At 47.2% G+C, this 72,089-nt stretch overlaps 1 protein-coding gene across 1 annotated transcript; it reads right to left on the bottom strand.

Annotated features, from left to right (window-relative positions):
- Window positions 1-34,952: 34,952 nt before the first annotated feature.
- On the bottom strand, window positions 34,953-66,270 carry ZBTB22 (zinc finger and BTB domain containing 22). Its single transcript, XM_069635219.1, has 2 exons — window positions 66,042-66,270; window positions 34,953-36,647 (listed from the first exon to the last, which is right to left on the bottom strand). The coding sequence occupies exons 1-2, from the start codon at window positions 66,053-66,055 to the stop codon at window positions 35,096-35,098; spliced, it is 1,566 nt and encodes a 521-aa protein (XP_069491320.1). The 5' UTR covers window positions 66,056-66,270; the 3' UTR covers window positions 34,953-35,095.
- Between the last annotated feature and the right edge of the window lie 5,819 nt (window positions 66,271-72,089).

Here is a 72,089-nt window from a genome sequence, read left to right as displayed (position 1 = left end):
TATCTGTATACAACAAACTGAGAACTTGCTTGTTATAAATAATCATACATGAGAAAGAAGCAGCTTTTTGTTTCCTTACATTGACAAGTTCTGTTTGAATGTCATCAAATTGCTATATCGGTCAAAGTCAAAATACCTTAACAGACAGCTTCCATTTAGAGGTTGAAGATGAGCAGCGACAGGATGGAGGCTTTTCGAATGTTGCATGTGATGAGGTGCACGTGGGACCTGTTGCAACCTCCCTGGACTAGCTCATGACCGCTGGTGATCTCAACCACCACAAGACCAAATCACAGAAACCCAAGTGTTTGGCTATGATTTTGAAAAAGGCTTTGTGGCTGACTATCAAAGGCAGCGGAGCGGTCAAGCAAGACCAAAAGAATACTGTCAAAGAGAAGGATCGCCATTGCGTGGAAGTCACCTGATGGTCCAAGTACAGATAGATGTTGGGAGGATCTAAAACGCGTGTCTATGGCTGAGGCTGCAGAGTGGTTCACCGGATGACAGACCTCCCCAAATTCCTAAAGAGGCTCAATAAGATGGGAGACTGGATGGATTTAGGAGATGCGAACAGTAGAAAGAAGTTCAGCAGAGTAAATTAATTATAAGGGAGGGAAAGCCTGTAAACTTTCTGCAGATCTTAAGCCGTGGTTATTGTTATTGTTTAAATTGGGTTGGGGTTAGATGGAAAGTTGGGAAAAGGGTGGGAAGGGAGGATGAGACTGTTGTATATAAAATGTGATATATTGAACAAAATACTGCACAGAGATATGTCGATCAAAATACCAAATAAACATATATTTTTTTAAAAAGACCAAAAGAAAAGAGGTTTCAAGTGGAGCTTAGCATTAATTGCCTGGGTGGGGACAGTCTGGTAACCCAGACCAATAGCACTTTAGGGGACTATTATTGGAGATCTTCTCGTGGAGTTGGTGGTTGATGGTTTTCTCAATGGTTTTATCAACAGAGGGATTGAGGCGATGGGAATTCAATAGTCAACAGAACGTAATACCGGCTGTTTTTTGCCGGTAGGGGCCTCATTTGCCCACAGCTCTTGACTGGAGGTAGAGCAGGTAACCGCCACCGGCAACATTGTAGTTTGCCAGTCTGGAAAAGTGCTGGTAAATGTTATTACCAGCACTTTTTTCCAGACCTGCCAACTTATAATGACCCCCTAAGGCTTCCGCTGAAATACAAGGAGATCGTTTTCATTAAAGAAGGATTCAAGCTAGTGGCTAGGTTGCCCTGAGTTAAGGTTTTAAATGTGGTCCTCATGTTAAATTTCCTCATGCTGTTGCATTTTATTGTAGACTCTTGAATGGCTGGCTCTGGTACTGCAGGAATGCCATGCTCCCGATTTGTGAAGATGCTTTCAGAATCATGTGTGTAGGTTCTGTGGCAAGTTTTTTGAGGGTTAGTGAATCAAGGAATTCAAAGAGAGTTGTTCTAGTTTGCTTGGCTGCTTGTGTGTGCAGTAGGATGAAGTCTCCTAAAGAAATGGTGAATCTTTGGTGGATGCCTGAAACAGAATGCCATGAGGTGAGTGTGTAGCCTGAACCTTAAGCAATACAATGATGCTGGTAATTTTGTTTCTGAAAGGGAGGCCTGCTAATCAGAGCCCCCCCCTCCATAATGCCCCATCAAAAACGTAGTGCAGCCATCTACCTTTGCTCGGATCGTATCCTGATATCCCCTATTGATGATCCCGCAGCAACAGCAGGGCAGGCTCAATAAAAAGTTGCAACATCCAGAGGTGGATTTTTTACTTTCTGCACCTCAGGGTCAAATTCTTATAATTGTACCCTGGTGGCATGTTAATACTGAAATATAAGCCATTTTTGTTTATGACATGGTGGCTACTGAGATGAAACAAATATAAAGCCACAAGCATTTGGATGCCACATTATTGACAGCTTGGAGAAGTTAGTCATTCTTGACAGGGCTTGGTGTGTATAAGCGGTATGGCCTGGGCGTACTCACAACAACCATGTCAGTCCCTTCCCAGGAAGCTTTTCTTTGATTCTCCTCAGGAGATAGGAACTTTCCTGAGACAGTCCCCTGGATCCGGTACTTCAAAGACAGTTCTGACATGAGAATGGCCCTCCCATACCAGGGTGCTGATTACTGGGGTCCATTTGAAATAGACAGACAGGGGAAGAGGTTGTGATGAATCCTGTGGAGTCATCACCGATTCCCTGACAAGAATATCCTCCCATGTCTCCAAGGGACGGCAGTCGCTACCTGATCCTGACCCTGAGGTGGAAATAAGAGGGAGGGTCACATGGGAGGAGATGGCTGTTGGGGGAAAGTGGTGACCCCATCAGGAGGGATGCAGTATTCTTCACTTTCTAAAGAAGACCACATTATTACTATGTCCTTGATGATCTGTTGTCACCGTATTAATCCCTCACTTTAAAACCCATAAACCCCTTTCTGTAAATCATTCTAGTCGAGATACCATTCATACCTCACAGACATATAACACAAATCTAACATATCTTGTTTGTAATTTTTTCCTAAGTAAAAGTTCTAAACATTATCACTGTAGAAATCTGACATTCTGTGAACTCCAACTCCCATAAAGCCTCAAGTACTGAGACGAGGAAGAGGAGTAAGGAGTTGATACAGATTGAAGAAAACTCAAATCTGAATGTGCAGACTAGTTGCTTTGAAGGATCACGAGTGCGCAGGACATTTAAAAATGGAATCCCCACTCGAACTGCAGATAGAGCCAGAGAAGGAATCAGTATGGGAAAGAACAGTCCTGGAGGAGATTGAGAAAGCAGGCAATTCCAGACGGCAGCTCGCAATTGCAAGAGCTACATACCGGCGTGGCACAAGACCAGCAGAGATGCTGCATGCCCTGCTGGAGGACCGTCAGAACACTGGCAGCAGCAGCAGAGCTACCGGAGACGCATTCGTGCTGAGAGGCAGCAGTCTTTGGTCCTGGTCGCAGAGAGAAGCCGGCGGGCAAGTGTGAAGCTGCGGGGAGAGCTGGAACAAGGTCTGCGGAGGAAAGGAGACAGTCCGAGAAAGGAAGCTTCATCCCAATGGCATACCATGGGTTGGGAACACTACGAAACACCAGCGAGTCTGCCTAAAGCCACAGGGGACCCTGCGGCGTACCGACAGGTGTCAACAAAACAAATACAAATATTTGAATACTGAACAAATAAACCACAAAAGCAGAACTTGAACAATCCCCAGATATGAGATGTCAATGTGGGGAAAGTTGGAACAAGGAATACCTCAAGCAAGTAGAAACCCAGAGAAGTAAGACAACTGTGTTATACTAAAGGACTTTGGAACTGACAAGAAGTCCTTGTGAAACGAACACACCAGGCAGTGAACATTTTGGAGAGGGGGGGGGGATATCTGGCAGAGAAGTATACCAGGGGATCTGCATGACCCAGAAAGGGATTCCTGCAGGAGAGTATACTAGGTAATCCATAGCTCAGGGGCAATGTGCTCACCTTGGAAGCAAGGTGACATGGAGCAACACAGGTTTGATCCCTGGGTCCGCGCTTAGAAACCTTTGGGTATTAAGCACATTATAAATAACCTATAAAAATAACCTATCATATAATTCAAAGTATATGAGGACATTGAAACTGAGAAGAGGTCCTGGAGAAAGGAATATACCAGGCAGTGAATATTTGGGTGGGAGGATACCTGGCAGAGAAGTATACCAGGTAATCCACACAAAGTATCTGAAATTATGAGACATTGTAGCAAGATAACTTGGAGAGTATACAAGTAGATCTGAAGAATCTACTAAAGGATTTGTTTGTAGTGTGGTGTGGAGGCATGCTACTGTTATTGTGGCCATAGCCATCAAGAGAAAGTTAAAAAGAGCTTGCGCTGCGGTACTTTAGGGCCCTGGACTACATTACCCGGCATTGCTAGGAGCATACAGCACGCAGGTCTGGCTTGATATGGCACGCCTCAGCCCGGGCCTGGTGATTGACGGTTGGAGGCATAGGCAGAGGGCACTGCTGAAGCTCCTGGAGAAGCTTGGAGCGTTCGTTTTCTTTCGGCCACAGAGAACGGGGCAAGCCTTCTGAACAAGGTTTCCCTGAGCTGCGGCAGTGATGCTTCCCGGACTGTAGCGGTGAGACAGGAGAGTTGCTGTGAACTTGTGCGTTGCCGTCAGAGTTGGATACGGATGGTTAATGTTTGCTCGGATGTCCTCACGAGGCTTCTGAGCCTTAGATAAGTGGCCTTGTTGAATGCTAATCATATTCTCAGAATACACGGGGCATTCACTCAGGGCAATGTTAAAAAATAAGTGACTGTGTTACGGATACCAAGTTGATGTGGAGCGCACAAGTGTGGGACATGTTTGTTAACACATTTGCAGAGCGAGGTAACTTACGCAGGGTCCAGTGCATGGAAGTCATGGTTGCCTAATATCTTACTTGTGTGAAGAGAAAACATGGGAGGGGAAGTAAACAAGGTGTACTGAGCGATGTGCTAAATGCTGACCAAGACATTCATTGTATGCTGTACATTACCATTTCACCAATTCATCATGTCATTCCATTGTTTATGCTACTTTTAGGTTTCATGTTGTTTGAGTGAGGTATGAGGTCAAATACAGCCAGGATGGGACAGTAGAGGTCATAATTGAAGTCAAGTCTGTGAAGAGATGCCAGGTGGTCAAGGTACATGAGATAAGGGCGTGTGCAGGGTGTTCAGTCACAAACAAGAGTGACTGTGTGTCTAAGATATTCTTTCCCTAATTCCCTCGTCCTATCCAACTGGTTACCCTAACCCTCTTTCTGGTTTCCCTACAATCTCCTTACCCATCGACAACCTCTCCCTAATCCCTCTCCCCCCCCACTGGCTGCCTCGTGGTTACCCGTTACCTGTGCCAACCATGGCGGGAGAGGTTGTGTACATTTAGAATTCTGTGGTTCGGGTGAGGGTGTTGATACCCTTCTCTTTTACAGGTTGTGACATAATCACCACCTCCATTTGGGGATATTCACACCACCCAAGCCAAACTGGATGCAGCATCTTCACCTTTAGCTGATGTGCTAAAGGCACTGCAGCATATTCAGTTAGAATTGGCTCATTCTAGGCAGGAGACTACTGCTTTCAAGGCTCAAGTAAATTAGGGTTGGTGGCTCAGGGAATGGCATTGCCTAGTCCTGGGCCCTTTACTTTGCAAGCTACTCTGGTAGGGCATCCACTGTATTGGCTACTCCAGAACGTTTTGCAGGAGACCCAAAGAAATATATGACATTCTTAACTCAGCGCAAGTTACATTTTTTATGCAAGCCCGCAGCATTTGAGAGTACACAAGCTAGAACGGCATTTGTTATTTCTTACTTGACATGGAATGCAGCGGCTTGGGCAATGCCTTTGGTACAGAAGGATGATCCCACGTTATACAATTGGGATTTGTTTAGGTCAGAGTTGGGAAGGTTATTCGACAGGTGGCATGTGTCATTAGCACAGGACAAGCAATTGTTAGCATTACGTCAAGGCTCGAGGGACGGATGTGCCAGAACAGAAGCAGACTGTGGTATTCTATCAGGGGCTTAGGGATGAGCTCAAGGACGCTACAGCACAGGTAGATCCACAGCCAACGTCTTGCTCCACACTCATTGATTTGGCACTCAGGTTAGATCATCGGATTGCTGAAAGAAAGGGAGATAGAAGAAAGCCCGACACATTTATTTATTTTTAGATTTCTAAAGTGCGCTAAGCCAGGAGGCATTGAGACACAGTTACAGTCAGCTAGAACAGAGTATAAGGTTGTTGTACAGTCCAGATAGACTGAGGTCTATGATGTTAGGCTGGCCCGATGATAGGGTGCACCTGTGGCCAAGTGTTGTGAATTGAATAGAAGAGTTTTCAGCGATTTCCGAAAGGTCCAGAAGGATTGTTCAGCTCTCATGGCAGGAGGGAGAAGGTTCCAGTGTTGGGGCAGTCATGAAGGAGAAGCTGGACCTCCCTCTTTTGCTCGTTTGAATTTGGGATGGGCAAAGCAGTGTGTGTAGGCCATTCTCATAGGTCTAGGGGAGGCCACCTTGGCAAATATTTGGGATAGGTCGTGGTCATCGTTGGAAAAGCATCTGTGCGTGATGGACAGGGTTTTGAAGAGAATCTGCTCACACATTTTCTTTCAACTGAAATACGTTCCAGTTTAGGGCTGTTTAGTGCAGCTCTTAGTGCGTTATTTTGTATAAACTGCATTGTTTGATGTTGTTGATCAAGGTGTACCTTTAGACCGAAGCCAGAATGAAGGGGCACGACAGGCAGGGAGGGGGGGGGCATTGCAAATTGGGAGAGTTGAAGGGCCATTATCTCATGAAGAGAAGGAGAAGTGGAGGCAAAATAAAGTATGCTTATATTGTGGCAACCCTGGACATTATATGAGGAATTGTCCTAACACCCCAAATCGAGGGATGGGAGGAGACAAATGCAAGACGGAATCAGGAAAAGCTCTGGCTCTGCCCTAGCGAGGATAAGGGACTCGAGCCCAATCGAGAAAAAAATCCCCAGTATGATAGCAAACACTGTGCATAACAAGGCCCTGCATGTATACATTCTGGTGACCCTATTTTTGCCACAACTAAACAAACTGGGTACGCCATGGTGGATTCAGGAGCCACTCGTAATTTTATTGACATCAGGTTGGCCGACAAGTTGGGAATAGCGATGCTAGCAAGGTAAATCCAGAGGTAGCACAAACAGTTGATGGGTCACTATTGACATCAGGTCCAGTCACAGTATTAACACAACCAGTGCGCATTTGATGTTTACCAGGGCATGAGGCGATAGAGTTTGATTTAATTGCAGCACCCCAATTTGGGTTAATCTTGGGCATGCCATGGCTGGTAGAGCACAACTCCACAGTTGATTGGGTAGAGCAGACACTCGTTTTCCAATCCGAATGTTGTCACAAGATGGGCCCGCCGCATTTTTGGTGGAAGGGGCCAGTTCAATAAACATGGTTTTGACAGTGCTTAAAAGATTGCATGAATATCAACTCAGATGTGAGAAATGTGTGTTCCATACTGACAAAGAGGAATTCTTGGGTTTCATACTGACTCCAGGAGGGGTAGTTTTGGACAAGAAGAAGGTACAGGCAGTAACTGATTGGCCATCACCACAGTGTGTGAAGGATTTGAAAGCTTTCCTGGGGTTGGCCAATTTTTAAAGAGTTTATTAGTAACTTTTTGCAGATCGTGACACCCATTACACAGTTGCTCAGGAAAAACACGCAGTTTGCATGGGAGAAGGAGGCTAGTCAGCGTTTCAGGAACTGAAAGAAGCTTTTAAAGCACCTGTATTAAGACACCCTGGGCCTCATTACGAGTTTGGAGGTAGCCATGGAGCTATTAGCTATTAATGCCTCCAACTCGGTACCAGCTGACATCAAAGTAACGTGGATAACCCCTCTTATGAAAAAAAGACCACCCTAGACCCACCATCCTTACTAACTACAGACCCATCACCACAGTCCCCTTTCTCCTTAAAATAAATCGACAAAGTTGCATATACTCAAGTACAAGCCTATCTAGAGAACCACCACCTATTAGGCGATAGACAATCAGGCTTTCAGGCCAAACATAGCACTGAGACAGCATTACTCGATCTACAAAAATCAGATGGATGCCATCAGATATTCAGGTAAATTGTGTATCCTACTTTTACTCAATCTGTCCGCTGCATTTGATTTAGCGCACCATGATAAACTATGCCTAGCTCTCTCCAATAACTTCCAATTCCCTCAAAATGCAACCGCCTAGATCAAATCATTCCTCTCAGAACGCACGTCTAGAGTAACCATAGGCGAGGAAGCAGCTGATCATATACCAGAACCCTTTAGGCGTACCGCAAGATTCTTGCCTCTCTCCCACATTATATAATGCCTATACCAAACTACTATTCGCAGCTCTGGATGCCATGGGAGTCAAGTATACCAACTTTGCGGATGGAACACAGATACTCCTCCCAATCACGGGCCACAAAGACCTTAGGGGCTCATTACGAGTTTGGAGGCAGCCATGGAGCTATTAGCTCCATGGCTGCCTCCAAACCGGGCTCCATTACCGGGTTCCTGCAATGAGGACTTACCGGGTCATTCCGACATAGGAGGACCCGGTAAATCCTCCTTGCAGGAACCATTCCCCATTCCCATTTGAGCCCCCATAGGGCTCAATAGGGAATGGGGAGGGAGGTAACAACGGGCACATTACAAGTGTCCCACCGTTACCTTCTTCTTCCCCTCACGGGACCTGGAAAAGACGTCTGGTTTTACCAGACGTCTGATCCGGGTCCCGCAAAGGGAACCTCATAATCAGCCCTGACAGAATGAAGGGGGACGGTCCCGTACCGCCCCCCTTCATTCCGTCAGCGCAAGCCTCGTAATGAGGCCCCTTGACTCTATTACCATAAACAATATCTATTCCCTTATCCAGAACTGGGTGGCTACCAATAGTCTCTGCCTTAATGGCGAAAAGACTGAGATTCTTACTGTTGGATCACCAACCCAATGAAAAAATTACCTCAAGACTATACCTCTATTATCTAAGAGGACACCACTATTCCCATTTCCAACCACGTAAAAACCTTTAGGGGTCTACTTAGACTCCAATCCCACCCTGAGTACATACATTAACTCCCTAGCCGCTTCCACAGCATACAAAGCTAAACGTATTGCCCTTAGCTGGCAATTCCTCTCCACTCAGAAATGCATCACACTCGCTAGAGCTCTCATCATGTCGAAACTTGTTTATTGTAATATTCTTCTGCTAGGCACAAACAAGAAAAACCTGACCAACAACTACAACTACTACAAAATAAACCCCTTAGAGCAGCCCTAGGAATAAAAAAAGTGATCACATTTCACAAACTAGGAGAGAGGTTCACTGGCTCCCCATCTAAGCCAGGATCCTACATAAAACACTCACTACCACACACAAATGCATCACCCAAAATGCCCCAACCTATCTGAATGATTGCCTTATGCGTAAAACACCCACTAGGCTCCTCAGGTCCAATACCAGTACCCTTCTATGTGTCCCCCTGCTTCAAGAACTCAAGAACAGGAGAATCTTGTTTCACTGTCGCAGCCCCCAGACTTTGGAACACTCTCCCAACCAATATCAGTAACGAGACCTCCCACACCCAATTTAGGAAACTCATAAAAACGTGGCTGTTTAACAGATTCTAACCTTCCCTATTCGCTTGGCACACAACCCTAGACTTGTGTAACTTTGATCCTGCTGTATATATACGTAACCCTACCATCTGTGTCTGGACTACTACAGTAACTTTTTCTATGAAGTATATATATATGTATCTGCATAATTGCAACTGTATTTAATACGAATCTTTCATCTTATAATGTTTTGGACTATGTATTAAGTTTAACCTCCTTGTAACCGGCATGTTTTTGTATTTTTCTGTAACCTACGCCGTGATACCTCTGGGTTTGGGCGTGCCAACAAATACAATAAATTAAATAAATTAAATAAAGTATGAAACAGTCTGGGGAGAACGATCTACAGGATTGGAAGGCAGGTCATCCCTCAAGAACTGTGCACAACGGATTGGCATACCATTTGCAGCGTTCATACTTGCCTACGCCAGAGTTGCAAGAAAGGGCATTACATTGGTGTCATAACACAGCGTTGGCGGGTCATTCTTGAGAGCGAAAGACCCCAGGTATGCTAAACAAATATTTCTGGTGACCAGGCATGAAAGAATCAGTACATACTTACAGCAGTGTGAGGAGTGCATGCAAAGTAAGGCCGATCATTCCATGAAGATGGGGTTGTTGCAGCCTTTACCAACTCCTGAGAGTCCTTGGACACGTTTCCATTTATGTTGTGACTGATTTACTGAAAGATCAACAGTATGACACAATCATGGTTGTTGTAGATTATTTCTCCAAGCAAGCACATTTTGTCCCATGTTGGGGAGTGCCTACTGCTGGGCGGCTGGCAGAACTATTCTTGCAACACATTGTTCGATTGCATGGTTTGCCTAGGACAATTGTTTCAAACTGGGGTCCACAGTTTACCTCACGGTTTTGGCGTGCCTTTAGTAGGATGTTGAAAATCAACTGCACTCTCTCAACAAGCTATCACTCCCAGATGGAGAGACAAACAGAAAGAGTCAATCAGACTATGGAGCAGTATACATACGTTGCCTGTTGGGTGATGGTATGACCTCCTGGGTGCAGGCATTGTGGTTAGCAGAATTTACCTACAAAAGCACGGAGCATGTTTCTTTAGGAATGTCACCTAATGAGTGCCTTTACGGAATGATCCAAAACAGGCTTCCGGAAACATTACCAGAGATGGAAACGGTGATGGCAGTAAGAGAGCACAAACAGTTACTTCTCGATATCAGGCAAAAGGCACAGCAAAATCTGGAGAGAGCAAAGGAGGTATATAAAATGCAAGCAGATAAGAAATTAAGAGAGGCTCCTAATTATGAGTAGGAGACAAGGTGTGGTTGTCAACTCAACATTTACAATTAGTGGGACCACGAAAATGTATGCCTAGATTTATTGGTCCATATGTAATTGACAAATGTGTGTCTCAAACAGCCATAAAACATAAATTGCCTAGACATTTGAAGATCCATCCAGTGTTCCACGTATCTTTGCTTAAACCCACAGGTTCGGGCATTCAGATGCAGCAGCCACCGGTCATGATGAAGGAAGGACAGGAGGAATTTGAAGTGCGGCGCATACTGGATGCAAGAAGATGACAAAATCGTCTATGCTATTTGGTGGAATGGGTGGGGTGGAGCCGGCAGACTCAGGGCATGCTCCATAATTGGTAAGACAATTGCACGCACAATTTCCTAGGAAGCCAGGGCCGGGATGGCCCTCTGAGAGAGGGGGCAATGTTGGGAGCATGGGGGCATGCTACTGTTATTGTGGCCATAGCACCAATAGAAAGCGAATAAGCCCTGGCTCTGCCGTATTTTAGGGCCCCAACTACATTACCCAGAAGCCTGGGTGGCATTGCTAGGGGCGTACGGCATGAAGGTCTGGCTTGATAAGACGTGCCTCCGTCCGGCCCAGATGCTAATGATTGGTGATTGACGAATTTTATATCCTCCCAAAGATCCACAAATCCTTGACTAGACCACCAGGGAGACCAGGGAGACTTATTGTCTCGGGATGTGACGGAGTCCTAGAGCCATTATCAAAATTTGCAGATTTTTCATGCAACCTATGGTGAAAATCATGTCCTCATTCGTTCAAAATATAAAAGAGAGACAGAGCTATATGTACAGGTGCTGATCACAAGGGGAGTTGACCTACAGAAGGGACCTGACACATATAAAAAATTATCGCACAATTTTTAATAATAAATCAGCAGGTTTTAAAAAAATCCGACAGAGGGCTGTCTGGATTGAAATTAGAGATGTTATAAAATGGCATACTAATCCAAATGGATTCTGATACACAATAGGTTGCCCGAAGTGTATATTGTTTTTCCTGAATTTGTTTTAGTTAGCAATTGATTGCCTACTACGTATTCCTGTTTTTTCTTGTAATGATTTGTTATCTGTGTATTGTGGACCGCTGAATTTAATAATTTCTTTAAAACCTGCTGATTTATTATTAAAAATTATGTGATAATTTTTTATGTGTGTCAGGTCCCTTCTGTAGGTCAACTCTCCTTGTGATCAGCACCTGTACATATAGCTCTGTCTCTCTTTTATATTTTGATACTGATCCACCCGGATCTAGACAGAGTAGACACTGCCAACCTGTAGTTGGACAGCAGTCTACCGGGTTTCCTCCCTTATACCAAGGCTCATTCGTTCAAAGACACCACATAAATAATAAAAGAGGTTGAGGGTAGGATGTTCAATCCAACTGAAGAGATTTTCATATGTCTCAATGTGGTAGCATTATATACAAATATACCACTAACAGCATCATTGAATGTTTTAGTGGAACACCTACTTACAGATACCAGAGATATTAACACCACAACTTCATTTATTTTGTGGCATGCAGGCGTGGCGCTTACAGAAAATTACTTCCACTTCAACTGACGTTATTACAAGCAGACACAGGGCACAGCCATGGGGGCTACTCTAGCCCCCAGTATTGCCAACCTTTACACAGAGGCATTTGAAAAGGGCACCTTCTATATGGAAACCAACCCATTTAAAAAGAACATCCAGATGTGGAGAAGGTATAGATGATGTTTTTCTGGTTTGGAAGGGGGAAGAGAAGTAAGCCCTCTTGTTTTTCACATGGATTAATCAACAAGATCAGCATCTCAAATGTACACATAATTATAGTAGGGAAGAAGTAAACTACCTTGACATCACTATCAAAGTAGATACAGAGAAAGGAGAACTCTATGTGAAACCATATAAAAAGCCAACAAACTGGAATGCATTACTCCATTATACAAGTTTCCATTCGATAAATATACGTGACAACTTGCCCTTCGGACAATTTTACAGTTAAAAAGAAACAGTACAAAGAGAATGAATAACAAGGAGCCAAGACATTAAGAGATAACCTACATAAGAGAGGATTTCCACCAAATCTAACCAAAAAAACAATGAAAAGAGCTGACAATAATCATTGTGAAGCCCTACTTGATCATCAACCAAGAACCCTTGATAAACAGAAAGACAATTTGGTCTTTGTAAATACTTACATCAACTTACCAAACCGCATTAGAAAAATTGTACATCGCAACTGAACAATTTTGGACAAAGGGAAAAGCCCTATAGAGAGAACGTTAATAGCCTTCCGTAGGAGTAGGACAGTTAAAGACCAGCTAATGCGGAATGATATCACCAGGCAAGTGAAAAACCAGCCCACTTTGACAGAATCGTGGGCAATGCAGGCACCGAAGGGACATTACCCATGCCATGTTGCTAACAAACTAAGAAAACCACAGAGCTAGATTTAGGACTGACCAACAAATGGAAACAGGAAATGCCAACTAACTGCAACTCTATATTAGTTGTATACATGATCTGTTGTCCCTGTAAAATGATCTATATAGGAAAGACAGAGAATCTGCATCAGGGAACACAAAAGTTGTATTAAAAATAGAGTTCACACTGCACCATTGGTAGGTAATTTTATTGAAAAAATTCATAAAGCAGAAAAACTGATTTGGTCTGTGGTATATCAGGTGAAACCCAGTAATTATATCAATATGGATAAAAAGAAACTCCTGAAAAAAGAGAAGGGGTTAATATTCCTAACGAGCGGCATGGAGTTGGGGTTGAACGAAAGACCAGAGCAATATTAAATTGTTGGCAGCCATGCATAGTACCAATGGGTCAGGTTGGTTATGTGTGTTGTACTGAGATAACAGCACAGACATAGATATTGTTGGCTATCATGATTGCAGAAATAGATGACCATAGAAAAGTGATGTTCAAATAGACGAGAATAGGTACAGTGTCAAAGGAAGAGCTAAACCCTGTACCAGGGAACAATATACTTAATCTTGAGGTGAAACAATGAAGATAATTACAACTGCAGATGAGTATGTAGATTAGTTAGACACCCGGGATACTCGCATTTGATCCAACAACATGATTTGGTAGTATAAGGCTTGGGCAATTGGAATACATTAACTAAATGGTAAAACTAGAGATTGAACGGTAAACTAGGCTGAGTTACCTTGACGATTAGAGTCAGTTTACATCGTACTAAAGAAAAGGACCCTAGATGGACGTCTTGTAACGAGGTGACGTCATAATAGCGACGAACGAAACAGAGCAACATAAAATCAGAGACTTGACTCAGAGGCATAGCTTGCAGGAGGAGTCAGAAAAGACACGTCCGGAGGAGGACCGCCTAGAGATGGAGTAAAACCGACCACGAACTGGAGTGGAAATTAATACCGGCAAAGGTGTGAAACCGCACACAATCTTTCAGGTAAAGAAAGAGAGACTATAGCCAAGACACCCAGAATACGATATAAATTGAGTAATAGAAGGAGGAGGGCAATGAGTTTTTATAAGATCCCTAGAGATATGTGTATCTATAATTTTACAGATCGGGATACACTGATGAATAAGCGGGGAAAGTTGTAGGAATCCAACCGTGTTACAATATGAGCTCCGATTAGGATGAAACTTTAAATTGTCTGAGCCTAACGATGCAAAAGAAGGCGAGTTATCAATAACCATGGCACAGCGGTAATGAGGCTCACGATGAACAACTATGATTCTGTGAGATCAATTGATGTAAAATACAGGATCCAATTCCTAATGTATGATACTACATGTGATTTATCTGCGTAGGTCCGTGATATATAAGAAGACATGGAAGTGAATCCTAGAGACCCGTAGTACTACGCCAAGCCATAGATGAAAGTGTGTAGTAGCATGAGTGATGTAGAAGACACATACGAATAATCTTTGTGGATTAGGTAAAGATTAAGAATTTTGACATACTAACATAAAACCCGTAAACATGAAATTGGGATGACGGGTGGAGAGAAATAATGAGAATAAGTAAATTGTTTGATGATCAACTAAACGAGTGTTAATGCGAAACCTGTTTGTTACAAAGAGAGGGAGAAGCAAGATAAGAATGGAGAAGGAGGATGGAAGTCATTGTCCCCTTCCACTGTAATTAGAATACAGTGTGTTGTAGTAATGTAACTACAAAAAAGACTGGTTATTAATGAAACTGTCTTTGTTTTTAGTTGCTTTTTACAGACCAAGATCCGTTGTTGGGCGCAGATGTAAGATAGAAGGGAGCGAGACAGAAGATCACTCGCCGACTACGAATGGAAGACAAGCACTTTAGTTACATAACAAACTGTTTGTGTACATGCCCATGAAGAATTTCCTGGTCAACTGTATGAGATAATTTGTGAGGAATGAAACATGTTGGGTCTTTTATGAGTGTTGAGTGTATAGATGATTGACTGATTGTCACAAGTAAGATTAGAAGGTGTGAGGACTACTTTGAGTCCTGTCAATTTAGGCAGGATCATTGAATAGATCCCAGACAAATGTTCGTTTTACAGATTAAATAATGTTAAATGAATTGATGTACCAGAAAACAGAGTGTCTATGTGATTAGCTTGTCGGTGAATAACGCTTTTAACAAAATTGTTGTGTTAAAAATATGAAATTTAATGAATTATTCTTGGTGATGTGATTTTACAAATGAAAATAAAAATGGTCCATCTTTTGATAAAAAAAGAAGTCAGAGGTGGTATGTTATAATACAAAAGTAAATAACATAAAAGGACTGGCCTAGTACAGATGGGGATGAAAAAGCAAGGGACCCTATAATGTATTTTTTGCTTTGTTTAAAGAGGGCTGTTTAAAGTGGTCCAATTAAATATTCCCTCAGGTCTCCATAAGGTTTGTGAGATTGACGGTTGGAGGCATGGGTGGAGGGCGGTGCTGAAGCTCCCGGAGAAGCGTGGATCGTTTGTTTTCTTTCGGCCGTGGAGAATGTGGCATGCCTTCTGAAAAAGTTTTCCTCGGGCCGTGGCGGTGATGCTTCCCCGGTCTGCAGCAGTGAGACGGGAGAGTTTCTGTGAACTGATGCGGTTCCAGCAAAGTCAGAGTTGGATACGGCTGGTCAACTTTTACTCAGGACTCCTCATGAGGCTGCCGACTCTCAGATAAGTGGCCTTGTTGAATGCTATGCTAAGCATATTCTAAGAATACACAGTGCATTCACTCAGGGCAATGTTTGAAAATAAGTGACTGTGTTACAGACAACAAATTGATGTGGAGCGCACAAGTGTGGGACATGTTTGTTAATGCATTTGCAGAGTGGGGTAACTTACGGCAGGCTGCAGTGCACGGAAGTCATGGTTGCCTAATATCTTACGTGTGTGAAGAGAACAAATGGAGGGGAAGGAAACAAGGTGTACTGAGCGATGTACTAAATGCTGATCAAGACATTCATTATATGTTGTACATGTTATCGCGTTTCACCAATTTATCATGTCATTCCATTGTCCATGTAACTGTTATGTTTCATGTTGTTTGAGTGCGGTATGAGGTCAAATACCGCCAGGATTAGACAGGGCATAATTGAAGTCAAGTCTGTGAAGAGATGTCAGGTGGTCAAAGTACATGAGATAAGGGTGTGTGCAGGTTTTTACAGAGTCACAAACAAGAGTGACTGTGTGTCTAAGATATTCGTTCCCCCAATTCCCTCATCCTATCCACCTGATTACCCTAACTCTCTTTCCGGATTCCCTACAATCCCCTTACCCATCCACAAATTCTCCCTAATCCCTCTTCCCCCCCCCCCCCAATGGCTGCATCGTGGTTACCTGGAACCATGGAACCAGGAACTTGTGCCAACCATTGTAGGAGGGGTTGTATACATTTCGGCTTCTGTGGTTCAGGAAGGAGTTTTGATACCCTTCCCTTTTATGGGTTGTGACAGGATTCCTGGCAGGGGAGTATACCAGGAGGTCCGTTAACGTTGTATAAAGAAACGTACCTATTTTGCAAAGGACATGGTAAAGAAGTATACCAGAGACACTTTTGTTATCCTCAAGGAACTGTTGTTTGAAAGAGACACTTTCGCCATTCTTCCTAAATATCCAGGGGATGGGAAGCACCCTCTGGATTGAAGGATTTCTCCTTGGAGAAAACAGATTCTGTTAGATTTATCTATTTTGATTATGAACACTTTTTGCCGAGCATAAGTCAAAGCCATTTCCTCACACAACTAGTTGATCATTTCTAGTGTGCGGGTCAGATTAGTATGTTTTGCACACAAGGACAGTTTATACGTTTGACAACTTGACACACACTGATCTTTAGTTTTAGTTTCCTAGGTAGGGAATCTCTTAGGATAGGGATAGGGAGACCTTCATCCAACGGTTCTGTTTTAATAAAGATGTCCGATGTTGAGAATATTACAACTTTCTGTCTGCCTCTCATTTCTGACCCCTCACAGGGTGCAGTTAGACTAGCCCAGATAAAAGGTTTAGTGCAGACAGGTGTTCCGCTGTCTTGAGTTTTTCTGGGGCTCCTCAATCTTCCTGTCCCCTCCTCATTTCCTGCAAACAAAGCTCTCTGGGTAAACATCAGGAGGCAGGGGACACTTGTTACAGCAGCCTGGATTGAACCCTTTCTGACAGGCTTGCTTGGGACAAATGTACTGTAGCGCTGTGCCTTTATAAAGGGAGGGAAAGCCTCCCCTTAGTGGACTCATCTTTGGGCTTCATGAAGGATTCACCTGGAACTCTGTTAGGGATACAGTCTATACCAAAGTCCTTGGCCACATAGGTGAAGACATAACACATATTTATTATTTGTGTAGTAGGTGATTTTAATGCCCGGATCCCGCCCAATCATTTTACTCCAATGAATGTTTAGAGGCTGAACATTTACAGTCTAGGACGAACCAGAAAGGCATTACATGGGCAAGAACGTTGGGCGGATTAGACCCTTGCATGCTCAATAGTAGATGCCCCAATGATTTGCCAGGAAATTATACCAGACTGTCTGATAAATCGGCCTCAACTATTGATTTTGTATTTTGTGCTCTGTTCTTGTTGGACAGGGATTTAGATCTTATCGTAATTCCTAGGGAGGAAAGTGATCATTTCCCCCTCCTGGTTCAGATGGTGCGTGACTATAGCAAAGCAAATGAGGTGATGGCTGGAAGGTTTAGAATTAATCTTAACCTCTGGCGTTGCTTTGGGCAACGCTCCAGACAATCACTCTTCACCTGCCAAGCCATTACAAAAGAGGAAAGACCATATGCAAATCAGCCTGGGTCCCGCTCCAAAAAGGGAAGTCCAGCCCACACTGCTTGGTCACATCCCTTTTGCACAAGACCACAAGCTGGTGTGAGCCACTTGCAGAAGCACACAAGAATGTTACAAATTAAATAGAAATGTGTGGAATCCTAATAACTTGAGTAAGGCGAATAATTTCCTTTGCGATTTAGATCCCAAATCTGAATGACCCCTTAAGTTTCCCTCAATTTGGGGGTGGTAGTGAGCTCATCCGAGCACAGAGTCTCCTTTTGTGTAAAAGCTGGGAATTTCTTTTTAGAACATCTTCCTGATCCTGCGCTTGATCAGAGATGTGTTGTTACTCAGTGTCTCCCTCATAAGTATGACAAAATGATACGTGAGGCGAAAATGTCCCTACATAGAGACATGTGCTCCATTAGTACTCCCACCAGACAGAGATGTGATGGTAAACTTATAGAGTGCAGGAAACAATCTACCACTCGTGGTAAAAATCCCATCGGTATAAGCTACAAACTGAGAAATGGAAGCACCTGACATGTGCAGTGTTAAACAGTAATCATGGACTGTTTTGGCAGCTGGTGCGACCTCCGATTAAGCACTCCCTCATGTTATCCAACATTATACAGAATGTCTCACCCAACAGACGCAGGGCAACTAGATCGAATAACACCAATCACCTTGTTTGCCCAAGGATTAAGAGAAGCTGGGGTAAAGCCTGCTCCTTTCTAGTCATAGCTACTCTGGCTTGGAATCATCTCCCAGTCGAGTAGCAGACAGAGAGCCTGCAAAATGATTACCTCCTGTAAAGAACCCTTATTTTTTAGCCCACCGGGCACTGTTTTTCTTCTCTGCGTTGCTGGTCTTTGTTCTGTGTTATTTGTGCACCCTGATGCCTGCGGGCTGCATCGTGTTATAAGCAAAAAACATAACATGTTTAAGGGGATTGGGAGGAATTCATTAGAGGTAGCATTGGTAGGCCATCCAATTAGAAGTTTGATGTCGATCTTTCTAGAGCATGTTGGACTCTCAGGCTAACCCCGGAGGAATTAAGCAGTTTGATTAAAAACTGTGCAGGCCCCAGGACCTGATAGGTGTGTAACTCTGTTAAAAATGAATTCCACATGGTGGGGGAATTTTTTGCACATATTATTAATGGTTGTTAGTTATACTGATGTAATGCCCTCTTCATGGAGTGGGGGCATTATGGTGTCTGTACATAAAAGGGGCCCCTGATGAGGCAAAGCATTTCAGAATATTGGCCATGCTAAATGCTCCGGCAAAATGATTGTCGAGGGTGTTGCTTTAGGAGCTGTCCTTGTGGGCTTACCCTGACCGATCTTTTGACCATGGCTGATCCGATCAAATACTCCTGGGTCATCAAGAAACAGTGCACACATGCGATTTTCATTGATTTTAGTGCAGCATATGACACTGTCCCAAGGGAACGTCTGTGAGTGAAACCTACTGAAATGGGGATGCCTTTAGGATTGCTTCGGATAATTGCTCTGCACTAGTCAGGCACTCCAACTCTGGTATATACACTGACTATATTGACACCAACATCTGGTTCTGAAAAGGATGCATCCTTGCTCCTCTATTATTCAACTTTTTCCCTGCTGATTTATCAGAGTCCATCTGAACTGTAAAGTGATGTCCTCCTCGTTTAGGTCATAACCGGATCGTGTACCTCGATTGCGCGCACGGCCTGGTCATTTTTGACTGTACACCTTCTGGCCTTCAGCACTCTTTAGATAAACTTCAGCAGTTTGCAGATAGAAACAGCTTAGTTATCAATGTTAGTAAAACCAAGTCCATGATCTTTACGAAAGACAGAGGGAAGGTGAAGAAAAGGGTTTCCCTGAAGTTGGAGAATTGTATTGTGGAGCAGATTACATCCTACAAATACCTTGGTATCACCCTTGATCGTCGGTTATCTTGGAATATCAATGTTAGCAATTTGGAGGTAAAGGTGCAGCAACTGACCGAAGGGTTAATGGCTTTTGCCGAGGAACATGCTGGGTATTCTGTGGGCACTCGCATTAATCTGTATAAGATGGAAATTAGATCAGTTATGCAGTATGCAGCAGATATTGGCCAGGATACAGGTAGATAAGTGGTGTGCAATTGAGAGGTAACGCCTGAACATTTTATTAAAATTACCTCCTAGCAGTCCTATTAAATATGTATTAGTAGAGGAACGACTCAATTCTGTATGTTGTGCCTTGACAACTAATACATTGAACTTGTTTAAAAGTTGTACATGCAGAAGAAAGCACCTATTATCCTATAATAAGCAGCTGGTTGAGTTCTGTTTTCTCGGCTGTGGGCAGGTTACCTTTAACCAGATACATAAAGAATAAGTTAAATGGTTTGCTAGATTTGGTATTTCCCCTGCTGTGTACTGTGACGTTCCTTCGGATGGCGTCACTTCTCCCCAGAAGGGTGCCTCTTTCCATGAGGCTTGGGAGGTGCAGCTGCTAATCAATAGTCCCCCTAGGGGTGGTAATATGTGGGCAGAACTCATGGAGAGGACTTCCCCTCCTGGAGATAAGGACGCAATTCCAGGACGCAGATCCCTTAACCCCCGACCCCATAGGGTAACACCAACACCCAACACCACAGTCTTCTCTATCTATGAAACAGTCTGAAACCATGTGGTATTGTAAACAGTCAGACAATCCCACTATGATAAAGACAGGGACAAGGGAGATAGCAAGCAAGCTGCCATCGAACAGAAAGAGTTCTCGACCAGCTGTTGTCAATCGAACTGACAGTAAAGAAGGACTTAGTTCTGAAGCCGGAAGGAGAGGCAGTTCTGAATCCAGAGGGATGGAAAGAGATCAGAGGAGGTCTCGAAGGAGAAACTGAAGAAGGGGACGAGAGAGTCCCAAGAAGGAGAATGGATAGCAGGGTGTGGTTCAGCGGAACACAAACGCATGTTGGGAAAGTCGACAGGGTGTCCGCGGTAGCAGTAGTAATTGATTATTTATAACGTGCTTAATATCTAAGCGTGGGCCCAGGGATCAAACCTGTGTTGCACTGCGTCATCTTGCTTCCAAGGAGAGCACATTGCCCCTGAGCTATCCTCCAAGTAGTAGCAGCAGAAAGTGGAGAGGGCATCTTGCAAGTCGGAAGGAATTCTGCAGTAGTAGTAGACAAAGAAAAGGGAAACCGAGCGAGAGTGAGAGACCAAGGAGAGGTGAAAGGTGAAAGAGGTGAAACTGGTCCAACACCCTACCAGCTCAAGAGAGAGGAACACCGGCTAGACGAAGGAGAATCTATTGAGAAGAGGTCAAAAGAAGTGGAAAAGACTGAGTGTGGGACGCCCAGAGAGTACCTTGATAATCGACCAAGAGCCGACATCAGTAGAGCGAAGCAAAGGTGTGGTGGTGGCACAACCTGTGGTGAGTGGACCATGCGGTCCGAGTACAGCACCGAAACCTCCAGCACTGGCCTACCGCAGAGCTGCGTAGGTGACTACACGAGCAACATTCAGGAGGGCAAGCCATACGCTAAGGAAAGGGAGTGTGGTCAGTTCAGCACCGAACTCCCCAACTGCCAGTAGCCAAGTACTGCAAAACCAAACGGACCCCAAAGAAAGAAGAAGTAAAGAACTTAAAACATACAGAACAGCCCCACGTGGTATGTAAGTGAAAATACCAAGAAGACTTACTTTGAACCCTGGGCTGGTCCTTCAGTATTTGACTCCTAATATCGAAGACGCAGATCTGTTGGAAATTATCTTCGGGAAGTGCAACTCCCGGACCCAGGGGTCATCCAGAACATCATTGACAAGAACAGTATCCTCCTGTGGGACTGCCTGGAAACTGACAGTCTCCTGTGTACGTGCCAATGAGACAGAGGAAACCTTTTTTGACACACAACTGTTTGCAAGAGATTGTCTGCATTTTTGCTTTCGTCAACACCAGATTCCGCCAAGAGTCAGAACCCTATGAAACTAAAAGAAGATATGTCTTTGGATGTCTTCTTTCTGTTTTCATTAACACTGAAGCCCACCAAGAATCAGTCCCATTTGAAACTAACAGGACACACGGAAGAAGCAAATTCTTTGTTTCAACCCTATGCTAAGGAACCTCGGCTTCAAAAGACCCAAGAGCAATTGTTAAGTCTCTTCCTCGTCCCATTTGGACAAGGTAAGGAAAACGGCAAAGTAAAGCAACTAAAGAGCTAAAGAAGCCCTTGAAAGGAACTACAAGAACTGTTGAAGTTAGAATTAAGCTAACCTGGAGAAGGCTTAAAAAGAATGAGGAACAAGCTAAGAGAAAGGTGTCCTTCTCCTAGCCCCACTGGAGTGTTGTGGAACCTTCTCCTCTTGGATTGTGAACCTTGGAACATTTCCAGAAGTGGAGAAACGCTACACCTTAAGAGACTCATACCCAGGAGAAGGAAGTCATTCTCCTGGGCTGTAGAAAGAACTTTCTTTAGATTCGAATTTGAGTTTCAGTGGCAGGAATAGAATAGGAGTTTGGACTAGGATGGTAAAATTTATGATTTGGATAGTTACTTTTTTTGGTTGTTAATGAAAGTTTATAGCAATTGCTATACTCTGTTTGGTCAGACTCCTCATTCCATACCACCACAGTACTGATTGCTTAAGGTGACCACAATGCACAAAAGACTGATTGGGGAACTAGATGCTGAGCAACCTTTGACCAACTTGGCCACCAAATCTCACACTGCTGAATATAAATATAAATTGAATGCAATGGCGGGTGAGTAGTTCACGGCTTATCCCAGCAACTGGGTGATACATAAATATTTCAAGATGAAATTCAACTTAATTCCTTCATTGGAAGTGGTTGGGGCGGGGGCGACTAGGGACCCAATTCACAGAAATGTTTTATAATTGCTAAGTCCCATTGGAAAATGTTCTGTGAATTAGGTCCTAGGTCCGACTAGGGAAATGCGAGGATGCAAGCTGTGTGGAGATTATATTTTGGAATCGTTACTGGAGGTGGGTTATGAGAAGGAACAGCAGTGAAAAGATGTCTTAGTACTGCTTGTCCCACCTGAGAATCAGACCTAGAATGAGTGTCTAGGCAATAGTGTTTTGTAAAGGTGTGTAGAGAACTCCAGGTTGCCGCTTTGCAAATGGACTCAGGGCGAACATTTGCAATGAATGCTATGGAAGCCCCAGTGCCCTGAGTAGAGTGTGCTAGGCTTGAAGGGCAGTTCTCTCTTAGCAAGAGTATAACATAGTGTGATGCATTTAACAATCCACCTTGAGATAGCGGATTTAGAGACAGGGTCCCCTTCTCTACCTGCTGCTACTGAAACGAAAAATTGGTTTGTTTTCCTCAGTGGTTTCGTTCTTTCCAGGTAAAACATGACTGCCTTGCGCACATCTAGTGTGTGTAGGCTTCTTTCGGCCATGCTAGTGGGATTCTGGAAGAAAGTGGGTAGTTCGACTGATTGGTCACATGGAACTTTTAAATGAATTTAGGCGCAAAACGGGGATGAGTGTGCAGAACCACCTTATCCCTGTGGACTGTAGCAAAAGGGTCTAGAACTGAAAGGTCCTGTAGTTCACTAACTCTTCTAATAGAAGTGATAGCCACTAGGAAGGCCGTCTTATAAGAAAGGTCTTTTAGACTTGCTTTATGCATTGGTTCAAAGGGAGACCCCACGAGTCTGGTCAATACCACATTTAGATCCCATCCGGGAGCTGGGTTAGAAACAGGGGGATGAATTCTCTTAACCCCTTCCATGAAGGCCTTAATAATAGGTATTTACCACCACAACACCTTCTGTTGTGACGTAGTGTAGTGAGAGAGCAGCTAGATGAACCTTTGGGGGAATTAAACGCCAGTCCTGAGTCTTAGCAAGTGTGTCAGGTACAACACAATGTGGGTAGGAGAGCAGTCAATCAGGTTGATGCCCTTGGTATTGCACCAGATGACAAAGCGTTTCCATTTACTGGAATAGCAATACCAGGTGTTAGGTTTCCTAGTTTCCCTAAGTATGTCCATGCATCTCTGAGGGAGTTGAAGGTGTCCGAACTAAATGACCTCAGGAGCCAGGCCGCTAAATTCAGAGTTTGTGGGCATGGGTGTAGTGTTTCCCCTCTGTCCTGAGACAACATGTTGTACGGGCAGGGCAGCTTCATAGGAGGGAGAGGGACATCTCAATCAGACCAGGGTTGGCGGGCCCACATGGGGGCCACCAATATCATGGTGACTGGTTTCTGGTGCATCTTGTGCACAACCTTGTTGAGTAGGGGATTCGGGGGGGGGGGGAGCATAAACAAATTTCCCTGTCCATGTTATCCACAATCCGTTCCCCTTGGAGCAGTTCTGGGGATACCTGGAGGCGTAGTCTTGGCATTGGGTATTCTCCTGATTGGCGAACAAGTCGATCTCTGGAAAGCCCCATTCTGCGAAGACGTTGGAGACGATGTCTTCGTGTAGATGCCATTCAAACTCTAGGGGTAGTGGGAAATCTCTGCTGAGCACATCCGCTAGAAGGTTGAGTTGGTGTCCAGTCAACTCGTCGAAAAAAAACTGGTCGACTGCAATTTGGTCGACGCAATTTGGTCGAAAACCATTTCGTCGGCAAATTTTTTTTATTTATATATTTATTTTTGGGTTTTCGTTTTGTTAAAAAATGGGTTTTTAGAGAAAAAAAGGGGGTTGGGAGGGGGACCCCCCAAAAAAAAAAAAAAAAAGGGTTAAAATAGAAAAAAAAAAAAATTCGACGAAATGGTTTTCGACCAATTTGATTCGACCATTTGTCTGGTCGACCAATTTTTTTCGACGAATTCACTGGCAACCGGTTGAGTTCCCCCGGGAACGTGTTGGGGCAGCAGGAACATCTTGTGTTTGAGAGCCCACATCCAAATGTTCTGGGACAGGTTGGATAGCCCTGGAGAGCGTGTGCCCCCCTGTTTGTTTAGGTAATACATGGCTGTGGTGCTGTCTGTCAAGATCAGAACTGTCTTCCCCTGTAGCTGTGTTTGAAAGGCCTTCAGTGCTTTGAACGCTGCTAATAGCTCTAACAGGTTTATGTGGTTGGATGCTACTTGTGGGGACCACACTCCATGTGCTGTCTGCTGTAGCAGATGAGCCCCCCACTATGTGAGAGATGCGTCTGTCGTGAGAGTGGCTTCTACTGCAGCAGTGGTGAAGGTCTTCCCCTTAAAGAGGTTTTCCCTCGACCACCACTGCAGGGATAGAACGAGGGCTGGTGAGACAACCATTAGATCTTCCCATTGTCCGCTGGCCTGACACCACTGGCTGTTGAGCCACTCTTGCATGGGACGCATGCCAGCCGCGCGTGAGGAACTAAATAAATGCATGACGCCATCATTCCTAGCAGTCACATGGCCTTGCGTACCGTCAATTCCCGGCTGGCTACATATTGAGGGATCTGAAACAGTATGTTCTGAACCCTCTCGTTGGAGGGGAAGATGACGCCGTCTTTGGTCCGAATTAGAGCCCCCAGAAACTATTTGACTTGACTGGGGTCTAAGATGGACTTCTTCTCGTTGATGGAGAATCCCAAACTGAACAAGAGGTCTATTGTCTTCTGAGTGTTCAATATGTATGTTTCGTAGGAGTCCCCTGTTATGAGCCAGTCGTCGAGGTAAGGGTAAACTGGGACGGATAGTCTGCGCAGGTGTGCCGCCGCTCCTGCCAGAACCTTTGTAAACACCCTTGGCGCTGAGGCAATGCCGAAGGGGAGTACTTTGAATTGATAGTGCCTGTCCTCGTCATGAACCTTAGATATTTTCTGTGTGCTGGCAACATTGAAATATGGAAGTATGCATCTTTCATGTCCAGTGTCGCAATATAATCCCCGTTTCAACAGTGGAATTACTTCCTGCAGAGTTACCATATGAAACTTTTGAGGTTTGACAAATTCTTTCGCTGAGTGCAAGTCTAGAACAGTGCGCATGGTGAGGTCCCTTTTGAGTACAAGGAAGTACACTGAATAAATACCTTTATTTACCTGAAGAATAGGGACTGCTTCTATGGCGTCCTTTTCCAAAAGTGCTTCCACCTCTTGTATCAGGATTCGCAGATGGTCTGGCGTCAGGCGTCGTGCTTTGGGCGGTCTGAATTGTGGTCGTCGGGTGAATTCCACACAGTACCCGTGGGCAACCGTCTTGAGAACCCACTGGTCTGACGTTATTCCCTCCCATGCCGAAAGGAAAGATGTTAAGCGCCCCCCGACCAGGGTGACATGGGAGGGGACCTGGATCCATAGGTCATTTCTGACCAGAGGCTGTGGCTTCCCTGGAGTTCCCACGTCTCTGTCCCCTGGGTGGATAGTTGGCGGGAGTGCTGATGCCTATCCTGAGTTCCAGGTATTTCCTGTATTATACAGGTTTTGTGTGGAACGGGATTGGCCCCGAAAGGACCTGCGGGAACCGCTTCCCCTCTGGGGAGAGGGCTTTTGGGTGATTTGCTGAAGGGACTTAAGAGTCTCATGCTCCTTTTTGGCAGTCTCGAGGGCATCGTCGACTGCTTTACTAAAGAAATTAGTCTCCACAACAGGCTTATTAATAAGAGCTGCTTGGGTTTCTGGCTTGAAATCTGAGTTACTGAGTCAAGCATGCCGTTTGAGCAGGGTGCCTTGAGCTAGTGATCTTCTTGCCATCTCTGCAGCATCCACCGTGTTTTTCAGTATGTTCTGGTTGACCTGTCTGCCCTCGGTCACGATGGCAAGTAATTTGGTTCTAACGGGCTTGGGCACCTCATGGAGACCTTCCTGCAGTAGATTCCACTGCACATCGGCATTACTAGCAAACAAGATAGTGTTGTTTGCTACGCGCGTGAAAAAGGCAGCTGCGTGGTGATTTATTTTCCCAAGGCTTACAGCCTTTTCGACACCTTATCAGGAGGTGTCTCGCCTGTAGCAAGGGGTACCCCCATTCGTTTTTGGGTTGTGGTAACCACTAGTGAATCGAGGGTTGCATGGCCCTTAATGTATGTAGGGTCAATAGGCGATGAGCGAAATAATGTTTCCACCCTCGGGTTCACTGCCCTAGTCTGGGCTGGTGTGATCAAGGAAGGGCCGATCTCCTCTTAATGGAATTCAGAAGAGGTATGCTTGGCTGGAGGGGGGCTTTTCTTTGAGGATATCCTCCACAAAGTCCTGTTCAGGCAAAGCCTCCTGGGTAGCTATTTGAAAATATTCAGCCGCCTTTCTCAAGATGGTGTTGAACGCCATCTGATCGTCCACTGTGTAAGCCTGGCGGGACGGAGTGGAGGGAGGGGAATCCAAACATAGGACATCAGGGTCCTGGTCATGAGTAGGGAGCACCCATGGTTCCGCCTCAACCTGGTGACTACCCTCCCAGTCTCCCGTGGGATCCGCCTGGTCATCCACAGTGTAGTTTTGTAGGAAGTTAGTATCCTCCTCCTCATCATAAATGTCCTGATACGTGTTCAACTGGATCTCGTCTTCGGGGTGGATGGAAGTGTAATCCTCCTGAGAAGGTCCTACATTTTGTAGAAAATTAGAAGCAAACACAGATGGTGGGTCCTCCTGAGGTATCTTGGTGGTAGGTTGCTCTGAAAGCGAGATATACTTCTCCAACCTGTCCATACACCCTTCGAATTTTTCTCTGGTCCATCTAGATGAACCAGAAGGGTGGAAAATGTTCATTTTCCTCCCTTTGGCGACGTAATTTGCCTCCAATAGCGCTAGACAACGGCACAGGACTCCCTACGTAGTCCTCGCGAGCATCGGGGGGCTGTGGCGCGTCTTTCGACGTGTCCGCAGACCGCTCCTTGCGCTTCATCGTCTCTTTGGACTTTTCCTTCAGCCCCACTGCTGAAGCAATCCTAGCGATGCTTTTGGAGATGTTCGGCAAAGCGGGGCGATGTGCCGGTTGACTAGGAGGCCTAGCAGTAGATCTTCCTCCTACCTGGGCCTTCGGGGGTGTCAGAGCATCAGCTAAGCGTGCTTTGACAGCCTGATGTGTTTTGGAGGTAGCGCCCTTTGGTTTAGAAGGTCCAGTCGCAAGACGCTGCTGCGGATGTGGGGAAGGCTGTTGATCTTGAAGATCAGAGGATCCCATCGACATTTCCAGCGGTCCTGTTGGCTCTTTCACCCGTTTCGATGCTACTGTATGTATGTATGTATGTATGTATTTAGTTTTTATATAGCACCGATAGCCCAAGGGCATCAGGGCGCTTGTACAAAGAACGCAGAGACTGCGAGACAAACAAGACGGACAACCCGTTTGAGACGGACAATGGTACAGCTAGCTATTGAGCGGCGAGGTCTCAGAGTGAGGTCCTGCACCCACGATCCTATCTGAAGAGGTGTGTTTACTGTCGAAACCGGGGTTGGGGTTGTGTGTTTAGTGTGGCTTCGATCTTGTACGCCCCTGTCGCCGGGTATTATCCCCATAGCGTAACTCACGTCAGGCCTAGCGTGTCGGGGACGGGCGTGGTGGACCTAGGAGTGTCCGTCGTGAGGTCGATGGCACCTGACAAGGATGCCTGGTTATCACTTGTGCCCCCATCACTTTTGGCGGGTGCAGCAGTGGGGGAAGAAGATCCAGCCAGCGACATGCCGTAGGCCGCCCACCGCTGCGCTCCTTAAGCATTTTAGGGCGCAGGAGTTTACAGCCCGTGCACCGCGCTTCATCGTGGTCAAGGGGTAGACAAGTGTTGCTCTTAGAGTGCTTGTCCTTCCAAGGGTATCTGGGCCCTTCAAGAGGGGTAAAACCAAAATGGTGTCCTTTCCATAGCGAAAGGCAATAAAGGCGATGACCAGACCTACAGGGCAAAGAGGGGGAAAGAGGAGAGACATAGCTGAAAGGATATGGCCACCCCGACCCCACTCTCCCTACTGTGTAGGCCGGCCAGAGGGCCCGGCCACATGGACGGATCCGCCGCCAGATCTTAGGCGTCGAAAGTCCACCGCAGTCTTCTGCGAAGTGCAGGAACCACCGTCGAAATGACAATGGGATAATCGACAAAGTCGATAGACAAAGTGATAACAAAGTCTCTTATGAAAGAGCTCTGCAATAGGGCGACCAGTAACCTGGGCGGAAAAAAACAATCTGAGGGACCTCGGCGCGTGAGGGATTTTGGGTACACAACACATCACGATAGAGATAGTGTTACAGACACGCCTATGCCGACGTCCCCTTTCGGTCCCTGAAAGACAACATGCAATGCTCTGCAGCTACCACTGGATATTGGACCATATGCACAGCATGTGATTCTAAGCAGATTAACAAGCATCAGAAATGTATTTATTTGGGAGAAATGATGTGTAAAAGGCTATTAGCTATTATGTACTAAATTAAAATAAAATAAGGCTTCAAGGAATAAGGCCCTACATGTGGGGATGAAACTGCTGTTTCGATGCTGTGTGGCCAGTCCCGACAGCAACTGAGATACTGTACCCAAGACCCAGCCACTAGAGGTGACGGTACCCCTTCAAGTGTCCTCTACAGGCCTGTGTGGTTGGGAAAAGCAGAAGACCCACTTTCCCCTAAGAGCCTGGACGGCATCTCCCAGCAACCAGGGAATGTGGGAAGATATCCCAGGCTTATCCAGGATCTCCAAACTACCTTAACACCAGTTTGGGCACCTTTGACACCCCTTCCAAGCAGCTGCTAGGGAACCACCAAAGTCATTTTCAAACTCAACGCTCGACTGTCTCTGGTTCTCTGAGCTTTGCTCGACACTGAAGCTCCTCTTGCCTCCACATGCAAGACCTGCCAAGTTTTCTTGTTTCTACAGCTCCTGCCTGTTTTCCAAACCATTGCCGCTGCTGTACCCCGGCATGTTGAGACAGGTGAGTCTCCTCAATGCTTATGGCCAGTCTCGGCACCTGAGGTAAAAGAGCCTTCCAGCACTGTTTACCCAAAATCTGCTGGTCCCAGTGTCTTCAAAGCACAAACTGTCACTGTTGCTGCACACCACATAGTTGGATCCAATTGCTGCGAATTGCTGCCTCTCTCCAACTCCAGCACCAAAAGCAGACTCCCGGTCCGACGCGGAACAATGTGGCTCAACGCTGTTAAACCTCAAAGACAAGAAAATAAGGTATTTGAAGAGGATGTGTCCCCATGGTCCACCTTAAAGGATCGTAGCGACTTTTAAGACCCTTTCTCTACCTTTTGAGAGACATATTCATAACATAAACTTTAACACTCTGATGCTGCAATCTTTGGCTGGGCAGCTCTGTCAAGAAGCCCAGAGTGCCCATTTATTCTAAAGTCTGATTTCTCTGTGTTTGCCCTTACAGGGGTGGGTCAGTAGTGTTTGTATTAGTGGTGTGCGTCTTTGTTAGTTTAATAAAGATCCTATTTCTGTTGACCCTTGGATTTCTTTTGTGCTACCCTCGAATATGTACTAGCTCACATCACTCCTGTAGAATATATCCTGCCCTTGGCCCACAAAGCCAAAAAAAAGTTTAAAAGGGTATACCAGTTGGGCTTTGCCCGTTTCACCTTTAAGATGGGGACCACTGCTGGTTTAGTAGTAGTGTGGGGCTGAGTAGCCAATACTCATCCCTGTACTCCTGCAGAGCAGTAATCATGCTGTGTCAATGCCATTGTGCAGAGCATAATTCTCTATTTATTTCATATTGTGATGCATTGTGTTATACTGTATCTCACTTCACCTGACTACATCGTGCAGGGTACCAACATGCCAGCCGGCCTAGCTACAAATGCCGATTCATGGAAGCTTAGGGAGTCCCCGGCTTTTCCTTATGATTGATGGCCACCATGGATCTCAGGTGGTACCATCTTTAGAACTACAAAGGCTCTCGATTCTCATCATAACCGCTGACAATCTGACAAACAGTAGTTATCCAGCGTAGGCTTTTTCATACATTCATAAGGAAGATCTCATGGCAGAGGAGCCAAGCTATCAAGGTCCTGTACATGGTCAACACAACTTTCTTCATTAACCCATATTTCCTGTTTGGACAGATGCACGAGTTGCCCTTCAGAGATCACAGAACAGAACCCCAGATCCCACAGAGCAGCACCCTCCCCCAGAGAGAAGACAGACACGCACACGTAAAGGGAAGGAGCCAGGATATTCATTCTGACTTCAGTCACACAATATATAGGCGCAAGAGTCCAACAAGAGCATAACAATACATAGTAAAGACTGATCATCTGATCAGGATAAATACACAACATTAATAAGGTCCAATACACTTATAAGACAACCTCGCCTGACCACATCCTCCCCAATAAGATAATAACCTAATGGTAGATTCTGGACAACTAAGGATTACCCCATCTACCCCCACTGACGGTCGCTTCTGGTATCCTACTGTCTGTACCTGCACCGCTCACAGTAACTAGCTTCAGATCCTGCAGAAATGCTCCTGCCAGTGTCGCTTCCAGAGCCCGGCATTACTGTAGAGTGTGAATAACATATAAAGGCAGACATTAAACATAAAGGAACACTGTGTCCTACGGAGGACGACAATATGTGCCTATCAAGCTTGGCAAGATAGGTCATTTAGCTACATGGATACTTGAAATTTGGCACATTTCATTGCAGTTCTGTACCCCAGACAGAACTTTGTTTCCGAACAGTTCAAATAGCTTACAAGGCTTTTTGTGTGGTACCCTGCCCCCCTTATGCTAAAGTCCATGCATGTGTGACTTGGAGGGTGCCTGTAGTAACTCTCAAGAAGAGAATTAAGAGACAAAATATTTGAGGCATTTGGAAATAGTGCACCCATATTTTGGGGAAAATAAAAAACAGATTTGATAAAGAATGTGGGGGGGGGGTGTGTGTGCGTGTGCGCGTGCGCGTGTGCGTGTGCGTGTGCGTGTGTGTGTGTGTGTACGCGCATCCTGAAGAGGGTTAAGGAGGGGTCTTCCTGCTTCCTCAGTTTGCTTGTGTGCTTTGGAATTAAGATTCCTCATGATTTGTTCCTATTCTTGTGTGTAAATATTAATATACCAACCTGGGCAGAACACCAGCACAAGCCAACGGCTGTGCCCGTATTTTGTACGTGTGAACTCAGAGGAACAAACGTACTCTTAAAACTGGTACTGCAGCTTGGTAATAGTTAGAGATGTACAGATGGTCACTCTTTTGCTACCTGTATTTCACCACAGATGCAAGAATGTATAGAAGACGCCGCTTACCTGTTCTAGGAGTATAGCAGTGGGCATAGGCACATGTTCTTACTCTGCACACTCCAGATGACCAGAGTACATAAAGCATGTGAACGCGTTAGAGCCACACTCCATACACGCCACTTACCTGTAAACATGCTACTGCAACTTGATGTGTGTTACAAAGGATGTGTAGCTGCAACGGGTTCATGCTGCCAAGCTACAGAATTCTTGTTCCTGAACTAAGTACTCTGGTATTTTATATCTATTGCCATGTGGTGTTCCCCACTGTAGCTTATATTGTACACAGTAGTATGGATTCCATTTCCACCTGACGACAGGATATTTGGCACAGAAGTGGCTGCTCCGTTTAGGGAAAAGAGACGACATGAAGACTTCACCTAGAGTTTGGTCAGTAGTGCACTAAGCGCCGGGTACGGAAAAACACCAGAGAGGTGTTAAGATATACAGGTTGCCTAGAATGCCAAGGTTGAGAAGGAGGGAGAAGCGGAGGCTAACAAATAAAGGCCTGTGGTGCCAGACAGGTGCCAGATAGCAGCAAGAGAGAAAGGGGAGAGACGGTGTGGAGGGGTTTGGGCAAGTGAACGGCGTATCTTGGACATTACTTGCCACCAGCAAACCATACTGAAGCCAATCGGATATAAACACCCTCTCGGAAATACTTTTTTGCCTGTATATCCTAGGACCCCCATCTCTTGCCCAGTTAAAGACCAATCTCACTGCATGTCTGGTATAAACATTCCTAATGACCTGTGCAATGAGAGACACAGGGTAAAGTAGACTTAGCATGAAGCGGTATGCCAGCACCGCAGCGAAAGAGACTGCCGTTGCAGATCTGTGGCCATGAAGATGTGATGGGGAGCCTGCGTTGAAAGCCCAAATGAACATGCAAGAAAACAGCTTGTTGTAACAAAAAAAAGCTGCAGAGCATCCAAATGTCTTGTTCTGGACCGATTTTCCCCCTCGCCAAAGTATCACCAGAGACTCTTAGACGATGCAACATAGCACATATAACATGTTCTCCCAGTTTACCCGCTTCAATATTTTGAAGAATTTTATAAGAGGCGTTTGGCAGTGCATGCTGTCGCTGTCGCTGTATGGAGTGTGCTCTTAGTGTACTTGTAGAAAGTTCCATGCTGGTGGAAGGACTGATCTTCCCAAGTCATGGCAATAAGGTGACTGTGAAGATATTGGGAGGTAAAGACATGAAACGTCTACCCTGGGGCATCTGGTCAGTAGCCAGTTAGATGTGCTTCGTTGGTGGTCAAATTCTTTCCCATGACCAGTTTTCTCCTATTTCCCCGCCCACATGGCCCCACCTCTTTCTCCATCGCCAAGGTCCCAGCTCCAAAACGCCCCAACCAAGAATGATCAGAGATGAAGCACGCGTACATGTTGCGTGTATGTGCAACAGCCGTATTCAATAGTGAATTCAGAAGCTTGGAGTGGCAAACACATTTGGCCGAGCCGGCAGTTTGCTAACCGTTTTAGGACCCTCATGACCCCACACACAAGGCGTTGTTGTGAGTAAATCAGTGCACACATAAGCCTGTAGATCATGGCAGGTGTACTGAGAAGACCCCGTGATCTGGAACGCTCCCTAAATGCTGTCACGAATACAGCCAAACAGCGAGTTAACCTAATGGCGAGAGCCAGCGGCAGGAACTGGGTAGCCGCGGCACCTGATGCCCCATGGCCAGTCCACCAACACTACTGAAGGAACAAGCAGATCAAACACTTAAAGCAATGACAAAGCTGACAAAGCTGGTAGGGACTCCACAGGCCAAGTGAGAACACCCTGGCACCACAAATACAAGATAGTGTGGGAAGGAATCAGAAGAACTTTACACAAACAAATGTGTTGACCAGGGCCTCAGACAGAACCTATATGTCCTGGACCTACATGTGACAATGTTAATGTGCAAATGCAGAATGCCACATTTACTCACAAGACGCCAAGGCAAGATCAGGCCAATTTAGAACTTACCCCAGGGAGTGATGCCAAAAGAGGCGGGCGTATGCTGCAAAACACTGGGATCCCCAAGATATCCTGCAGCCACTAAACTCTTAAGAACACCCAGAAAATGAAGAAATGAAATGAGTATTGTGGGTGCACTCTACCAGGACTGATCTACCGATTCACGCACTTTATGTAAATCGACACGAAATTAGAGCGCAGTCAGCAGATGAGTCGGCCCCGTCATAGCCCAAATGATGCATGGGCAAAGTTTGAGGTCATGCAGACCAGGCAGGCAAGAAAATGGGCACACCACCCTTGTCCAGATGGTCTGATCTGCTGCCACATTTTAGGTTTCTGTTCTAGCTCTCGGGGGTACCAATCCACAAAATGCGAGCAATACTAGGGGAAAAAGGAACTCTGTTTGGGGTCACACATACGTTCTCACATCTGACTTCTACATTTGCCACATTCCTGAGCAACCCAACATGTGACCTTATATATTTAGAGATGTATACTGCATGAAAAGTAAAAATAAAAAAAAGAGAGAATTTGACCCCAATTAAAAGTAATTTCTTAATCACAGGGATATTTCATAAAGTTAGTGCAAGCTTTAGAGGCTAGCACTGAACACTGTTAGAGGTGGCTGTGTGCATGAATGGCTGTGTGCATGAATGGGTGTCCGTGTGTTGGCGGGTAATAGTGTTAGTGCAAGTGAGTGCTTGTAGGTTTTTGTGTCCGTGTAAGTGGGGTGGGTCAATGGGTGTATTTATGTGTGCGTGTGCGTGTGTGTGTGTGTGTGTGTGTGTGTGGTGGTTACCCAGAGACTGCATCACTGGGGGAGCTCATAGACCAGGTGTCCGACAAGGCAGTGAAGAGAGACTTGTGCAATGTTCGCCTGGGATATTTGGCCCAGTTCATGAAATAGGGTCATCAGCTCCATGCAGCGACAATAATAGCATGGAAACGCATGCATGGTTGCTGAAGACGGCCTTAAGGGGAAGTGGGATGAGGGGTAAAGTTGCGATCCCACCTGATGCATCCTTAGCCCCCTCTTCCTGTTGCCAATACAGTTTTCTGCCCACTGCAATGCAGGTGAACAGACCAAAGGTCCTAACCCTTCAGAGCCGGCTTCCCTCGCTAACACTTGAACAGACGTGCTACGTAAAGAGACGATTCCAAGAGTCCAGCCACTATGTCTCGTTCTAGAAACTAGATACTCCCAAGTCCACAAAGACTGACTCCTGGAACTGCTACAAGAATATTAATTAAAAAGTGAATGCTGGCGCATGCGCACACATGGTGGTGCAGCAAGGGCGTCTACCGCTCACATGTCCCGCTCGTGGGCTGCCGCATGTGCTGTGTCCCGTGAGCCTCTTGTTGCAGGTGCTGCAGCCGGAGGGCGTCGGCTCCACAGGGTTCGTCGTCGTTCTTGCACAGATCCTGCGCTTCCTCTTTCTTGTAGGTGCCACTCATGCGGTGCCGACGCTCACAGTGGCCCTTGTGCCGCATGAAGCTGTCGCGCCACATGAACTTCTTGTTGCAGAGATTGCACTCGTATGGCTTCAGGCCAGTGTGCGTCTTCATGTGCTCCGTCAGGTGGTGCTTCATCTTAAATTTCTTGTTGCAGACGGGGCAGTCGAAGGGCCGCAAATTGAGGTGCATATTCACGTGCCGATCCCGCATGCTCTTGTGGGAGAAGGCTTTGCCACAGTGGCACATGAAAATCTTGTTGCCATCTGTGGAACTGCTGTTGAGTTGCACTGCACCATGCTCCACGGGGGCCTGGGGAGGGTAGACCAGAATCTGGTTCCCTTGCATGTCCATGGGCATGAGAGGCCGCTGGGAGAACTGGCCGGGTAGGTCTTCCAAGGCTTCATAAGAGAAGTCCTCCGAGGACTCGCAGAAGTTGACCTGCTCCTCCAGCCTCTGGTCTCCATGGCTAAGATCGGTCTTGCTGCTGGGCAAGTCTCTGGATGTAAGAGTGCGCACATCGGTAATGCTCAGTGCTTGCTCAGGGAGGACGGACTGTCGGGGTGCGGCTGACACAGTCTCTACAGGATCCTCGTCCTCCTCGCATGTCAGCACCAGGTCCTCCTGGGCTTTCTCCTTCTTGATATAGACCCACTGCTTCTGGGGCATGATACTGGGCTGAATGTATGCGGGCCTCCTGGCTGAGCACTCCCCACTGCCACCGCCATCGCTCATCTCATCATCCGTCTCTAAAACAAAGTGGCTAGCGTGGGAAAAGGGATCCCGGGCCTTCTCAGTCAGCGAATGATGAAATATGACATCCCCATCATTGGCATCAGAGCCCTCCCTCTCAGACCGCAAGTACTTGCCATGCTCTTGCACCCCCCCAAACTCTGTTGCAGCTTCTCTGGGACTAAAGTAATTGCTGCTGCTGGGTGACTGGTTCTCACTGGTGCGGCAAGAGTGGGCCCGGGAGGGAGCCCGGGATGAGCCCCGGCCTTCCTTCAGCAGTTCAGAGCACTTATCCACAATGTGCCACATTTGCAGGACACTGCCCACCGTAAGGTAGTTGACAATCTCATCCGAAAGCATGCTCAGCTTGCCTGTGTATGCCGAGGAGAGGACCGTTTCAAAGGCCAGGGGGTCCATTACGTTGGGCAGAGAAATGGAGGTCATGTTCTTCAGGAGGACCTGGTCGTGAAAGTAGGGCGAGGAAGCAGCCAGCACTGCACGGTGGGCTTTGAAGATCTGGCCCTGGACGTGAATGGTGATGTCGCAGAGCTTGCCTTCCCGCCGCTGCTGGTTCAGGTTTTCCAGCAAGGCACAGGTGATCTCTGGGAAGTCCAAGTGGACGATGGCACTTGAAGGCTCCATAGCACCCAGCTGCCTTGGAAGACTTCTGAAAGGCAAGCAGAGTAAAGGTTAGGAGAGTCACTATAACCTGATCTAGTCACAGCATAATTCCCAACCACAGTGAATACTTGACACCTTTGGTTACTGTCTCATGCTTGATCCCCTAGGCTAGTATTGCCATCTCTCCTCTCTGGGATGTCGCGCCTAGATAAATAGCCACTCCTTCACCCCACCAATGCTTGTATTTCCCCTTATGATTGTAACTCCTCTGCCTGGACATTTCACCCCTCAGTTAGAGTCTCTCACCATGAGAAGCAAACTTCTTCCAATGCCACCGGGCATTGCCCCGTCCCAAGTCATCACTTCTTCCCCTGCACGATTCACGTGTAATCCATATGCACCCTGGCTATTAACACAACACACTACTCAGGTAAATCCCCTTCCACCCTATTATTGCTCATATCCCCTTGCTCCCCCCATCTCTAGTTATCAAATATAATTGGTTATTAAATACCCACATTGGTTACCTTCTAGTTGGCCCTGTGCTTCCTTCTACTCGCCCTGGAGGTTCCACTCTCCCCTTGCTCTCTGCCTTCCGCTGCCCGTGTTCTGGTCTGAAGCTGCCCGCTTGGTTACCACCCCCAGCCCAGCTTCTAGTTGCCCTGTGGATCCTTGTACTCCTTGAGGAAGTCTAACTCTCCCCCTTGCTCTCTGCCTTCCAATGCCTCTGCTCTAGACCTGCCCACTTAGTTACTATCCCCACCCCAGCTTCTAGTTGCCCTGTGGGTTCCTTTTACTCCTCCTTGAGGTCCCACTCCCCCTTGCTCTCTGCCTTCCACTGCCTCTGCTCTAGACCTGCCCACTTAGTTACTATCCCCACCCCAGCTTCTAGTTGCCCTGTGGATCCTTGTACTCCTCGTGGAGTTCTCACTCTCCCTTTGCTCTCTGCCTTCTGCTGCCTGTACTCTGGACTGAACCTGCCCACTTAGTTACTATCCCCACCCCAGCTTCTAGTTGCCCTGTGATTGCTTTTACTCCTCCTGGAGGTCTCACTCTCCCATTGCTCTCTGCCTTCCACTGCCTGCTTAGTTACTATCCCCACCCCAGCTTCTAGTTACCCTGTGGATCCTTGTACTCCTCCTGGAGGTCTCACTCTCCCATTGCTCTCTGCCTTCCACTGCCTCTGCTCTAGACCTGCCCGCTTAGTTACTATCCCCACCCCAGCTTCTAGTTGCCCTGTGGATCCTTGTACTCCTCCTGGAGGTCTCACTCTCCCATTGCTCTCTGCCTTCCACTGCCCGCGCTCTGGTCTAAACCTGCCCGCTTAGTTACTATCCCCACCCCAGCTTCTAGTTGCCCTGTGGATCCTTGTACTCCTCCTGGAGGTCTCACACTCCCCTTGCACTCTGCCTTCTGCTGCATGTGCTCTGGTCTGAACCTGCCTGCTTGATCGCTACTTCTTCACTTGTATTAGTGCTCGTCTCACATTAGTTTTGGTTCTCTTTCGCCCAATCTCCTCTGGGATCAATTCACAGGGGTAGACAATACAGGCAAACCTAGTTCCTTCCAGGAATGTTGCTCCCTTTCCGTTGCAAACCAGTTACTGTCCCTCCTTGGACTCCATGTCCTCCTTTTGATGTTTTGTCTATTGCCTTTGCTCAATAAACTCTTTACAAAAGGTGCTGCTCTCCAGTTACTGCTTTCAGTGGCCTCTGCCCTCACCTTTTATTATTATTATGGTATGTATTGAGAGCAGACCGAGCTTCGAGAAGCAACAAAGTGCTTTACAGAGGTATACACCAATACAGATACATAACGGAGCACTTTTCAGAAGTAACAACAGAACAGATATACAGTGGGGGGTAGGATACAGAGGGACACAGAAGAGGGGTAAAGCTGTACAATTTCACGGGGAAGACAGGGACGGATGGCGCCTAGCAAATCAGCTGCTCCAGGGGGGGTGTGACGTGATTGCCTAGATGTTGAGGAGGGACTCCTTGAAGAGGTGGGTCTTCAGTTCTTTTCTGAATTGTAGGAGCATGGGGGCAGGTCTGATGCTGCCGGTGGAGGAGGTTCCATAGTTTTGGAGAGTAGGCAGAGCAGGCGTGTTTTCTGGACCTTTCCTTTTTGCAGCGATGGATTTCAAGTCTGCACGTGTCCTGGCTTCTGGCGGTGAGCTGTCCGCCAGAGATGCTGAGTTTCTCAGCAAGGTAGCTGGGTGACTTGAGGGTAACTACCTTATAGATGACGCAGCAATACTTGAAGGTGATTTGTGCGTGCAGTGGGAGCCAGTGAAGGTTTACGAGGGCCGGGGTGATGTGGTTGTATCTGCGTAGATCCTTGGTGAGGCGTGTGGCCACATGTAGGACCCTTTTCAGGGGCACAAAGGAGGACGACGGGAGGCTTTTGCGGAGGGCAATGCCCCCATGCAGGCGGGATAGGACCAGTGCTTGAACGGTGGATCTAAAGATGTCCGGAGGGAGGAAGGGCTTCACTTTCCACAGGAGGGAGAGCCGATACCAAGCTGTCTGAGTTTTCTTAGTTATGTGTGTCTTGAAGGAGAGGTGTTTGTCGATGTTGAACCCAAGGGACTTGGCACAGGAGGTGAGCTCATGGGGGAAGCCCTCAAGGTTCATGGTCGATAGCCACTGTTAGGGAGAATTTTCAAAATGTGCTAATTTCCCTTACATTCTGAGACCCCCAGCAACTTTGCTGGATTTCTAGGATTTTATTTTTTTTACCTGGAAAGAGTGAGCATTTTGTACCACTCTTTCATGTATTTTGATGTGTGTGTTACTTTTGTGTTCTTTGGTTATGGTATTTTTAACAAACTCCATGGCATCATCTTTTTCTGTGTGTCAAACAGCACCTTCAGTGCAGAGGCACAGGTGTGTCTTTCAGACTCCCCAAGGTTGAAATACCTTCTCTGGGACGGACTACTGTCTCCCAGAGCATGTAAAGTTAAATTGAATTTACTAGTCTCTTTAAAATGTACTGACCAGGTACACCCTATTTTACTATAGAGTGCTAGAGGGGTTGCCTAGCTTCCCCTGAGTCAAAACACTTATGTAACAGTGAAATGTTACCCTTTCCTACTTTAAATGGTTGGTGGCAGTGGTTTAGATCAACTACCGTGATTTTTCCCGACCGCTAACAACAGTAGCAAAAACATCGGGTCAGCCATGTTTTCCAATATGGCGCCCAAGACCTATCTGTAAAAACAGACTCCGGTCATCTTTTTTCGCCATTTCTTTTAAGAAAAGTCCTTGTTGTGTTTGTCTGTGCACGCCAAACCAGGTTTGGTCCCTTTGTTCGTTGGCCTTTGGCGGGCTTCAGTGCTGAAACCCTCCTCTGGTGCCTGAGTGTCCGGGGTGGACAGGATGTGAGGGAGGTGCCCGAAACTCCCTGTGCTTAGTCTCCTAGGAGACCTGAATGCACTGTGGCGTGATTGGCCAGCTGGCTGTCCAGCAAGGACAGCCACCCTGCTGTGTGAGTGACAACCAGGCTGGAACGAATGGGGAAAAACTGGAACGAATGGGGAAAAACTGTTTAAAAGCAGGTCTCTGGGACTTGGAAAGCAGAGTCGACCACTGGAACGAAAGAACCGAAGAGGAGAGAAAGGAAGAGGACTGCTGCAACTCCTGGACGACCAGTGAAGCCCTGCTGCAGGTCCGAATTGCCTGAAACTCCGACGACAGAGAAGCCCTTCAAGGTTAACTTCTTCCCTTCAGTTTGGTGGGAACAACCAACTCGCAAGCCACCTGGACACCGTCCTATTCTGGTCGAATTTTCATCAGAGTGCTGTTGAAAACTGGATAGCCAGAGGGAAGCAAACCAGCTTGTGGACTTTCAGGCACTCACACCTTAAACCAACGTCTTGCTATAGCTTTTGGCCTCTTCCCTGGGCAGTGCAGGAACCTCCAGACGTCCTCCTTGTCCCCACGACTGAAGCTCAGGAACAGCGAGATCTGCTCGAACTGCCAGGAACAACTGCTTCAGCTACAGCTTTCTTCTTTAACCAGGTACTGTGCAAACGCGATCCGGAAATCTTTTCGACATCAAGAAAGTGTGTGAAACTTTCCTCAACTACGAAGGCTTGTCCTTCCCTTAACATTCGTCAAACTTTTCGCGTAGCCAAATTCTTCTATCTCTGTGGTAAAGCCTATTGAGAAGAATTGCTGATTGTATTTAACTGAAACCCTTTGCCCTGCCTATGAATGTATTTGGGCTGTCTATTCTTATAAGCTTGTCTTTTCCCTCCTTTATTAAGTATATGAAGTGCCATTTTGCTCCCACATCATTTTGGAGCTAAACTTGGTCATTTACTTACCGGTTGGACTTGTGTGGTGTATCAGTGTGTCATATTGAACTGCTTGTGCTAGAGTAATGCTTTATAACTGACTGAGTAAATAAATGTATATTCTTTTACCAAGAAACCTTGAGTAAGTGTTTACTTGAATCACTGTATTTGTTGCGCCTTTGTGTAACTTGTGCTACTGCTCACTTAAACTCTTGAGATAAGTCTGGCTGCTCAGCCATCACTACCACTTTACTGTGTAGTACAGGCTTATACCAAAGGTGAAATTGTGCTTACACCTGTGGTCCTAATTGCCTGTAGTGTTCCCAAAGGGTACTGCAGGTGATTCTGCATAGCAGCCACGTCTGTTTGTCTGGGTGTTCGGTGTTGTTGGTGAGGAGTAGGATCAGCGAGAGGCAGTTTTTGAGCCTGGGGATGTCCTTGATGGGAGTCGATCTTGAGGTATAGCTGTGTGTCGTTGGCATAGTGGTGGATGTGGATGTGTGTGACTAGGAGGGCTCCCAGCGGCTCCATGTATAGATTGAAGATCACAGGGGAGAGAATGGAACCCTGCAGGACTCCACAGATGACAGGTAGCATTGGCAATCTGGAGGAGTCCATCTGAACAAACTGCTGGTGGTTGGCGAGGTAGGACTTGAACCAGCGCAGGTCATGGTCGCTGATCCCCATGGACCGATGTAGGGCGCCTGTGTACGCCAGGTGGTCTACTGTGTCAAAAGCAGCCGAGAAGTCGAGTAGAACCAGGAGACATGGATGGCCAACGTCAAGGATGTTGAGGGCGTCGTCGACAACCTGTATGGTTGCCGTCTCCATGCTGCATCTGGATCAGTACCAGCATTGGTAGGTTTGGAGGAGATTGTTAGTGTTGATATGTTGCTGTGACAATACCCTTGTCATTCTACACATCTGCCTTGTGTAGGGATTGAAATAACGATTAAATGAGCTGGAGCTAAAAGCAACTCCTGGGTATCAGTCATCACCCAGAAAGCTACCACAGGGGGACGAGGAGGCAGTACACACTGTAGGCCTCATTACGAGGATGGTGCTCCCGTAATGAAGGTGCCAGTACGGGACCGGCACCGTTCATTACGGGATGCCTCATTACGAGGTCCCCTAGCAGGACCCGGAACAGACGTCTGGTAAAACTAGATGTCCTTTCCGGGTCCCACGAGGGGACCAAGGAGCTAATAATGGGACCGTTATTAGCGGCATCCCCATTCCCATTGAACCCTATGGGGGCTCAAATGGGAATGGGGAATGGTTTTGTGAATGGGGAATTACCGGGTCCTCCAAGGTTGGAATGACCCGGTAATTCCTCATTCACAGAACCCAGAGCTGGAACCCGGTATGGAGGCAGATTAAGGGCATGGCTACCTCCATACTCGTAATGAGGCCCTGTGACACAAATCCAAATTCCACATGAGATGAAAACTAAAGATTTGTTTCTATTACATTATCGGCGGGCTGTTACCACATGCTACAGCCCTTCACCTATGCCACCAAACCATATTATGCAACCAATGTATCCAAGAGGGTCCCAGAATGTACTATAACTATGTAATAACAGTGTTAATTAAATTCCGAAAATTATTAAACAGTAAAAATGTTTAAGAATGCCAAATTATTCTGTACTGTGCTTTATCACATGCTGGTTCTGAGTATTGCATGTGCCCAAAACCGTAGCAGGTAGATCCTCAGTGTTGCACAACCCTAAAATCAGAGGGCTCATAAATTTGATAAAGGGAACAGTTAATCAAACTCGCCCAAACACACAGAGGTCTTGGCAGGTGGGTATGTTTGAGCAGCACCAGTTGCTTGTGAAGTCAAAAGCAGCTCCAGCTAGCGGATGGCTGTCAAGCCAAACAGCGTCTTCTGCTTGGTAAGCTACCAGATACTGTGACCCCCGCCTGTGTACATTCCTAGAACCGTCATCTCCACCTACGCTTTATGGCCCATGCGCTTCCACACACACACATGGATGAGGTGTATACCCCCCGTGAAGTCAAACGCAGCTCCTGGTAGCAGTTGGGTGTCAGGTGCACCAGGCCTTTCTGTTATATACGATCACTGCCTGTGCACATTCCTAGAACGGTCCTGTTCAACTATGAGTTATGACCTATGCACTTCCAAACATACATGGATGATATATATATACTATCTACAGAAAGGAGCTGTCTGGGATTTTACATACACTCTTCCAAACATTCCTTTCCTCAACCCCATCCTCCTGCATGTGTTCAGAGACCCTGTAAAAGGTTATGAAGGCGGCGCAATGAAACACCACGCACATCCACTGTTTATGATTCAGCCTTTGCATTTACTCACTCTACTGTTCTCTGGATTGTTTACCTCATCTCCCAATAGGCTAGGGAGGACATTGTTTTACAGTTCCAAACCACTTCCCCCCAACCCCATATCTTACAAATGGCCTGCTGCAGGTGGACGAAAGACATTTTAGGGGCAGTGGGCCCGATTGCGAGTTGGACACATGGGAACAATACGGGGGTAATACTGTTACCGCCGCATTACGACACTGCCCAACTATGAGTTACCTCCTGCTCAGAGCTGGTGGTAAATCTGCCACCTCCCCACGAATTTCGGCAGAATTACTGCCCAGAGAATTCTGCCGAATTCCCCCCTGGAGTCTGCGGACTCCAATTAAATGGGGACTAACAATGCCTCCACTACTTGTAATACGGTGGTAATACCGGTCCGCCGGAGCAAGTGGGGGTAATGGTATTACAGTTTGGTGGTATGAGCCACATTGTTTTCTCATTTTTATGGAGTTTCAGAGGAGAGTCTGGTATGTGGAGTACCTTATAGATGGTGACATGGTGCAGGATTCCATGTGGAGTGGCTCAGTCTGAGTGAAATATTAGGAATGCTGCTGCCCTGGGCTTGTAGCGCAGGGATTCCGCTTCTCCAATGACAAGCAGGTGTCTGTGATGGTCCTCAGCATAACATGACCAGGCCAAGATGATATGGAAGCAGGCCATATCAATGGGGCGTCAGTATGTCGTCATCCAATGAGATCCTTACCCTGCCTCCTTGCTCCTGTCGGGAGCACTTCATGTTTCAGCCAAGAGCTGTTCTCCGGCCGCAATGGTCTGCTGGCCAGTGGGATTATCCCAATGTACAAAGCACAACAAATCATCTTTTACCACAATATATAGCCAACTCTGGAGGAGGAATAGGTTTATAGACCTGCCTGCTGGCATGAAATACCCATGCTGCCAAGCAGGAAGTCCTAATCATCTTTCCTGGATGAATCAGGCCTGGGGCACATTTGGAAGGGGCTTTCAGATCCAGGGCTGGAGTACCTTGAAGCCCCCTAGTAAGGCCACATGAAGCTGTGTCTCAATGCAGAGGCAGTGCCAAAGAAAGGGCCAGCTTGTTTTAGTTTAGTTCTACGGTTCTGGGACCAGCAGCTAAGCTGACCCAGAAATTCAGAAGCACTCTTTGTGTATGCTATTTGCTGCCATTTTCTTGGCATTGAAAGCAATAAAAAGCAGTGACCGGATCTCAAACCAATACGAGCTTCACAGGGCACGTCCATGCTTAAGTGTTTGCTATCGCTCCAGGAACCAAGGTCGTTCTGCATCCAGCTTCCCGCCTGGATCCCTTCCCTAGTGTGACATGGTTCAGCTATCATTAAGAGGCCCGCCATCAAAACTAGGCCATGCACACATCCCTCGCCAAATAAAAAGAGGTGCCTGGGGTCACGTTAAGAGACGCATCGCAGAGAGACCCGTCATCAAGAGTAGGCCATGCACGCAACATCCCCATCCAACTAAAAAGAGGTGCCTGGGGTCATGTAAAGAGGTACATCCCAGAGAGACCCGTCATCAAGAGTAGGCTATGTATGCAACATCCCCAGCCAACTAAAAAGAGATGCCTGGGGTCACATTAGGAGATGCATCGCAGAGAGACCAGTCATCAAGACTAGGCCATGCACGCAACATCCTAGCCAACTAAAAAGAGATGCCTGGGGTCATGTAAAGAGATGCATCACAGAGAGACACGTCATCAAGACTAGGCCATGCACGCAACATCCCGGCCAACTAAAAAGAGGTGCCTGGGGTCATGTAAAGAGATGCATCACAGAGAGACCCGTCATCAAGACTAGGCCATGCACGCAACATCCCGGCCAACTAAAAAGAGGTGCCTGGGGTCACGTTAAGAGATGCATTGCAGAGAGACCCGTCATCAACAATAGGCCATGCACGTAACATCCCCATCCAACTAAAAAGAGATGCCTGGGGTCATGTAAAGAGATGCATCGCAGAGAGACCCGTCATCAAGAGTAGGCCATGCATGCAACATCCCAGCCAACTAAAAAGAGATGCCAGGGGTCATGTAAAGAGGTGCATCGTAGAGAGACCCGTCATCAAGAGTAGGCCATGCATGCAACATCCCCATCCAACTAAAAAGAGATGCCTGGGGTCATGTTAAGAGATGAGAGATTAACCGCAAAGAGACCTGTTGTCGAGATGAGGCCATGCCCACAACATCCCCAGCCAACTAAAAAGAGATGCCTGGGGTCATGTAAAGAGATGCATCGCAGACAGACCCGTCATCAAGACCAGGCCATGCATGCAACATCCCCAGCCAACTAAAAAGAGATGCCTGGGGTCATGTAAAGAGATGCATCGCAGAGAGACCCGTCAACAAGACTAGGCCATGCACGCAACATCCCCATCCAACTAAAAAGAGGTGCCTGGGGTCATGTAAAGAGGTACATCGCAGAGAGACCCATCATCAAGAGTAGGCCATGCATGCAACATCCCAAGGCAACTAAAAAGAGGTGCCTGGGGGGTCATGTAAAGAGATGCATCGCAGAGAGATCCGTCATCAAGACTAGGCCATGAACACAACATCCCCATCCAACTAAAAAGAGATGCCTGGGGTCATGTAAAGAGATGCATCGTAGAAAGACCTGTCATTAAGACCAGGCCATGCACGCAACATCCCCATCCAACTAAAAAAAGATACCTGGGATCATGTAAAGAGATGCATCACAGAGAGACCCGTCGTCTAGACTAGGCCATGCATGCAACATCCCCAGCCAACTAAAAAGAGGTGCCTAGGGTCACGCTAAGAAATGCATCGCAGAGAGACCCGTCATCAAGAGTAGGCCATGCACGCAACATCCCCAGCCAACTAAAAAGAGATGCCTGGGGTCACGTTAAGAGATGCATTGCAGAGAGACCTGTCATCAACAATAGGCCATGCACGTAACATCCCCATTCAACTAAAAAGAGATGCCTGGGGTCATGTAAAGAGATGCATCGCAGAGAGACCCGTCATCAAGAGTAGGCCATGCATGCAACATCCCAGCCAACTAAAAAGAGATGCCAGGGGTCATGTAAAGAGGTGCATCGTAGAGAGACCCGTCATCAAGAGTAGGCCATGCATGCAACATCCCCATCCAACTAAAAAGAGATGCCTGGGGTCATGTAAAGAGATGCATCGCAGAGAGACCCATCATCAAAACCAGGCCATGCACGCAACATCCCCATCCAACTAAAAAGAGATGCCTGGGGTCATGTGAAGAGATGCATTGCAGACCCTTCATCAAGACCAGGCCATGCAAACAACATCCAACTAAAAAGAGATGCCAGGAGTCATGCCAAGAGATGCATCACAGAGAGACCCGTCATCAAGACTAGGCCATGCACTCAACATCCCAGCCAACTAAAAAGAGATGCCTGGGGTCATGTAAAGAGGTACATCGCAGAGACACGTCATCATGAGTAGGCCATGCATGCAACATCCCCATCCAACTAAAAAGAGATGCCAGGGGTCATGTTAAGAGATGCATCGCAGGGACACCCGTCATCAAGACCAGGCCATGCATGCAACATTGCCATCCAACTAAAAAGAGGTGCCTGGGGTCATGTAAAGAGATGCATCGCAGAGAGACCCGTCATCAAGACTAGGCCATGCACACAACATCCCAGCCAACTAAAAAGAGATGCCTGGGGTCATGTTAAGAGAGAGACCCGTCATCAAGAGTAGGCCATGCACGCAACATCCCAGTCAACTAAAAAGAGATGCCTGGGGTCATGTAAAGAGGTACATCGCAGAGACACGTCATCATGAGTAGGCCATGCAGGCAACATCCCCATCCAACTAAAAAGAGATGCCTGGGGTCATGTAAAGAGGTACATCGCAGAGAGACCAGTCATCAAGACTAGGCCATGCATGCAACATCCCAGCCAACTAAAAAGAGATGCCTGGGGTCATGTTAAGAGATGCATCGCAGAGAGATCCGTCATCAAGAGTAGTCCATGCACGCAACATCCCCATCCAACTAAAATGAGATGCCCGAGGTCATGCCAAGAGATGCATCGCAGAGAGACCCATCATCCAGACCAGGCCATGCACGCAACATCCCCATCCAACTAAAATGAGATGCCCGAGGTCATGCCAAGAGATGCATTGCAGAGAGACCCATCATCCAGACCAGGCCATGCACGCAACATCCCCATCCAACTAAAAAGAGATGCCTGGGGTCATGTTAAGAGATGCATCGCAGAGAGATCCGTCATCAAGAGTAGTCCATGCACGCAACATCCCCACCCAACTAAAAAGAGATGCAAGAGGTCATGCAAAGAGATGCATCGCCGAGAGACCCATCATCAAGACTAGGCCATGCACGCAACATCCCAGCCAACTAAAAAGAGATGCCTGGGGTCATGTTAAGAGATGCATTGCAGAGAGACCCGTCATCAAGACAAGACCAGGCCATGCAGGCAACATCTCCATCCAACTAAAAAGAGGTGCCTGGGGTCATGTAAAGAGATGCATCGCAGAGAGACCCGTCATCAAGACTAGGCCATGCACGCAACATCCCCATCCAACTAAAAAGATGCCTGGGGTCATATTAGGAGATGCATCGCAGAGAGATCCGTCATCAAGACTAGGCCATGCACGCAACATCCCAGCCAACTAAAAAGAGATGCCTGGGGTCACGTTAAGAGACGCATTGCAGAGATACCCGTCATCAAGAGTAGGCCATGCATGCAACATCCCCATCCAACTAAAAAGAGGTGCCTGGGGTCATGTAAAGAGGTACATCGCAGAGAGACCCGTCATCAAAACCAGGCCATGCATGCAACATCCCCATCCAACTAAAAAAAGATGCCAGGGGTCATGCCAAGAGATGCATCGCCGAGAGACCCGTCATCAAGACTAGGCCATGCACGCAACATCTCCAGCCAACTAAAAAAGATGCCTGGGGTCATGTTAAGAGATGCATTGCAGAGAGACCGTCATCAAGACCAGGCCATGCATGCAACATCCTCATCCAACTAAAAAGAGATGCCAGGGGTCATGTAAAGAGGTACATCACAGAGAGACCCGTCATCAAGACTAGGCCATGCATGCAACATTCTCATCCAACTAAAAAGAGATGCCAGGGGTCATGTAAAGAGATGCATCACAGAGAGACCCGTCATCAAGACTAGGCCATGCACGCAACATCCCAGCCAACTAAAAAGAGGTGCCTGGGGTCATGTTAAGAGATGAGAGATTAACCGCAAAGAGACCTGTTGTCGAGATGAGGCCATGCCCTCAACATCCCCAGCCAACTAAAAAGAGATGCCTGGGGTCATGTAAAGAGATGCATCGTAGAAAGACCCGTCATTAAGACCAGGCCATGCACGCAACATGCCCATGCAACTAAAAAGAGGTGCCTGGGGTCATGTAAAGAGATGCATCGCAGAGAGACCAGTCATCAAGACTAGGCCATGCACGTAACATCTCCATCCAACTAAAAAGAGGTGCCTGGGGTCACATTAGGAGATGCATCGCAGAGAGATCCGTCATCAAGACTAGGCCACATCCACGCAACATCCCCATCCAACTAAAAAGAGATGCCTGGGGTCATGTAAAGAGATGCATCGTAGAAAGACCCGTCATTAAGACCAGGCCATGCACGCAACATGCCCATGCAACTAAAAAGAGGTGCCTGGGGTCATGTAAAGAGATGCATCGCAGAGAGACCAGTCATCAAGACTAGGCCATGCACGTAACATCTCCATCCAACTAAAAAGAGGTGCCTGGGGTCACATTAGGAGATGCATCGCAGAGAGATCCGTCATCAAGACTAGGCCACATCCACGCAACATCCCCATCCAACTAAAAAGAGATACCTGGGGTCATGTTAAGAGATGCATCACAGAGAGACCCGTCATCAAGACTAGGCCATGCACGCAACATCCCAGCCAACTAAAAAGAGATGCCTGGGGTCATGTTAAGAGATGCATCGCAGAGAGACCCGTCATCAAGACTAGGCCATGCACGCAACAACCCCATCCAACTAAAAAGAGATGCCTGGGGTCATGTGAAGAGATGCATTGCAGAGGGACCCTTCATCAAGACCAGGCCATGCAAACAACATCCTCATCCAACTAAAAAGAGATGCCAGGGGTCATGCCAAGAGATGCATCACAGAGAGACCCGTCATCAAGACTAGGCCATGCACGCAACATCCCAGCCAACTAAAAAGAGATGTGTGGGGTCATGTTAAGAGATGCATCGCAGAGAGACCAGTCATCAAGACTAGGCCATGCATGCAACATCCCCATCGCACTAAAAAGAGATGCCAGGGGTCATGTTAAGAGATGAGAGATTAACCGCAAAGAGACCTGTTGTCGAGATGAGGCCATGCCCACAACATCCCCAGCCAACTAAAAAGAGATGCCTGGGGTCATGTTAAGAGATGCATCGCAGAGAGACCAGTCATCAAGACTAGGCCATGCACGTAACATCTCCATTCAACTAAAAAGAAATGCCTGGGGTCATGTAAAGAGGTACATCGCAGAGAGACCCGTCATCCAGACCAGGCCATGCACGTAACATCTCCATCCAACTAAAAAGAGGTGCCTGGGGTCATGTAAAGAGATGCATCGCACAGAGACCCGTCATCAAGAGTAGGCCATGCACGCAACATCCCAGCCAACTAAAAAGAGATGCCTGGGGTCATGTTAAGAGATGCATCGCAGAGACCCGTCATCAAGAGTAGGCCATGCACGCAACATCCCAGCCAACTAAAAAGAGATGCCTGGGGTCATGTAAAGAGGTACATCGCAGAGGCATGTCATCATGAGTAGGCCATGCAGGCAACATCCCCATCCAACTAAAAAGAGATGCCTGGGGTCACATTAGGAGATGCATCGCAGAGAGATCCGTCATCAAGACTAGGCCATGCACGCAACATCCCAGCCAACTCAAAAGAGATGCCTGGGGTCATGTTAAGAGATGCATCGCAGAGACCCGTCATCAAGAGTAGTCCATGCACGCAACATCCCCATCCAACTAAAATGAGATGCAAGAGGTCATGCAAAGAGATGCATCGCCGAGAGACCCATCATCAAGACTAGGCCATGCACGCAACATCTCAGCCAACTAAAAAGAGATGCCAGGGGTCATGTTAAGAGATGAGAAATTAACCGCAAAGAGACCTATTATTGAGACAAGGCCATGCCCACAACATCCCCAGCCCACTAAAAGGAGATAGCAGGGGTCATGTTAAGAGATGCATTGCAGAGAGACCCGTCATCAAGACAAGACCAGGCCATGCAGGCAACATCTCCATCCAACTAAAAAGAGGTGCCTGGGGTCATGTAAAGAGATGCATCGCAGAGAGACCCGTCATCAAGACTAGGCCATGCACGCAACATCCCCATCCAACTAAAAAGAGATGCCTGGGGTCATATTAGGAGATGCATCGCAGAGAGATCCGTCATCAAGACTAGGCCATGCACGCAACATCCCAGCCAACTAAAAAGAGATGCCTGGGGTCACGTTAAGAGACGTATTGCAGAGATACCCGTCATCAAGAGTAGGCCATGCATGCAACATCCCCATCCAACTAAAAAGAGGTGCCTGGGGTCATGTAAAGAGGTACATCGCAGAGAGACCCGTCATCAAGATTAGACCATGCATGCAACATCCCCATCCAACTAAAAAGAGGTGCCTGGGGTCATGTAAAGAGGTACATCGCAGAGAGACCCGTCATCAAAACCAGGCCATGCATGCAACATCCCCATCCAACTAAAAAGAGATGCCAGGGGTCATGCCAAGAGATGCATCGCCGAGAGACCCGTCATCAAGACTAGGCCATGCACGCAACATCTCCAGCCAACTAAAAAAGATGCCTGGGGTCATGTTAAGAGATGCATTGCAGAGAGACCGTCATCAAGACCAGGCCATGCAAACAACATCCCCATCCAACTAAAAAGAGATGCCAGGGGTCATGCCAAGAGATGCATCACAGAGAGACCCGTCATCAAGACTAGGCCATGCACGCAACATCCCCAGCCAACTAAAAAGAGATGCCTGGGGTCATGTAAAGAGGTACATCACAGAGAGACCCGTCATCCAGACCAGGCCATGCACGTAACATCTCCATCCAACTAAAAAGAGGTGCCAGGGGTCATGCCAAGAGATGCATCGCAGAGAGATCCGTCATCAAGACTAGGCCATGCACGCAACATCCCAGCCAACTAAAAAGAGATGCCTGGGGTCATGTAAAGAGGTACATCGCAGAGACACGTCATCATGAGTAGGCCATGCAGGCAACATCCCCATCCAACTAAAAAGAGATGCCTGGGGTCACGCTAAGAGACGCATTGCAGAGATACCCGTCATCAAGAGTAGGCCATGCATGCAACATCCCCATCCAACTAAAAAGAGGTGCCTGGGGTCATGTAAAGAGATGCATCGCACAGAGACCCGTCATCAAGAGTAGGCCATGCACGCAACATCCCAGCCAACTAAAAAGAGATGCCTGGGGTCATGTTAAGAGATGCATCGCAGAGACCCGTCATCAAGAGTAGGCCATGCACGCAACATCCCAGCCAACTAAAAAGAGATGCCTGGGGTCATGTAAAGAGGTACATCGCAGAGGCATGTCATCATGAGTAGGCCATGCAGGCAACATCCCCATCCAACTAAAAAGAGATGCCTGGGGTCACATTAGGAGATGCATCGCAGAGAGATCCGTCATCAAGACTAGGCCATGCACGCAACATCCCAGCCAACTCAAAAGAGATGCCTGGGGTCATGTTAAGAGATGCATTGCAGAGACCCGTCATCAAGAGTAGGCCATGCACGCAACATCCCAGCCAACTAAAAAGAGATGACTGGGGTCATGTAAAGAGGTACATCGCAGAGGCATGTCATCATGAGTAGGCCATGCAGGCAACATCCCCATCCAACTAAAAAGAGATGCCTGGGGTCACATTAGGAGATGCATCGCAGAGAGACCCGTCATCAAAACTAGGCCATGCACGCAACATCCCCAGCCAACTAAAAAGAGATGCCTGGGGTCATGTAAAGAGGTACACCGCAGAGAGACCCGTCATCAAGATTAGGCCATGCATGCAACATCCCCATCGAACTAAAAATAGATGCCAGGGGTCATGTAAAGAGGTACATCCCAGAGAGACCCGTCATCAAGAGTAGGCCATGCATGCAACATCCCCATCCAACTAAAAAAGAGATGCCTGGGGTTATGTAAAGAGATGCATTGCAGAGAGACCCGTCATCAAGACTAGGCCATGCACGCAAAATCTCCAGCCAACTAAAAAAGAGATGCCTGGGGTCATGTTAAGAGATGCATTGCAGAGAGACCGTCATCAAGACCAGGCCATGCAAACAACATCCCCATCCAACTAAAAAGAGATGCCAGGGGTCATGCCAAGAGATGCATCACAGAGATACCCGTCATCAACAATAGGCCATGCACGTAACATCCCCATCCAACTAAAGAGGTGCCTGGGGTCATGTTAAGAGATGAGAGATTTACCGCAAAGAGACCTGTTGTCGAGATGAGGCCATGCCCTCAACATCCCCAGCCAACTAAAAAGAGATGCCTGGGGTCATGTAAAGAGATGCATCGCAGGGACACCCGTCATCAAGACCAGGCCATGCACGTAACATCTCCATCCAACTAAAAAGATGTGCCTGGGGTCACGTTAAGAGACGCATCGCAGAGAGACCCGTCATCAAGAGTAGGCCATGCATGCAACATTCCCATCCAACTAAAAAGAGGTGCCTGGGGTCATGTAAAGAGATGCATCGCAGAGAGACCCGTCATCAGGAGTAGGCCACGCACGCAACATCCCCATCCAACTAAAAAGAGATGCCTGAGGTCACATTAGGAGATGCATCGCAGAGAGATCCATCATCAAGACTAGGCCATGCACGCAACATCCCAGCCAACTAAAAAGAGATGCCTGGGGTCATGTTACGAGATGCATCGCAGAGAGATCCGTCATCAAGACTAGGCCATGCACGCAACATCCCAGCCAACTAAAAAGAGATGCCTGGGGTCATGTTAAGAGATGCATCGCAGAGACACGTCATCATGAGTAGGCCATGCAGGCAACATCCCCATCCAACTAAAAAGAGATGCCTGGGGTCATGTAAAGAGGTGCATCGTAGAGAGACCCGTCATCAAGAGTAGGCCATGCATGCAACATCCCCATCCAACTAAAAAGAGATGCCTGGGGTCATGTAAAGAGGTACATCGCAGAGAGACCCGTCATCAAAACTAGGCCATGCACGCAACATCCCCATCCAACTAAAAAGAGATGCCTGGAGTCATGTAAAGAGATGCATCGCAGAGAGACCCGTCATCAAGAGTAGGCTATGCACGCAACATCCCCATCCAACCAAAAAGAGATGCCTGGGGTCATGTAAAGCGATGCATCGCAGAGAGACCCGTCAATAAGAGTAGTCCATGCACGTAACATCCCCATCCAACTAAAAAGGATGCCTGGGGTCATGTAAAGAGGTACATCGCAGAGAGACCCGTCATCAAGACTAGGCCATGCACGCAACATCCCCATCCAACTAAAAAGAGATGCCTGGGGTCATGTAAAGTGATGCATCGCAGAGAGACCCGTCATCAAGAGTAGTCCATGCACGCAACATCCCCATCCAACTAAAAAGGATGCCTGGGGTCATGTAAAGAGGTACATCGCAGAGAGACCCGTCATCAAGACTAGGCCGTGCACGCAACATCCCAGCCAACTAAAAAGAGGTGCCTGGGGTCATGTAAAGAGGTACATCGCAGAGAGACCCATCATCAAGACTAGGCCATGCACGCAACATCCCCAACCAACTAAAAAGAGGTGCCTGGGGTCATGTTAAGAGATGCATCGCAGAGAGACCCGTCATCAAGAGTAGGCCACATCCACGCAACATCCCCATCCAACTAAAAAAAGATGCCTGGGGTCATGTAAAGAGGTACAACGCAGAGAGACCCGTCATCAAGAGTAGGCCATGCATGCAACAACCCCATCCAACTAAAAAGAGATGCCTGGGGTCATGTTAAGAGATGCATCGCAGAGAGACCAGTCCTCAAGACTAGGCCATGCACGCAACATCCCCATCCAACTAAAAAGAGGTGCCTGGGGACATGTAAAGAGATGCATCGCAGAGAGACCAGTCATCAAGACTAGGCCATGCACGTAACATCTCCATCCAACTAAAAAGAGGTGCCTGGGGTCAGGTAAAGAGATGCATCGCAGAGAGACCCGTCATCAAGAGTAGGCCATGCACGCAACATCCCCATCCAACTAAAATGAGATGCCCGAGGTCACGCTAGGAGATGTATCGCAGAGAGATCCGTCATCAAGACTAGGCCATGCACGCAACATCCCAGCCAACTAAAAAGAGATGCCTGGGGTCATGTTAAGAGATGCATCGCAGAGAGACCCGTCATCAAAACTAGGCCATGCACGCAACATCCCCAGCCAACTAAAAAGAGATGCCTAGGGTCATGTAAAGAGGTACATCGCAGAGAGACCCGTCATCAAGAGTAGGCCATGCATGCAACATCCCCATCCAACTAAAAAGAGATGCCAGGGGTCATGCCAAGAGATGCATCACAGAGAGACCCGTCATCAAGACTAGGCCATGCACGCAACATCCCAGCCAACTAAAAAGAGGTGCCTGGGGTCATGAAAAAAGATGCATCACAGAGAGACCAGTCATCATGACTAGGCCATGCATGCAACATCCCCATCCAACTAAAAAGAGATGCCAGCGGTCATGTTAAGAGATGAGAGATTAACCGCAAAGAGACCTGTTGTCGAGATGAGGCCATGCCCACAACATCCCCAGCCAACTAAAAAGAGATGCATCCCAGAGAGACCCGTCATCAAGAGTAGGCCATGCATGCAACATCCCCATCCAACTAAAAAGAGATGCCAGCGGTCATGTTAAGAGGTACATCCCAGAGAGACCCGTCATCAAGAGTAGGCCATGCATGCAACATCCCCATCCAACTAAAAAGAGATGCCTGGGGTCATGTAAAAAGATGCATCACAGAGAGACCCATCATCAAGACTAGGCCATGCACGCAACATCCCAGCCAACTAAAAAGGAGGTGCCTGGGGTCAGGTAAAGAGATGCATCGTAGAGAGACCCGTCATCAAGAGTAGGCCATGCACGCAACAAACCCATCCAACTAAAAAGAGATGCCTGGGGTCATGTTAAGAGATGCATTGCAGAGAGACCCTTCCTCAAGACCAGGCCATGCAAACAACATCCTCATCCAACTAAAAAGAGATGCAAGAGGTCATGTAAAAAGATGCATCACAGAGAGACCCGTCATCAAGACTAGGCCATACACGCAACATCCCAGCCAACTAAAAAGAGGTGCCTGGGGTCATGTAAAAAGATGCATCACAGAGAGACCAGTCATCAAGACTAGGCCATGCATGCAACATCCCCATCCAACTAAAAAGAGATGCTAGGGGTCATGTTAAGAGATGAGAGATTAACCGCAAAGAGACCTGTTGTCGAGATGAGGCCATGCCCACAACATCCCCAGCCAACTAAAAAGAGATGCATGGGGTCACGTTAAGAGATGCATCGCAGAGAGACCTGTCATCAAGAGTAGGCCATGCACGCAACATCCCCATCCAACTAAAAAGAGATGCCTGAGGTCACGTTAGGAGATGCATCGCGGAGAGACCCGTCATCAAGAGTAGGCCATGCACGCAACATCCCCGTCCAACTAAAAAGAGGTGCCTGGGGTCATGTTAAGAGATGCATCGCTGAGAGACCCGTCATCAAGAGTAGGCCATGCAGGCAACATCCCCATCCAACTAAAAAGAGATGCCTGCGGTCACATTAGGAGATGCATGGCAGAGAGACCCGTCATCAAAACTAGGCCATGCACGCAACATCCCCAGCCAACTAAAAAGAGATGCCTGGGATCATGTAAAGAGATGCATTGCAGAGAGACCCGTCATCAAGACCAGGCCATGCAAACAACATCCCCATCCAACTAAAAAGAGATTCCAGGGGTCATGCCAAGAGATGCATCGCAGAGAGACCCGTCATCAAGACTAGGCCATGCACACAACATCTCCAGCCAACTAAAAAGAGATGCCTGGGGTCATGTTAAGAGATGCATTGCAGAGAGACCGTCATCAAGACCAGGCCATGCAAACAACATCCCCATCCAACTAAAAAGAGATGCCAGGGGTCATGCCAAGAGATGCATCACAGAGAGACCCGTCATCAAGACTAGGCCATGCACGCAACATCCCCAGCCAACTAAAAAGAGATGCCTGGGGTCATGTAAAGAGGTACATCGCAGAGAGACCCGTCATCCAGAGTAGGCCATGCACGCAACATCCCAGCCAACTAAAAAGAGATGCCTGGGGTCATGTAAAGAGGTACATCGCAGAGACACGTCATCATGAGTAGACCATGCAGGCAACATCCCCATCCAACTAAAAAGAGATGCCTGGGGTCACATTAGGAGATGCATGGCAGAGAGACCCGTCATCAAAACTAGGCCATGCACGCAACATCCCCAGCCAACTAAAAAGAGATGCCTGGGGTCATGTAAAGAGATGCATCGCAGAGAGACCCGTCATCAAGTGTAGGCCATGCATGCAACATCCCAGCCAACTAAAAAGAGATGCCTGGGGTCATGCCAAGAGATGCATCACAGAGAGACCCGTCATCAAGACTAGGCCATGCATGCAACATCACCATCCAACTAAAAAGAGATGCCAGGGGTCATGCCAAGAGATGCATCGTAGAGAGACCCGTCATCAAGACTAGGCCATGCAGGCAACATCCCCATCCAACTAAAAAGAGATGCCAGGGGTCACATTAGGAGATGCATCGCAGAGAGATCCGTCATCATGAGTAGGCCATGCACGCAACATCCCCATCCAACTAAAAAGAGATGCCTGGGGTCACGCTAGGAGATGCATCGCAGAGAGATCCGTCATCAAGACTAGGACATGCACGCAACATCCCAGCCAACTAAAAAGAGATGCCTGGGGTCATGTAAAGAGGTACATCGCAGAGAGACCCGTCATCAAGAGTAGGCCATGCACGCAACATCCCAGCCAACTAAAAAGAGGTGCCTGGGGTCATGTAAAGAGGTACATCGCAGAGAGACCCGTCATCAAGAGTAGGCCATGCACGCAACATCCCCATCCAACTAAAAAGGGGTGCCTGGGGTCATGTAAAGAGGTACATTGCAGAGAGACCCGTCATCAAGAGTAGGCCATGCACGCAACATCCCCATCCAACTAAAAAGAGGTGCCTGGGGTCATGTTAAGAGATGCATCGCAGAGAGACCCGTCACCAAAAGTAGGCCATCCACGCAACATCCCCATCCAACTAAAAAAAGATGCCTGGGGTCATGTAAAGAGGTACATCGCAGAGAGACCCGTCATCAAGAGTAGGGCATGCATGCAACAACCCCATCCAACTAAAAAGAGGTGCCTGGGGTCACATTAGGAGATGCATCGCAGAGAGACCCGTCATCAAGACTAGGCCATGCACGCAACATCCCCATCCAACTAAAAAGGATGCCTGGGGTCATGTAAAGAGGTACATCGCAGAGAGACCCGTCATCAAAACTAGGACATGCACACAACATCCCCATCCAACTAAAAAGGATGCCTGGGTCATGTAAAGAGGTACATCGCAGAGAGACCCGTCATCAAGACTAGGCCATGCACGCAACATCCCAGCCAACTAAAAAGAGGTGCCTGGGGTCATGTAAAGAGGTACATCGCAGAGAGACCCATCATCAAGAGTAGGCCATGCACGCAACATCCCCATCCAACTAAAAAGAGGTGCCTGGGGTCATGTAAAGAGGTACATCGCAGAGAGACCCGTCATCAAAACTAGGCCATGCACGCAACATCCCCATCCAACTGAAAAGAGATGCCTGGGGTCATGCAAAGAGATGCATCGCAGAGAGACCCGTCATCAAAAGTAGGCCATCCACGCAACATCCCCATCCAACTAAAAAAAGATGCCTGGGGTCATGTAAAGAGGTACATCGCAGAGAGACCCGTCATCAAGAGTAGGGCATGCACGCAACATCCCCATCCAACTAAAAAGAGGTGCCTGGGGTCATGTAAAGAGATGCATCGCAGAGAGACCAGTCATCAAGACTAGGCCATGCACGCAACATCCCCATCCAACTAAAAAGAGGTGCCTGGGGTCACATTAGGAGATGCATCGCAGAGAGATCCGTCATCAAGACTAGGCCATGCACGCAACATCCCCAGCCAACTAAAAAGAGAAGCCTGGGGTCATGTAAAGAGATGCATCGCAGAGAGACCCGTCATCAAGAGTAGGCCATGCACGCAACATCCCCATCCAACTGAAAAGAGATGCCTGGGGTCATGCAAAGAGATGCATCGCAGAGAGACCCGTCATCAAAGGTAGGCCATCCACGCAACATCCCCATCCAACTAAAAAAAGATGCCTGGGGTCATGTAAAGAGGTACATCGCAGAGAGACCCGTCATCAAGAGTAGGCCATGCACGCAACATCCCCATCCAACTAAAAAGAGATGCCTGGGGTCATGTTACGAGATGCATCGCAGAGAGACCAGTCATCAAGACTAGGCCATGCACGCAACATCCCCATCCAACTAAAAAGAGGTGCCTGGGGTCATGTAAAGAGATGCATCGCAGAGAGACCAGTCATCAAGACTAGGCCATGCACGCAACATCCCCATCCAACTAAAAAGAGGTGCCTGGGGTCACATTAGGAGATGCATCGCAGAGAGATCCGTCATCAAGACTAGGCCATGCACGCAACATCCTCAGCCAACTAAAAAGAGAAGCCTGGGGTCATGTAAAGAGATGCATCGCAGAGAGACCCGTCATCAAGAGTAGGCCATGCACACAACATCGCATTCCAACTAAAAAGGATGCCTGGGTCATGTAAAGAGGTACATCGCAGAGAGACCCGTCATCAAGACTAGGCCATGCACGCAACATCCCAGCCAACTAAAAAGAGGTGCCTGGGGTCATGTAAAGAGGTACATCGCAGAGAGACCCGTCATCAAGAGTAGGCCATGCACGCAACATCCCCATCCAACTAAAAAGAGGTGCCTGGGGTCATGTAAAGAGGTACATCGCAGAGAGACCCGTCATCAAAACTAGGCCATGCATGCAACATCCCCATCCAACTAAAAAGATGCCTGGGGTCATGTAAAGAGATGCATCGCAGAGAGACCCGTCATCAAGACTAGGCCATGCACGCAACATCCCCATCCAACTAAAAAGAGGTGCCTGGGGTCATGTAAAGAGGTACATCGCAGAGAGACCCGTCATCAAAACTAGGCCATGCACGCAACATCCCCATCCAACTAAAAAGAGGTGCCTGGGGTCATGTAAAGAGGTACATCGCAGAGAGAACCGTCATCAAAACTAGGCCATGCACGCAACATCCCCATCCAACTAAAAAGAGATGCCTGGGGTCATGTAAAGAAATGCATCGCAGAGAGACCCGTCATGAAGAGTAGTCCATGCACGCAACATCCCCATCCAACTAAAAAGGATGCCTGGGGTCATGTAAAGAGGTACATCGCAGAGAGACCCGTCATCAAAACTAGGACATGCACACAACATCCCCATCCAACTAAAAAGGATGCCTGGGTCATGTAAAGAGGTACATCGCAGAGAGACCCGTCATCAAGACTAGGCCATGCACGCAACATCCCAGCCAACTAAAAAGAGGTGCCTGGGGTCATGTAAAGAGGTACATCGCAGAGAGACCCGTCATCAAGAGTAGGCCATGCACGCAACATCCCCATCCAACTAAAAAGAGGTGCCTGGGGTCATGTAAAGAGGTACATCGCAGAGAGACCCGTCATCAAAACTAGGCCATGCACGCAACATCCCCATCCAACTGAAAAGCGATGCCTGGGGTCATGCAAAGAGATGCATCGCAGAGAGACCCGTCATCAAGACTAGGCCATGCACGCAACATCCCCATCCAACTAAAAAGAGATGCCTGGGGTCATGTAAAGAGATGCATCGCAGAGAGACCCGTCATCAAGACTAGGCCATGCACGCAACATCCCCATCCAACTAAAAAGGATGCCTGGGTCATGTAAAGAGGTACATCGCAGAGAGACCCTTCATCAAGAGTAAGCCATGCACGCAACATCCCAGCCAACTAAAAAGAGGTGCCTGGGGTCATGTAAAGAGATGCATCGTAGAGAGACCCGTCATCAAGATTAGGCCATGCATGCAACATCCCCATCCAACTAAAAAGAGGTGCCTGTGGTCCTGTAAAGAGGTACATCGCAGAGAGACCCTTCATAAGACTAGGCCATGAATGCAACATCCCAGCCAACTAAAGAGACAAGGTGGAGATGAAGCAGGTGTAAATACACAGAGTAAACAGAACAAAATAAATCAATAATATTGTTCAGACATTTGAGGCGATAAAACATAATAATAAAAACAGTGTTCAAATTGGTAAAATCATATCACAATGTAACGGAACATTTCATTATAATTTTAAATCACCATTTCAAGTTAGAAGCTACTGGCAAGACATAAAGGTCTCAGCACCTCAGCTCTACACATGCCCACAGTGCAGATATTTCCTGCTCGCTGGGAGTCTATTATGACTAGCCAGTGTCCAGTGGCCAGTGTAGAGTGCAGAGCTCTGCTATAGGTGTATATTGGACACCTGATGTGCAGGTAATTAAAGTGAGGCAATCCTTGATTTAAAGGGAAGCATATTCTCATCTAGGACTCTCATAGAACTATTTTGTATCATATATGTGGTTGTTTTAAATGCAAGGCTGTTGCCTATTTAGATACATTTATCAGAAAATCATTTAAAATCACAAGCCGGCACAGAAAAGTGAGCACATGATGGAATACTTTAAAATGTTGGCTTTATGCTGGGCCTGCATAGTCATCGTTGGCCATGTTGGGTCCAGGGAATAGAAGTAAAGGCAGCACATCGTAATCAGGGGCCTAACATCATGTCAAGAAACAAAGAGGAGCGACAGGCAGCAATAGGAACACTCACTCAAGCAGAAACCATCGCTTCCCTACTAAGCATGCAGGCCTAGAGCCCACCATGTTGGAATGGAAAATGCAGCAGGACTTCCGCGTTCACTATGTGCTGATCAACAATTAGGAAGCGAAACAAGCTTTCCTTCTGAGATCTTTTGAGGGCAGTAAACAAACAGCATGTACATTAATGATCCTGGGCATGTCCAACATACATTACACAAGCGTTTCTACAAGTGACCACCAAGCTGGGACAGGACTGGGACACGTCCTAGATGAAAGCTCATAAACTTGCGTTTGGTCGCCTTGCGAGTCTGCTCATAGGAATCAGGGATTGTATCCCCACCCCATATCTAGCAGCACTTGTACCAAGGGTACGCATGTCGGCCATCTTTAGCGTTCCTCAACGAACGATACGTATTCAGGTAGCTGAGCTCTTGCTGGAGTCATGGACCTGACCCAACGTTGTGGGAGAAGGGCACATCTAGCCTAGCTTAACTGCATAGGCCAATAAGGGAAGAACAGATGTTGAATAAAAGGCGGTAATGTTGCATTCCCTGGCCAGTATGAATTGCACAATGCCTTCCCCACAAAGCTAGTGTGTACCTACATCCATGCTCCTTAAGTAACCCTCTCTGGGATCTCTCAGGCATCCAGCTTTTCCCAGAGTACATTTCTATTTATGATATCAAAAGTGTTACATAAAATGTACATACATATTTATGTATATATACACACACATTTGCTAAGTGAAACAATACCCTGCAATTACCAGAGATTGATAAGGCTTGACTGTATAAGTGGGCATTTACCCATCAGCCCCTGTAACAGAATCCCGAAGAGCACCACCTCCCACACACCGCAATATCAAACAGTGCTATTAGTCGATAACTGGTAGGATCAAGTTGACCAATCGTGAATGGGGATTACAATACACTACTGCCAAAATTCTAGGATCTTGAAATCCAGAATTTTTCAGCAGTAATATGCACAATTACCAATTATTGCATTCAGAATGTATAAGTCATGTTCTTAGCATTGAAGAGGTAGTGCCAAGAACATGGCTTACATGTTCTTAGCATTAGAGGGGTTAAAGACATACATGACTGCCCACATGTCAAGAATGCCCCCAGAGCAGCAGGCAAACAGTCCAGTCATGGCACTTTTCAAGAGTTTTACTTGATGAATAGAACTAATCACACAGGGTACAAAGACTTACAGATGTACCCCGCTTGCCTTACTGTACAGTATTTTATTGGTTCAAAGACCCCCTTCAGACAGCTACACACATCCATGATGTACTCATGCCATTTGACTTCTGAAAAGGGGCAGGGTTATTTATGTCTGCCCAGTTAGAACCACACAATCTGGCAAAATGAGATCAGAAGAGTCGGCTATCCCTTTCTTTTGATAACATGATCAATAGCTATCTTTGGGCATTCTCTGCACGCCTCATGCATTTCCCTTCAGTCTAAAGTCTGGTGAGCCATAGGATAACATGATCAATAGCTATCTTTGGGCATTCTCTGCACGCCTCATGCATTTCCCTTCAGTCTAAAGCCTGGTGAGCCATAGGATAACATGATCAATAGCTATCTTTGGCCATTCTCTGCACGCCTCATGCATTTCCCTTCAGTCTAAAGCCTGGTGAGCCATCGGATAACATGATCAATAGATATCTTTGGCCATTCTCTGCACGCCTCATGCATTTCCCTTCAGTCTAAAGCCTGGTGAGCCATCGGATAACATGATCAATAGCTATCTTTGGCCATTCTCTGCACGCCTCATGCATTTCCCTTCAGTCTAAAGCCTGGTGAGCCATCGGATAACATGATCAATAGCTATCTTTGGGCATTCTCTGCACGCCTCATGCATTGCCCTTCAGTCTAAAGCCTGGTGAGCCATAGGATAACATGATCAATAGCTATCTTTGGGCATTCTCTGCACGCCTCATGCATTTCCCTTCAGTCTAAAGCCTGGTGAGCCATAGGATAACATGATCAATAGCTATCTTTGGCCATTCTCTGCACGCCTCATGCATTTCCCTTCAGTCTAAAGCCTGGTGAGCCATAGGATAACATGATCAATAGCTATCTTTTGCCATTCTCTGCACGCCTCATGCATTTCCCTTCAATCTAAAGCCTGGTGAGCCATAGGATAACATGATCAATAGCTATCTTTGGCCATTCTCTGCACGCCTCATGCATTTCCCTTCAGTCTAAAGCCTGGTGAGCCATAGGATAACATGATCAATAGCTATCTTTGGCCATTCTCTGCAAGCCTCATGCATTTCCCTTCAGTCTAAAGCCTGGTGAGCCATAGGATAACATGATCAATAGCTATCTTTGGCCATTCTCTGCAAGCCTCATGCATTTCCCTTCAGTCTAAAGCCTGGTGAGCCATAGGATTCTGGAGACCTTTTTAGTCTCGTGGTATTGGTAATGCAACAAACTAATGTTTCATATTAAAAGAGATTCGCTTTAGCTCCACCTGGAGCTTTCAAGATATCAATAAGGGTGTTATTCATGTCCATACGGTACACAGATTTAACATGTTCGAGCTTTACTTGTGGTAAGGTATCCTCCTCTTTGACCTATTGCTCCCCCGCTTTCTCTAACAGTTATTGCTAATACACTCGTTTTCTGCTTGCTACTGCTCATTCTCTCTTATGATGATTGTTCCCGTTCGCACCTTCTCCACTTCCAGGTATGACCCCCCATCTGGCTCTCCTGATTATTGCAACTTCAGCTTCTACTTGTTATTGTTCCATATCTATTGTGGTTATGCTCCCCCATTCCCTACCCGTTTTTGCTAATACACTAGTTTTCTGCTTGTTGTTGCTCATTCTCTCTTACGGTTATTGTTCCCTTTCTCGACTTCTCCACTTCCAGTTATGACCCCCTCTCTGGCTCTCCTGGTTATTGCACCTTCAGCTACTGGTTGTCATTGTACCTTATGTACTGTGGTTATGCTCCCCCTTTCTCTACCACTTTTTGCTAATAGACTTGTTTTCTGCTCGTTATTGCCCATTCTCTCTTACGGTTATTGTTCCCTTTCGCGACTTCTCCAGTTCCAGTTCTTCTGACCCCCTCTCTGGCTCTCCTGGTTATTGCACCTTCAGCTCCTGGTTGTTTTTGGTCCTTATCTATTGTTGTTATGCTTCCGCCCACTTTCTCTACCAGTTATTGCTCATACTCTTTGTCTACTGGTAATTTTGCTTACAGTTATTGTTCCCTCTCTATTTTTAGCCATTTTCTCATTTGGTCTTTGCTCGTTTTCTCCTAGATATTGCGCCCTTCCCTCCTGGTTGGAATTCGTCCTTATCCATTGTGGCTATTGCTCCATCTCTCTTTCTCTCCCGATTATTGCTCTTACTCTCTTCTGATTTCTGTCCCTTCTGGTTATTGTTCCCTTTACCGGTTCTTATTGTGCTTAATATTTTGTGGTTATAGTGCTCTTTATTGTTAATTCTCGCTTATAGTTATTGTTCCCTTTCTCCCCCGATTGTCGTTGCTCCATATCTATTGTGGTTATTGCTCTATCTCGCCCTGTAACTTCGCTCCTTCCTGGTTATTACACACCTTACTCTCCTAGTTATTACTCAACCTCTCTGCTGGCGGTTAGTTTTCCTTACATATTATGGTAATTGTACCCTGCCTCTTTATTGCTCATTCTCTCTTATAGTCATTGTCCCCATTCTCATTCGCTAGTTCTCCACTTCCAGTTATTGCGCCCCGTCTGGCTCTCCTGGTTATTGCACCTTCAGCTCCTGGTTGTTATTGGTCCTTATCTATTGTGATTATGCTCCCGCCCACTTTCTCTGCCAGTTATTGATCTTTTGCTACCGGTTATTTTGCTTATGGTTCCCGCTCTCTCTTCAGCCCTCCTCTCTTCTGGTTATTGTCCCCTCTACCCTGGTTGTTACTGTCCCTTAGATATCGCTCCATTTTACGCCTTATCTATTGTGGTTATTGCTCCATCTCTCTCGTTACTGCTTGCCTTTCTGGTTATTACTAGTTACTCTCCTAGTTATTGCTCAACTTCTCTTCTGTTTGTTACTGTTCCAAATATATTGTGGTAATGGCTCCCTCTCCGTTTATTGCTCATTCTTGCTTATGGTTATTGCCCTCTTTCTCTCTTCTAGTTAATGCATCTTTTCCTAGTAGTTACTGCTACATCTGTCGCCTTGTTGTTGCTGTCTTCCTTTTTTGCACATTCTCCCTTCTAGTTAGTGTCCTTTCTTTCTCTCTTCTGGTTAATGCATCTTTTCCAGGTACCTATTGCTGCATCTCTATGTCTCCTCTCATTCTCGATTAGTTATTGCCCTCTCTTTCTATCTTCCGGTTAATGCATCTTTTCCTGGCAGTTTGTGTTCTTTATTCCTTGCAGCGATTGCTACAGCTCACTGTCTCCTTTGTATTGTTCTCTCTCTCTTGCTTATTGCTCCCACTATCTCCTGCTTACAAATTACTGTGTTCTTCACTTGCCACCGGCTATTGCTACTTGTCCCTCTCGCTTATCACTCATCCTCTGCCCCTAATTAGTTGACCCCTTTCTCTCTCGGTCTCTCCCCTGGTTATTATTTTTTTCTCGCCCCCTAGTTAATGGTCCTTTCTCACCAGGCCCACAATTCGGAGACTCGTCCCCTTTAGGTCTTCCCTAGTGCACTATTGGTTTAGAGTGACAGACCTCTCATTGGTTATTGGCTAATCTAGATGTCGATCAAGATATGGGGCGTGCCTTGGTAGAGCGCATTCACGTCAGTAGCGTACTCCATGCTAATTGGCTCTTTTACCTGTCACTCATCATGGGGCGGTGCTCCGGCTGCTATTGGTAGAGCCACGGGAGCGGCTGCGGCGGCCTACACCTAGGGAGTGCAGGAGGCTGGCTGGGGCGCTGCAGGGCCAGCCGGTCCCTGCGGAGCAAACAGCCCGGGGAGCCAGGGACAAGACACCGCGGCGGGCGCTGCTCGGCTTTTCGGTGCCGGGCTCTCTAGACGCTGCTCCGCCAAGGCGCTGATTGGTGCGCAACACCAAAGCCCACCTTCTACTATTGCCGGTTTTACCTTGTGATTGGGCGCGTGAGGCAGAAGACCAACTGCCATTGGTTGCGGATACAGTCATTCTAGAAGTGGGTGGAGCTCCACTGATCACACAATAAAGCAGTCAGGGCGACACCCCGCTGGTCATGGCAACAGAAGAGAGACGAAAGCAGTAGTTGCCATAAAAGAGAGACTGTGACTCGCGCCAGAGCATAGTTTCACAGAGGAAAGACTTGTTTATACAGCTGCAGCAGGTTGCCCTCTACCCTCAAAGCAGTGTGTCTGCTAGCCTCAAAGGCTACAGCGTGCTTCACTTTTCTATGCAACCACCTGAATCATTTCACTTCAAACCCTTTTTTCTGTATGCACAAATAGTTTCTATGATGTTTAAAGTCTGCACTAGTTTGATTCCTTTCAAATGCGCTCTTTTAGAAAGAAGTGACAGGTGTGAGACTGAATGTATTGCCCTCTTTTTATTGGTCAGGGGTAGTATATGGAGTTATGTAGCTCTAAATAACAAACACCAACGCAGAAGCAATGTTTTGACTCTGTACTTTTTTCAGGCCCAGCTGAATGTTTGTGGGCATGTGGTTACCCCCACCAACCCACTTGCTTGGAGTGAAAAGTCGGAGGCCCCTCTGGGGTGCATACATTACAATGGTGACAAAGATAAGGTTGATCATTGCTGATTTTATGAGTGACGGCCAGCCAGAACAGAGTTTTAACACTAAATGCCCACTGGAAGCTATAAATCATTCTTTGTCAATAAGGCGCTGAGGAACCAGTGTTATAAGTGAACAAGGTGATCTCTACACTCCGAGGGAAATGATGGCCGGAAGGACTCCAGCAAACGCAGCCTGTAAGGCGAGCTTTGCAAAGCACATATTTAAAGCCCCTCAATTATATATATCAAGGAATATATTATAATGCTACAAGAGTGCTGACTGGCAACATGGGGGCAATTGCTGCCCGCCCACACCCCACGAAGCTCAAGGCCCCTTTCATTTGAAAGGGTTGAAAGGCCCTGATGCCATCCCTGTCATCATTACCAAAGTAACATAGATACCTATTGTCTGATAATCATTATCTCGATGCAATCATCTCCACAGCTCCTATCTGAGCCACTGTTTCGGATCGCTGTTTTGATCCAAAATGTCTCCCCATGTCCCTCTCAAATGCAAGGGTTCTCATGATGCCCCATGACATCACATGTTGGGTCCAGTCTGTAAAAGAGAAAAGGGACTATGCGCCACACATCTCCTCACTTAAGAGAAACAGAGGAGCATGCTAACACAGTTTATAGTCACTTAGCTTTGCTGGCACTCCCTTTTCCTTCCCCCTCGGATTTCTCAGGACTCCCATTGGGTTGCTCTGTTGCCCTTTTTTCTAATGGAGTAGGTTTGTGTTGAGGGTCTACTGCATGTAGACACCTCGATAATATAAATCATCCCATGCAAATAACGTCAATGAAATGAGACGCGGGAGCCAGTGTACAGAGATGCTAACTTCTTTATTGCTGGCGCCGAACTGGCGTCGGAGGCGGTGGCTCCGCCTCTTCCTCCTGCTGTGTTCACGTCACAGCTTGCAACGCAACAAAAAGAACGGACACAAACATTTACGGTAAATACCATGCCCATAGAAATGGGACACAACAACTCGGACGCAACATCTCCCCCCCACTTAAAGAGGGGCGCGCCTTATTACATTTCCTCTATCCATCGAGGAGGTCGACGAATAGTCCTTTTGGACGGGCTCCTTCGGGGTGGTCTCTCCCAGCGCCCAGGGTTGTCACTGTCGCTGTCGTCCGCGTCTCGCTCTTCCACCTGATACTCTGACTCCACCTCTGAGGATTCCTGGTCCGACCTCAGGTGATCTGTGCCTGGTTCAGCGTGTCCCTCAAAGGTCTTGAAAAATGATGAGTTTCTCGTGATGGTCCCTCTGGGGCTGGCTGCTGTTATCATGGAGCCATTGACATGCGTCACTTCTAGCGGTTCCGGTCTGAATGCCGGGGTGTCCTTGGTGTTTTGTTCTTGCCTTACCAACACCACGTCGCCCACTTGAATGTGGCAAGGCTTGGCCTGTCGTTTTTGATCTGTGTATGCTTTTGTTAGTTCTTTGCTCCTTTTGTCTTTTTTGATGGCGTCGCCTACGGCTGTTGGCGACGGACGGGCATGGGGATTGTGAGGTAGTTGGGTACGTATGATGCGCCCGAACATTAGCGTGGACGGACACACCCCTGTGGTGCTGTGTGGAGTGTTCCGGTACTCACGTAGAAGGGTGCAGATGGCCTGCATGAATGACCTGTTTGTTATGGAACATATTTGGAGTGTTCTCTTGAGAGAGCTCATGAATTTCTCAGCCATTCCATTCGCTTGTGGCCACAGCGGTGTGATTGTTCTATGCTGGAATCCAAGGTGTTCCGCGAACATTGCGAAGTCATGTCCACTGAATGGGGGGCCATTGTCTGACTTTACTGTCGATGGTATGCCGTAATCAGCAAAGGTCTTGTCCAGGGCAGGTATGACTGCTTGGGCGCTTGTAGAGTGAATGAGGTGCACCTCTGGGAAACGTGACATTTCGTCCACAATGACCAGTACATATTTCCCATTTGCCAGGGGTCCAAACATGTCTACAGCCACTCGGTCCCACACTTGCGGAGGCATCTCTGATGGTTGTAGGGGTGCCGGGAATGTTCGGGGGCTCACCGCTTGGCAGGTGAGGCAGTTGCCTAAGATTTGTTCTAATTGTTCATCCATTTTGGGGAACCAGACCTTTGTTCTCAGTTGTCTCTTGGTGGACACTATTCCACGGTGGCCAGCGTGAGCTATGTCCAGTATTTGCCTCTGCAGGCTGGAGGGAATTACAATTCGGTTCTCTTTAAGGAGTAAACCTTCTGGGGACACGGATAACGTGTGTCGTATCAATCTGAAGATGCGAAGTTGAGCCTTTTCTGCTTCTGTTAGGTCCTTGACATGCCACCTGCCCGTTCGCAGGCACTCTTTTATGATGGGCGTCATTTTGTCTGTGGATGTGGCTTCTACGAGCTGGGTGATGGAGACATGCTTAGGGAGTGCGTTGTTAACTAGGAAGTTGATGTATTGGTTCGCTTTTGTGGATTGTCGTTCCACCTGGGCTGGTAGTGGGTATCTGGAGAGAAAATCAGCAGGGTTGTTCTCTTTCCCTGGGCGATGTATGATCTTGAAGGAATATTCTTGTAAGCGTAGACCCCATCTGGCAATTCGGGGTGGCATTTTGGCAGTGGGTTTGCCATATATTGTGGTTAGTGCTTGGTGGTCAGTCACAACAGTGAATGGGCGACCATATAGGAAGAGATGGTAGTGCTCACGCCCATACGACTGCGAGACTTTCTTTTTCGGGTTGCGAGTATGCGCATTCTGTCTTTGATAGACTCCGACTGGCATAGGCTACTATGCGCTTTGGTGCATTGGGGGGTGCTCCCGGTCTGGATTGAGCTAGAATGGCGCCCAGGCCTACGGGACTGGCGTCTACAGTGAGTTCCGTGTCGTAGTCAGGGTCGTAATAGGCCATGCAGGACGCTGACGATATGCGTCGCTTGATTTCCTGGAATGCTTTGTCGCATTCATTTGTCCAGTCAAATTCCTGATCCTTCCCAGTGAGGACTCTTAACGGGGTGCTCACCGATGCAAAGTCTTGGATGTATCTCGTGCAATAACTTGCCATGCCCAGGAATGATCGTATGCCCGATGATGAGGTGGGGGTGGGGGCATCCACCAGGGCCTGCACCTTCTCAGGATCTGGACGCATGCCCTTGTTGGAAAATATGTGTCCAAAGAACTTGAGTGTGGTCTTATTAATTTCACATTTTTCTGGGTTGAGTGTGAGGTTGGCATTTTCTAACGCCATGCAGACCCTCCGTAATGTGTCATCGTGGCTTTCCTGGGAAGTGCCGAAGATGAGGATATCATCACTGTAATTCAAACAATGCGGGATGTGTTTAATTATTTGGTGTATCTCATTCTGAAAGATCTCGGCTGCAGACGACACACCGAAACTTAGTCTCTTATATCTGAAGAGCCCTAGATGGGTTGAGAATGTGGTTATGTATCGAGAGGACGGGTGAAGTTCGAGTTGGTGGTAGCCCTTGTTCAGGTCTAGCTTCGAGAAGATGGTGGCCCCGTGTAGAAGATGTATCATGTCGGTCATGCGTGGAGCTAGATGTCTCTCTCTTTCAATGGCCACGTTTGGAGCACGCATGTCCACACAGATGCGTATCTTGGATGTGCCATCTTTCTTGGGTACGGGTACTATTGGTGAAACCCATGGAGTCGGGCCTGACGCTGGTTCGATTATGTCTTGTTGTAGTAGTGAATGGATCTCGTCTTCAACTTGCCGTTGTATGTTGAGGGGAATGCCCCGATAATGTTGGGCGATAGGTTTCACTTGCTGATTAATGTGCAGTTTGATCTGTTTGTCTTTTAGGCACCCTAGTCCTCTGAACAGGGCTGGAAATACCTTTTGTATCATGTCTTTGGCGCTGGAGGTGTATGCAGACATGAGCTGATACATGATACTGATGAGACCCATTTGTATCGCTGTGCGGAAGCTTAGGATGCTTCCTCCCGGGACTTCACCTCTGATTACATATATTTTCACTTTCTGGCTCTGCTCCTTGTAGTTGCAGCGTGCGTTGAACATCCAATGCAGTCTAGCGGTCTGTTGGATCCATATGGGTATATTAGCGTGTCGGCTTTCTTTAAGTCTTTCTTGACTTCCAACGATTTATATATTATGTCGTTGATGACATTCACAGTGGCGCCTGTGTCTATCAGAAACTCTAGATTTTGGCCATTTAGTTGGAGTAGGAGGGTCGGACTGTATTCAGTCGCTGTGGCATTTCCAATGGCATGCACGTATGCTCGCTTTCTTTCTCCACTGGATGAGGATGATCTGATTGCGTGTCTGTCCTGAGGCGAATCATCCACGTATCTAATCCTGTGCCTTGGTCTGCGGTGCGGGGAGTGGCGTCTGCTCTCTCAGTGGTTGGACGTTTCTCTCTCTCTCCGCTCTTCGCGCCTCCTCGACGAAAGTGCGTGTTCTTTGGTTGAGCTGTGAGAGCGCCTTCTTCCATGTGTGGAGCGTCGATGTGAGTTTCTGCGCGGGCTTTCCCGCCTCGAGCGTCCACCTTCTTGACGTCCAGTGTCCCTGTTGCTCCCTGAGTTCTGGAGGAATTTGATGTTCTTGCAGACGGACTGGAAATGATTATCCCCTCCACATTTGTCACACTGATGCCCAATCGCAGGGCATGGGCCAACATGAGGAAAGCGGAAACCACATCGGTAGCATTTTTTTGGTTCTGACGGACTGACAGGCGTGCGGATGGGACAGAGAGAGGCTGACTTGGCATTTTGCGTGATGGAGATCTTGCCTAGAGATTCTGTTTGTAGAGTCAGTGCAGCGTCTGCTCTTGCAATTTGGAGGATTTCTTCGAGCGTCCTGCTTTTCTGCAACAATTTTCTGCGAAAGTCAGGGGACCCGCACCCTGCGATGGCTTGTGATTTGAGTGCCTCTTCAGTGGAATATTTGTCAAAATCGCAATACTTAGCTCTTTTCCTTAGCCTCATGATGAAGTTGTCCATGCTTTCATCATTGTCTTGCGTCGTCGTGTGGAACACATGTCTCTCGTAGTCGACGTTCCGTAAGGGTGCAAAATACGCATTCAATGAGTCAATTATGCCTTGAAAAGAGTTGGTGTTGTCCTCAGGCATTTCGAACACGATGTCCCTCACCACGGGGCCCAAAGAATGAAGCAGGATGCCTCTT

This window comes from Ambystoma mexicanum, chromosome 13 (assembly GCF_040938575.1).
Source record: "Ambystoma mexicanum isolate Mex_15411 chromosome 13, UKY_AmexF1_1, whole genome shotgun sequence".
Classification (NCBI taxonomy): domain Eukaryota; kingdom Metazoa; phylum Chordata; class Amphibia; order Caudata; family Ambystomatidae; genus Ambystoma; species Ambystoma mexicanum.
The sequence above is the reverse complement of the archived record's forward strand: the minus strand, read 5'-3'. Positions and strand labels throughout refer to the sequence as shown.